Source organism: Schistocerca serialis, unplaced genomic scaffold (assembly GCF_023864345.2).
Source record: "Schistocerca serialis cubense isolate TAMUIC-IGC-003099 unplaced genomic scaffold, iqSchSeri2.2 HiC_scaffold_1362, whole genome shotgun sequence".
NCBI classification, from domain to species: Eukaryota; Metazoa; Arthropoda; class Insecta; order Orthoptera; family Acrididae; genus Schistocerca; species Schistocerca serialis.
Window position 1 is genome coordinate 27,107,754 of NW_026047583.1, and position 72,089 is coordinate 27,179,842.

Genomic DNA, 72,089 nt, shown 5'->3' on the forward strand with positions numbered 1-72,089 from the left:
CTAATAGACATCTTGTCTCAAATGATTTCAGATATTATTGAAACAAGGTTTTTGCAAATGATATCGCACAATGAGGCACATTGTTGTACAATAAATAATTTTAACACTCTTATTTTCTGAGATACAGAAGTAGCTCAACCACAACAGTGAGGCAAGAGCAGTGTAGGAGACATTCAGAGATCCACAGCACTGTAGGAGAACCTGAGTGGTGTACGTACACACATCCATCGGAACTAGGAAATGACATTGCAGGATGTGTATATGTGCCGACAGCAGCGAAAAGGTTAAGGGAAATATATCGTGTTCCGGGGGTGTAACAGGGTGGAGGCAGAGAAGTGGGAAGGCGGTAGTGTGAGAAGAAGTATGCTGCCGGACTGTGAGCATGCAGTTCACACATTTGCAGGACTTCAGATTTAAGGTCAAGCACGTGATTCCCTAGTCTAGGTACCCAACTACATCACAAGAAGCAAGTACAGGTCGTCTCACTGAGCTGTATCTACACTCCACAGCTATCCCTACAAATCACCAGTGACACTGTGCAGAGGTGTCCAGGATTATTTAATTTCCACAAAGTGCATTGGCACTACACAGTACACACGAATGAGTTTGTCAATAGCAGCACAAAAAATGCTACTCTCAGGATCCACGTAAATTGCTGCACACTGTTCTGTTGATTCTCCTTCATAAGTTTACATACTTTCCCAGCATTTCCTGTCCTGTTCTCTTAAGCATAATTGCTGGTACTCACAGAATGAGCTGAAAACAGTAATCTGCTGTAATGTGTTGTTGGAATTATGTCAACATACATTAAGTTCTACATCACCTGGGTGACCTGATGCAGGCAAGAATTTCAACTTCTGGACCTCGTCATTTGGTCAGAAAGTTAAGGCCAGTGTGATGCATTCGACACCCCTCACACTGCAGAAAGTATTCCAGGCAGTGAAAGGAGCCACAAAATTGACACTGTCTAATAAGTATAGATGGCGCATTACACTTTGTGCAGGTTCTTTAGTGTGGTAGACAGTTGACAGCTACAGCTGTCGGGCATTTATACATGACAACTCACTTAGCAATTGCAAACGAGTACTTACTTGATAAACTGAAAATAGCCCCAGTATACAAGCGTAACCTCTGTCAAGTTATTTCGCCTATGCACAAAGGGGAATGGAGAGGAAATTCTGGGGGGTATAGTCTGTCTGTAAACATACAAGAGCAACACTTTTAATGTGGGAAGTCGCATTTCCTGGAAGAATATTGCATCTGCCATACAGGATGACTGATAATCAATTACCCTTTGACAGGACAGAGCAGTGTGCAGAGATTTATATAGATTTTGCCTATATGCAGGCCTACGGAACAGGGAACTGCACAACCCCAAGATGGACACCTGCCTCCCCTTGCACTGATACATCCTGTTACACCCACAGAACACAATTTTTCTCTGAATATGACTTCACTGCACTGGTACACACATTTAATATTTGTTCCTAAACCACTTCATTTAATAGTTACATCTTTTATACCCCTGAAATGCTATTTTTAATAATTTGCCATTTTTACAATGCCTGCAATGCAGGCAGTAGTAATCCTAGGGAGTACCTTATTGTAGAATATTTAATGTAATTTAATTGTGTACTGGGAATTGTATCTGCCAGAAATTGTGGTTTTTGATGTGTTTGAGAAAAAACATATAAAGTTACCTTTAAACTCCCACCACCACCACCACCACCACCACCACCACCACCACCACTGCACAGCACAGCACAACACAACACAGCACACAGCAGCAGTGGGGATTCTTAGTATGTTGTCCATGACACTCCTTCCTGTCACTGTACAAATATTTGTGACTACCTGATTTTTCCCCTATTTTTGGTCTTTGTTAAATGGGTAGAAAAGGAAAGCAGAAATGCATTGGTGCATTTCCCAGTGTTCCTTTTCGAAGGAAGGTGATGAACTGCTAAACTTCTCACACCACTGCAAAAATGAGTGATTCAGTTATTTGTGTCAGTGGCATTTAGAAACAGTTAAAAATCCCTAAACCTGAGAAGTGATTTGGGCCCCAAATGAATCTCCATTATTCTATACACAACATACAGCAGAGATTGCTCCCATGTTAATTCTAATATGGTATATTGTTGATCTCTCAAGGAAAAAAATGTGGCCAGTGGCTGGAAAGAAGTTTACCCACCTAGGAGGAGGCTACCAAAAGTGAACCGCAAACCTAATTTCATGTCACTGATTCCCATCCATTACAGAATACTAGAATATATAGGGTGTATCAAAAAGATTCATCTGCTTTGGCATGCCTATATTTCTGAAACTAATAAACAAATACAATGAGTTGTTTTTTGATGAACAGAAAACTTAAAATGTTTTCTCATATCTTTTTATAGGTCTTCAATATGCCCCCCTTGAGATTCATGTCATATGTCAATGCGGTATTCAAACCATTCCCACACTGCAGTGAGCATGTCTTGGGTTACAGCTTCAACAGCTGCTATTATGGGACATCTCAGTTCACTCATTGTTGTTGGTAAGGGAGGAACATAAACAGAGTCTGTATAACCCCCCCCCCCCCAAGAAATAATCACATTTGGTCAGGTCCAGTGAACTTGGAGGCCAGTAATACAAGGCCGAATCATTTGGTCCAGTGCAACCAATCCATCATTGAATAATCCTTTGATTGAAAAATTCCCTCAGTTCCAGTTGCCAGCATGGCGAAGCCCCATCCTGTAGGTAAATGAAGCCATGTAAACCAGTCTCCAACTGTGGGAAAAAAAGAAAAAAAAATATCTGAAGCATATCGAAATATGTGCTACCTGTAACAGTGTTCTCAGCAAAGAAAACTGGACCAGACACCTTTTCATTCCATACCTGATATTCTCCCATAACGATGGTTAACCTTCCCATTTACATTAAATGTTGCCCCGTCACTGAACACTAGACATGGAAGGAAACTATCATCCTCCATCTTGCCAAGAATGAAATTACAGAATGTTTTTGTTTTCCCCTTCACAAAGAGCTTGCAGTAGCTGAATTTTGTACTGTTTCATGTGTAAGCGTCCTCGCAACACAAGCCAGAGGGACATTGAGGGCATGTTGAACTGTCGAGCTACATGGTGAACACATTTTTGCCGACTCTTTGTGAAACTGTGGCAGATGCATTCAATGGCCATGTCAGACACTTGGGGCTGGCCCAGGGATTCGCCTTTGCACAAACAACCTGTTTCTCAGAATTGTTCATGCCATCATCTAATGCTCTGTGCTGTAGGAGGATCCACACCATACCTAGTATGAAAGCCATGCTAAACAGTTATTACATACTGCCACTGCACACCATTTTTACTAGAACTTAAGTGGATGCACAGTGCTGCTACCTAGTGGGAGCCATGCAAAACTCAAGAGTTTTATTTTTCCTACAGTGTGTTATTCATGGACACATCTCAAATAACATAATAGCTGTGATTTTTTTTTTTTTACTCAGTTGGTACTTCTTGAAATACCCTGTATTCTGAAATCAAACACAATGAAGTGTATCAACCAGAATTATGTCCTAGGTTCTAACTGGTATGGACTGCAAAAACAGCAGTCACACAAAAATAAAACTTTGCTTTTTTCACACAAAAAGCCAGAGTTTGAGGCACTGACGTGGATACAGTATTCCTTGACTCCAGCAAGACACTCGACTCTATACAACACCAATGAATTTTACCAAAATCATGGCTGGTTGAGTTAAGAACAAAATTGTTACTACATTGAGTACTTCTCAGTAAGGATGATGCAGGGAATTACCATCGACATATGTAGGAGCAATTTCGTGCTTGCACCCTGGAAGTAGGTTGAGACTCTACATTTTTACATTGTATATGGTGGTTATAATTAAACTTCCGCTACCTGAGGGGATCCCCATGAAAAATGGTTGATTGTACAACAAAAATTTTGTGTAAGAGAAATAACGCACGTCACGATACACAACCAGCAACACAAACCCTGCAGTGCTCAGTCTCAACGTTATTCCTATAATGTTGGGTACCCATACAGTCAATAGTTTCCTGTCTACAGAGGCTCAATTAGTGGAATTTTAATTAGCAGATAACTGAGTCAATGGCATTTCTGGGGGAGGGGGCAGCACTCTGCTGAGATGCAGGCACCTGTCCAGAGACATTCCCTCCCTCCTCGCCCCCCCCCCCCCCCCCACCGCAACCCGGAAGAAAAAGAAAACCACAGAGAGAGAGAGAGAGAGAGAGAGAGAGAGAGAGAGAGAGAGAGAGAGAGAGAGAGAGAGTGAGGGAGAAGGGGGGGAGGGCACGGGGAGTGGAGAGAGAGGTTCCTGGCTATTACTGATCATCAGATGGGTGCATATTTGCTCACATGGAGCTAATCAGTAATCAAGGCTGTATACTCCACCTGTGGCTGCCTCTAACATAGGTGGCAGTGGTTTGTCAGCCCAGTAGTTCAGATATTCTTCGTACATCCATATTTAAACTGGATGAAGGTGGGGCACAGCTGGTATAATTTTTATAAAAAATGAAATTCCTCCAGCTGTACGTAAGACTTTATATTGGCTACTAGCTTCAGTGTTGCATCAACATCATCTTAAGGCCCTATGTAACAACACCATACATGTAGTCTCTGAGCTAGTGTACAAAATAATAATATATTATAAATGGATTATATACAGGATGAATTCATTAAAAGTAGTTACATTTAATTCATTTTCACTAAGATGCAATTTACCTTGACATTAACAATTTTTATGGTACAAATGATGTTAAATATGCACAGTTATTTCTGTTACAGATCAATACCAGACATTAGAATAAAAATGGGGGTGTATGTAAGTCTGGGTGACGTGCCATTACTCTTAGAGAGAATAATATAGGCATAAAACAGTACTAAAATTGTGTTAAAAGCAAATAAGAATACCCTCAAACTCTTCTTTGTGTGCATAGTTTAACTAACAGGAAGGAAAATACGCATTGCCAATCTGACATATGTAAGGTACGATTCCATTGAAACTTCTTGACAGATTAAAGCTGTGTGCCAGACCGAGACTTGAAATCGGGACCTTTGCCTTTCGCAGGCAAGTGCTCTTGCACTTGTCTGCAGAAGGCAAACGTCCCGAGTTCGAGTCTTGGTCCGGCACACAGCTTTAATCTGCCAGGAAATTTCATATCAGCGCACACTCCACTGCAGAGTGAAAATCTCATTCTGGGTTTGATTCCACTGTTTATAAATAGTGAATAGTGGGAAAGGTGGAAAGGATTTAAGTTTGCATAACACTGTATCATCATCACTATAAAGTAACAAAGTGGAACAGGTTACTGAAACATCATCATTCATAACAATATGAAACACAAGTGAGGAGGAAGTGGAAGAATGGTTTGGAACCCAGTTAATATATTAAAAGGTATTCAGTGGTGTAAAATAAATGCGTATGAGTCAATTAATTAATCTACTCATTCCAACAAGAGAAACATAAGCTAACATGCCACCAAAACGTACCGTTTCAATGTCGGTGCCTCACTAAGGCCATGACCCAGGTCTAAGGTAATCTAATGTAAAAGAACAATGAAGTACATAACAATGCTCCAAATAGAAGTAAACAGGGTGTTGTCAATCAAAGCAGCTCGTCACATATCTAAAATACTTTTAGTTCCTCTAATAACTAATTACTGAAGAAGAGTACAGCGTAAGGTACGCAAAGTATAACTCTCATATTGTTATACGTAATCCAGTCAAGAGTTGACATAAGTTAACAACAATCATTGAAATGCCTTGTCACCCACTTACTTGGATGACCATCACTACACCATAATACTCAATTATTTCACCTATCCACATAAACCCGTTTATATTGACTATTCACTTATTTATGAACAAAATGTAACTACTTTTAATGAATTCATCATATTTATAATATGTTTATAATATATTTATTTTGTACACTAGCTCACACTACTGATGTCTGACATTGTTAGTTTTATGCATGCTGCTGTTATATAGTGCCTGAAGATAGCGTTGGTGCAATGTCGAAACTAGTAGCCCAATAAATATAAAATCTTAAACACAGCTGGAGGAGTGTCATTTTTCATAAAACTGGATAGATATTGGTAAAGGTTCATGATTTTGACTGCTGCCAACCACAGCAATTTAATAGCAGACTGAATTTAAATTCATTTTTGTATGAAATTCTGGTTCTTCCTAATCACAGTGTTAAATGCTTGAACTATGTATGAGGGTCACTCCAAAAGAAAGGCACACTATTTTTTTTTTTTTTAACCCATCTTATATTCTACATGTTTGAAAGTTTTACAGTGTGTAGATACATCCTTTAGGAACAATATTTTCATTTCTCCACATAATTTCCACTCCTCTCAACTGCCTTATGCCATCTTGGAAACAGCGCCTGTATACCCACATGGTAAAATTCTGGACCAACCTGTTGGCTCCACTGTTTGGCGGTGTGCACAAGGCACAAGGAAATCATCATCATCATCATCATCATCATCATCATCATCATCATCATCATCATCATCAAACATTGTTCCATGAAGAGAGTCTTTCAGTTTCTCAAAGAGATGACAGTCACATGGAGCCAGGTCAGACTGTAAGGAGGGTGTTCAGTGTTATCCATCCGAGTTTTGTGATCTTCCATGGTTCTTTGACTAACATGTGGCCGTGCATTGTCATGCAACAGCAAAACAGCCTGCTTTTGCCAATGTGGTCAAACACGACTCTGTCGAGCTTGAAGTTTCTTCAGTGTCATTACATATGCATCAGAATTTATGGTGGTTCCACTTGGGATGATGCCCACAGGCAAGAGTCTTTCAGAATCGAAAAACACCGTAGCCATAACTTTTCCAGCAGAAGGTGAGGTTTTGAATTTCCCCCCCCCCCCCCCCCCCCCCCTCTCCTTTGTTGAATTTGCATGATGCCCCTCCATTGATTGTCTCTTCATCTCTGATGAAAAATGACAGGGCCATGTTTCATCACCAATCACAATTCTTCCAAAAAATTCATCTCCACCATTCTTGTACTGTTCCAAAAGTTCTCTGCATACCTTTTTATTGTTTCTTTGTGAGCCACTGTCAACATCCTGGGAACCCACCTAGCTCAAACCTTTTTTAACGCCAACACTTTCAGTATTCTGCAAACACTTCCTTCCTCTTTTCCAAGGTAGTGTGACAATTCGTTCACTGTGATGCATCTGTCAGCAGTCACCATTTCGTTAACTCTCTGCACATTGTCTTGAGAGTGTGCAGTATGAGGCCTGCCACTGCAGGGACAATCCTAAATACTGTCGTGCCTGCTTTCATCATGTAACCTGCTTGCCCATTGACTAACTGTACTGCGATCGACAGCAGCATCTCCATACACCTTTTTCAACCTCTTGTGGATGTTTCCCACTGTCTCGCTTTCACAGCACAAGAATTCTATGACAGTATGTTGCTTCTGACGAACATCAAGTGTAGCAGCCATCTAGAAGGCATGCTGTGACGGCACCACTCACGGGAACAGGTTGAACTAAGTTTGGAATCAAGTGGGAAGGATGTATCTACACACTGTAAAACTTTCACACATGCAGAATGAAAATTGTATTTTTATGAAAATGTTGTGCATTTCTTTTGGAGTAACCCTCATACTTTTCTATTTCGGATACCACTGTACATTTTCATTTCAATGTCTGCAGGTTTTGCTACCACTAATGAATACGGGAGTCAGCTGAGTTATCAATGTCTTAACAAGGTCAAGGGTCTCTGGAAAGCGCTATCTTTACAACGTTAAAACAGCACTTATTTAACATGGTTAATCAAAGTATTTGACCTAGCAAGTTGAAATTTTGGTAGGTTATCTATTGAAGTATTGGCTACGGCTTAACAGAGTAATTTTTAAAAGTTTCAGTTCAGTTGTTAGAGATTAATTTCTTCCATTTGAATGAAATTTCTCTACTTTTTTGCCATTTTTTGTTTATAAAGAAATATAAAGGTTTCTGGAAAGAGACTGTGTTAAGTTATGTGGAAGGGACTGTATTACATTTCCTGAAGATCTGAAGCAAAATGGCTTGGCAGATCTTGAGAAAACATGGAACGTATATGAAAAAATAAAACTTTTAGGAATTGAGCAACAAAGTTTGGATCACCTTTTTAGTGCATTCCAGATTCATAAGATGGATTACCTTTTCTTCTACAAACTCCTCTAGCAGCTTTCTCTCTGTTCTCTTGCTTGTTTTTTTTAGGCTATTTCCTGTCAGTAGCCTGAAGATGTAACATACCTAAGGCAAGCATCATTCATACCATGTTGAAACCTACCTTCATTCCTATGTTTTGAAATACTTTGCACCTTACAATGTTGCCATCATTGAAAGTAGCAACATCATCACACACACCAAAGTGAACTGTTTCCTTTTCTCACAAATACAGTCTTGTGAATTCTTGGCTATGCATTTGTATTTGTATTTCTTTATTGGTCCTGTAAATCATGTTTAGGTACATATTTTGCACGAACAATGTAGGACAAGTCAGGTTGGTACAGTATATACAACATCATACACATTGTTATTTTGAAAGGAAAAATAATTTAAAATTATTCAATACATGTTGAATATTGATGACAAATTCAATACAATTAAATAAAATGATAGCCTATTTGAGCAGTTAGACTACACTTTTCTGATACTCTAAAAACTCGGAAACAGAATAGAAGCAGTGGTCAAGTAGTGGTCAAGCAAGTACTCTTTCTGTTTCACTTTAAACTTTTGTAAATTTTGCATCTGTTGCAAATAGGATGGCATGTGATTGTACAACAGTATGCCAGTATGATACACTCCTCTCTCACAAATGTTTGTACTTACTGTATTGACATGAAAGTAATGCTTCCACCTAGTATCACGAGGGTGGTAATCACTGTTATACTTAAAGATATTTCCATCTTTTAAAATACTTCCTTTTGTGAAATTTAATATTTCATACATATATAAGCAAGGAAGAGGCAATATATTGAGATTTTTAAATATTGGTCTACAGGAGCCTCTGTACTTAGCATGGCTTATTATTCTAACGATCTTTTTCTGTAGCCTAAATGTTTTGTTTGTACCCACGGAGTTCCCCCAAAAGATAATGCTGTACATCAGCAGTGACTGAATACTGCCATGGTACATTGTGATCACAGATGCACAGCTTGTATTTTGTGTAAGGATTCTTACTGCGTACGCAAGTGTGTTTTGCTTTTTATTTACATGGTTAAGATGTGTCTCCCATTTTAGGTTTTGCTGAATATGTATACCTAAAAATTTTGTATCACTCACCGATGATACAATTTTTCCATCGATTTTAAAAATTGGTCTTGCAGGATGTAGTTTCTGAGAACTACGGAAATTGACTGTCACTGTTTTTCATTATTTATTATTAGCTTGTTTGTTCTGAACCATTGTGTCAAATTTTGTATTATACCTGTAGCTGTTTTTTGTAGGCTTTCCTCATCACATTATTTGATTAGGATATTTGTGTCATCTGCAAAAAGTACTGTTGTCCCTTTAGTTATATTTCTGACAAATCATTAACATAAAGAATGAAAAGAATTGGCCCAAGGACTGATCCTTAAGGAACTCCATATGTATAGTTTTGTGCATTACTGTAAAAATTACAATTTTTTTGTGTTTTTATGTCTTTGTATTTTATCTGAGTGATCTGTTGACGGTCATGAAGGTAGGAATGTATCCACTTGTTTGGCAGGCCTCGTATTCCATAGTTACCTAGCTTCTGCAACAGAGTTTTATGATCAATTACATCGAAGGCTTTACTAAGGTCAAGAAATATGCCAGACACATGTTGCTTATTATCTACTGCAATTAGAATTTCATTTAAGAAGGTATAAATAGCTGACTGTGTTGATCTTCCAGTTCAGAATCCGTGTTGTGCATCACTTATTATGTTTTCTTTATTTAGAAAGGCTGTCAGACTTCTAAGAAATAGCTTTTCAAGAATTTTACCAAAGCCTGACAATACTGATACAGGTCTATAGTTTTCAGCTTCATGTTTGTCCCCTTTCTTGTTCAGTGGTGTCACTTTTGCCATTTTCAGATTTTTCGGGAATACACCACTCGCAAATGATGAATTGAAAATATCCGTTAATGGTTTTGTGATAGATGTTACACTTGCTTTGATGATTTTACCTTATGTTTCATCAGTACCTGCTGAATACTTATTGGGTAACCTTTTTATGATGACAGATAATTCCTCACGTGTTGTTGGAGACATGAATAGGGTTCTTGTAAGAATTTTTGTATCTAACTGGAGTGTATTGCTGTCTGATTGTGAGTTGTATTGTTTGGTAATCAGGTGGTGTGCTACATTATAAAAGTAGTTGTTAAATTTATTAGCCACTACTGTGGGGTTGATTATTTTATTGTTGTTTTCATGACATTCTATATTTTTGGGTGCTAATGATGTAGTACCTGTTTCTCTTTTTATGATACTCCAGGTGTCTTTAGTCTTATTCCTGGAATTTTTTATTTGTTTGTTGTTTTCAATTTTCTTTGTTTTTGTCATAACCTGTCTAAGTATTTGTTTATATTGTTCAAAGTAATTGATAAATACAGGATTTGTGGTTTGGTATGAGTATTGATATAAGTTCCTTTTGTTCTGGTATGATATTTTTATTCCTGTTGTGAACCCTTTATTTGGTTTGTACACAGAATTTATAAGTGACGTTTGTTTAGGAAAGGCTATTTCAAAAAAATATTTGTATGTGGCCATAGACTTATCAAACTTGTCATTTGTGTTGTTTGAACTGTAAACATCAGTCCATATTTCTCCTTTCAAGAGAGAACAAAAGTAATCTATGTTTTCATTATTAAACTTCCTCACAATAGCTCTAGTTTTCTGGGCTTTCATGTTTCCTGGAATAGAGATTGTTAGTATTTGGGCATTGTGATCACTAAAACCAGTGTTTGCAGTCTGTGTGTTGCAGAAATATTTATCTGTATTTACAAACACCTGATCTATGGTTGTTGCAGAAGTAGTGGTAATACGAGTTGGGTTGGTTATAGTTGGTTTTAGGTTAAAGGACTTCAGTATGTCATTGATTTCTTCTTTAAATTTACAACATTGAAATCTCCAAAAATGATAATATTTTTTAACAGTGTTGAAGTCCTCTAACAGCTCTTCCATATTATTATAAAAAACTTTTTTATCACCATCTGGTGACCTATATACACAGATGATTACAGAATTGCTAGTTGGCAGTTCTACTATAGAGAGTTCTATGTCTCTTTCTTTAGATAAGTTGTCAAATTTGGTTGCGTTAGTGAAGTCTATATCTTCTCGAACATATATGCAGCTACCACCATGCCTGCGTACTTCTCTACAAAATGTGGCAGCTAATTTAAACTGAGGTAGGTGTGCTAGTTCTATCATGTCTTTATTTAGCCAGTGCTCAGTAAAGCATAAAACAGAAATATCACTCATATCATTTAACAAGATATGTATTTCATTCATTTTATTGGAAAGAGACTGAACATTCTGATGGAACAATTTAAAGTATGAAACAGGGACTATATTGTGTCTTGCTAGACCACTTACCTCTTTTTTGCATCTACTATTGTTAGCTGTAAAAAATCCTCCTTGATTTGAGGTGTGGGTGGTGTCTTCTTGCTAGCTAGTTCCCTGGATTCTGGGCCCTGCCTTTCATGTACTGTGGTGCTTCTAATGGTAATCCACTTGTCAAGTAGCATTTGTTTCATTTTAGGCACTTCTACTGCACTGGTTTTCACATTGTATTTATTTTGGTGAAACATTGATTTCTTCGGGTAGACTGGTTGATTCAGGGATACATGCATCTGGTTTGTACGATTGTTAATTTTAATTAAGATAGACAGTCTATTGCATACTTGCTCCTTCCCCTGTCTGTTCAAGTGGAATCTGTGACGTGTGAATTTATCACGAGACAGTCATTCCATTTCAAAGTTTATGGATATTCTACTTTTGTTGCAAAATTTTGAGCAGTTCACTGTTTGAACTAAATGATGATTAAACATGTCAATTTTTTCGGTTATATGTTCTTTGTCAAATCTTTTGGGAACTGGATGCAAAATGATGTTTGTCTTGTTACTGAGTTGGAGAACACTTGATAACACATGTTGTTGTAGGAGTCTCCAGTATCGTACAACCCTGCCATTAATGTAAGAGTATCACTTGCGTTCAAGTCTTCTGCTAATTTGTCAATTCGATTAAAAACTTCACGGATAGGAGCATTTGGTTCAATAAAACTTTGAATGTCATATTTTGTGTCTAGTTTTGTCTCCAGAATGTTTCTGCAGTACCTGTCTTGGCCGTCACTCACTAATAAAACTTTCAGATTCCGTAATGCATTCCTTAACTCTTAACTTTGTTTCATATGTTCAGGTGCTTTATCTTCTGGAACACTATTGGAATCATTCATTACAGTTTCGTTTTCGCTGATTGCCGTGTAAACACTGACTTCAGTTACACTTACACATTGCATTGGCTCTTTACCAGCTGACATCAGAACAGTTTCTTTATCTGAAGCTGCACTTGTTTAGACGCACTTTTTCTGGATACCGTTGGCATTGTAGATACATTATAACACGAGTGCATTTTTAGTTGCGATTTTAAATTGTGTGTGTTCGACGCGCTTTTTACGGTACACCACTTTTCACTGCTTACATATTTGATTAGTTCTTGTTCTAGCTCACTGATTCTCGCTAACAGAACGTTTCTATCCTCTTGCAACACTTTAATTATTTCATATTTTGATGCTGAGTCTGTTACGAGTTTGTGATCACCATGTGGCACCAAAACACAGTTTAATTTATACTTTTATTGGGGTTTTGAGTTTTTCTGTGAGCATACTTTTTCCACAGTTATGGTGCCGCTAAGTCTCTGAAAACAGGTTATATCACCCCTTTACAATATCAGGCAGACTATGTTTATAGGTGTGCACATCACCAGTTAGCAATCCCTGGTTGTAGTTGCACCAGCTGTTTTCTCCTTTGATGGGGACTTTCATTGGTTGAAAAAAACCCAAACAGCCATCTCCACTTCAACATTGTGTGTACTTTGCCTAATAGCAAATACATAATAGTTTTGTATTTTGTCAGTTACACTGCCAGTTAACCTTCCCTTCCCATCTGATCCTTTGCCATCACTGAGGTTTTGTTTTTTTGTATGAAGCTTTCAGTCACCAAAGTCTTGATCCCATTCGTTTCTGTATGTGTCCAATACACACAAATTTCCACACTACATCATTGGTGTACCAGTTCAGTCCTTGAAGATGTCTGAAACTTTTAGAATCACTGCCACCAAATTAATTCACATATCACACTTTACCACACGCAACAAAACATTGAAATATGCTAGCAACACATGCCACTTCCATTCCTCCACTACTGCCACTATAGTTAGCTGCAAAATTATTTCAAGTGTACCTTTGTTTTTTGAGGACATCTACAATTTTTAGATATTACTGCTAAGTGCTATTTGGAAGACTCATTGTGCCTCAGGAAACTGCACCGACTGTAGCACCCTATGGATTGTATGCAAGGCATAGACACATTAATGTTGCATTCATAGATTTTGCTACCATTTTCGTAATTTTGAGCTATTGAAACACTGTTCCAGAAAGTTGTCATGTATGATCACTTACCACACTTCAATTCCATTTCACTGGCAAGTCCTACATGATTTTTTTACAATGTGTTCCAGACCAACTTCACTACACTGAGTACATCTTACACAGTTTGCAAAAATTAAGTTGAGAACTGACATATCAAATCTTTCAGTCACATCTGATTTTCCCATAAAATATTCATACTTTTCACTAACTGAACCTAGCTTCCTCTTCCAAGTACTTACTTTTCCACTTTCACTGCAATGGGCAGTTGAAGCAAGATAGTTAGGTTCACACACTTCGTTATCATATTTATTGTTTATGGTAATAACATCTACCATTGGCTTTCCTACATTTCTTATTTTCTTAAAAGCCTTCAGAGGATTTCTAGCCACTTTAGGTTCACCCATGATTATCCTTCAATAAAATAGAGACTTCAATGAACAGAATTCACTATGAATATTTTCAGGGTTACAAAAGAGTAAATAAACATAAAAAACATGATGATCGTGCGAGTGATATACACTGAACTATTACAGGTTGGCCAGAACACATTTCCTCTCTCATATGCTTTTACATTCATTAGTACAAGATTTGACAGCAGTTTAACAGCATCACAGTGGGTCACACCCATGCAAAAGAAAATTCAAAAATATTTTAAAAATCATTTTAGTCTTCTGAACTGAAGAAACTATGTATGAATTGAAAGTGGAAACTATGTAGATTTTTAAAATGCAAAAAAGTAAAAATTCAACATAACATGTTTTGAACTGAGAGCATGATTTAGCTCCCGCATAGGCAGCGTTGTATCACTAACGATGCTGAGAAGAGAAGGGTATCGCTTGAGCCACCTCCAAATCCTTTCTGATGGAGGAATGCAGGCTGATATTGAGAGGAGCTCAAAATCTTCACAAAATGGCAGCCCAAGGTGTTGGAGATAGCAGTAGGATCCATGATAACATCATCTGCTACTGTCAGACCAGGAATTGGTGAATGGATGTTGATCCCAGAGAGCCATTGGAGGTTGTCTCACATTACAGAAGATGGAGTGGAACTATTAAAAGACTTAGTGAATGAATCCAGCTAGCTTCTTTGCTATCCTGAGGAATGCAAGGACACTGACCATGCATCTTTTTAAAATATATGCAGTTTACTATCATAGGATGATGGTTAAAAATGTGGAGAGCATGTCCCCATGCGCAAATTGCATCTGAGCATGACTCAGTTCATCAAGAGATTGGGACATGCCGCGGTAAAGAGAAAGTGCGATGTATGTAACATTCTGCAGGTTGGGATAACATCTTTAAGAAATTGCACCTGGTCATCATAAATAGGGGAAATGATGTTTGTCGAAGGTTGCCATGAAGGAGTAAAGCCTCCAGTCAGTCTTAGTAAGCTATCATTTGGGTGTTCACATAGATGGGGAGGAGTCAGTAAACATGTAGCACATGGGAAATGGTCACTCAAGTATGCGTAAGAGAGAATGGATCACTCGAGAAGATGGGCAAGCTGGGCAGCACAGAAGAGTGTATTGAAATGGAAATAGGAGTGTGTGGATTTTGCAAGAAAGATGGGTGCTCCTGTATTAAGTCAGAAGAGATTACGGTGATTGAGAAGGTCAGCCATCTCTCAGACAAGTTCTGGCAGAACCCAAAAGGAGACGGTGTGCATTAAAGTCACTGAGCAGCAGAAAGGAGAGAGGTAGCTGCCTAATAAGCTAGAGGAAGTCTGCCCTGTTGATATCAAATGGTGGAGGGATGTGAACTGTACAAAGGGAGAACTTGAAGTAAGGAAGGAAAAGGCGAACTGCAGCAGCTTGTAGGCAGAAAGTCAGGGAGATAGGTTGACTATGAATGTCATCCTGTATGAGCAGCATGGCTCCCCCATGAGATGGAATGCCGACCTTGGGGGGGAAGGTCAAAACAGTCTGTGAAGAAACGCCTTGGAGGATACTCATGATGAGAAAAATATGATGGGGTATCACCTCGGCAGTTGCCAAGTGCCAGCCTTCAGAGACACTCTGCTTCAGGGCATAAAGGCAGGAGGATCCCAATCCACTAGGTCTGCAGGAGCATCGGCATTTTTCTGCTCTTGGCCTGTAGAGTACAGTGCAACAAAATGGCTGGTGTTGTGCACCAGTGACACAGATATCGGACTGACGAGGATATCATGTGGCAACACTGTCAAAGACGATCTTCGAGTCAGTGAAGGAAAGACTGCTTGCCTTTGTTTAACTTCTTTGAATCTTTCTGGTTACCAGACAAAGACGTGGATGTTGGGTAGCTGGAGCAACATAGGAACACATCAAGAGTACTCCTTCTGTCCTTTCCATGCTGCCGGTTGTATAGCTGCGGTATTTGTCCCATGAGGTGAACATTTGATGATGCATTGCACATTTGAAGGATTAGATGGATACCCTACCATACCACTGGGTGATTTCACAACCATGGTGCTAAATTTGAATTTGCATGTCTGCTTGGCCACTTCTTCTGTGGAGTGAGCTGTAGCTAGAACAGTACTGTAGGTGCCATATGGTAGCATACAGGGTTTCTGACTTGCCAACAACTTGCGAGCAACCACGTAAGACACTTTTCCTTCACCCAGACCTCCTGAATCGCCTCCTTATTGAGGTACATGGGACAATTCTGGGAGGATGGGACAATTCTGCAAGGAGGCAGCACATACGCCATTGCAGATAATGCAGCAGGCTGAAGGAGGTGGACAATCACCCTTGTGCACATTAGTATGACAAGTTGAACATTTGGCCGGATGCCAATAAGAACTGCTAGTGTGGTTGAAACTATGACACTGGTAGCAGCGTGTAGAGTTCGGAATGTATGGTTGGACTGTGATAAAGGTGAGAAAAAGTGTGTGTGTGGGGGGGGGGGGGGGAGCACTATGGAGGCATCTATCCTTTTCATCATCCATTGGATGGCAGTGACACCCTGATCAGGCAGGTATGTTTGGATTTCAGCCTCCGACACACTGTCAAGCAGCCTAGTGTAAATAACACCACGGAAAGAATTCAGAATTCAGAGCAGCTTGAAACTAACAGGATGGCTGAGGAGAAGTGAAGAGGCAAGCAGTTTTTGTGCTTGAGAATCAGAAATAGTCTCCAAGAGGAAAATGCCACTCCATAAAAGAGAGCAGGCCTTCACAGAGCAAGCATTTGCATTAACACCTTTCTAAATAATAAATGGATTTACCAATGCAAAGGACTCACTGTCTACAGTAAGTGAAACCATGAGGAACTGTGGTGCAACTGGGATGGTCTTTGAATCGTTAGATCATTCCACTTAGGCTTTGTAGATGATTGGGAAGATGATTGTCTTATTGCAATAAAATCCTCCATGATTGCCAGCATCTCTGATGATGTACTGCTTCCAACTGGGGGCCCCCCTTCTCAAGGCAACGCACCTGCCTTAGGTGACTGTTTATGCCTCAGGTCACACCTACTGAACACCTGATGGAGGGACCAGTCGGCAATTTGGGAAGGTAGCTGCTCAGGCAATCACCCCTCCCTGGGCCTTGCCTACACAATGGAGGGGTATGTGTGAACCCAACCTGTAGACCCAAGTCTGGGAAATACACGTTACCCTGTTACCTGCTATGCATCAGATGCATGGGCCAGCCTACAGGAGTACACAGGGAGGAAGAAGGAAAAGAGGAACCTCAAATGCTGAAGTGGAAGGAGGACAGGTGAAGGTGAATGAAGAAAGAAAGAGGAATGAAAACACAGTGGTGAGACTGATCCAATGTGAGCCACCGAAAATGTGGAACATATTCCAAAATATACCCCAAACACGTTCCCCAAAGGAGGGTAAAAATAAGAGCAAGGGGATAGATATGCAGCACAGAAGGGAAAATATGCTGCAAAGGCTGGGGCCCTGTGGAAGCCAAGCACGAACCCACTAAAGAGCTGTGAGCTCCCTGCAGGTTTAAAAAAAAAGTGAAAAATTTATGAAAGGAGCTACAGAAAGCTTCTCACCCACTAGCCACTCTCAGTGCCTGCACCTGCTCGGTGCTGAATATTTCTGGAGTAACTACGACTGCAGGCAAAGCACTGTGCCCTCTCACAGCTGATACAGAACAAATGCTGTCTCTACATAGTTTCTCTGCAGATGTATTACTGCAGAATCAAACTGAATCATTAAAACTATTTTCCATCACTAAGGATTTAATCTTGTATTTAGCTTATGGTGAAAGTGATTTGATTAATTAGATTTACCTCAATAGTTCTTTCTTGCATACCCGTTTTTAAAGTTGAGCCAAAATACAATGATCCCTGGTGCTTGTGCTAATTGGCAATGAGTGCCAGCGGTATTTCCATAAAAAGTTAATTTAATTTACAGTGATAATCATGCTAACAGACTATTACAGAGCAGTGAATACATAGCCCTGAAAAGACTGAAATTATATGAAATGAATCCTAAACTATCATTAAGAGAATAAAACATAAAATATCGCTGTCACACAGTAGTAGCACTTTTATTAATAAGTGAAATAGCTAATGTAAGCTTACTTTGAATAAGGTTCAGGGTTCATTACATAAAAACAATATTTCAAAGTTAATGCTTTAATAAAGTATGCCTAATACTTTCAGTCAAAAAGTATGTAAAAAGTGGTCTTTAATTGAGTGTTACAACCCAAAAAAAATTAAGGTATTTGAAAATAATCAATACAGTATTGTAGTTATATAGTAATACAGTACTAAACTAGTACTAATATTTAGATACTAAAAATTTAACATTGTGTATGTATTTAATTCTCTATTTTATAAAGATTTTTAATATTGCTCTAAATGCCATTATTAGGGCTAGAGTGTCTTTATAAAGGTGTAAATGTCAACCATCTGACTGGATTACTAAATACAAAGTTGTTGGTGACTGGTGAAATACCCAATTCATCCATAACATCTTGGTGGGCATGAAGAATAGCCAAATTGTCCAATCGATTCTGTCCCTTTGTTGATTAGAGATATGACTTCAGACATTTAAGAGTGTTAAATGACCATTCTGATTTTGCTGTCGTGATTGGAACTACTTGGAGAATCTTAATTCACTTCACCACTTCACATAACATTTCTACAACTGCAGGCTCTTGTGTAATGTACTTTCTTACATCAAGCATATTTTTTAAGACCAGTTGTTTTTAATTAGTGATATCAAATAACATATTCAAGAGTAAGTGCTGCCTCTGAATGTCTAGGTCATTTTTGAAAAACTCAGTTGATTTTTCCAAATTTGTTTCACCTCTGTTTACTAAAAGCAAGCACACTTTTCCAACCCATCTGCAATGACCTGTGAGAGTCCAGTTGAAGCAAACCGCTCTGTAATGCAAGACTGCACCATTTCACATACTTCATTGTAACAGCTTTGCAATATTCCTTTTGGGTTTTGAAAGTGTATGGTGCGCTGGCTTTGTTGTTTTCATACTTCTTGGGTATACTTTGATTCCTAGGAAGCGAAGGATCACCAACTTGTGAAGGTTTTTCTTTTAAACACAATTCCCAAAAGTGTTCAGAACTATCACACCTTCCATTCAGTATACAAATCAAGCCCTCATATTTTTTCCAGATCAGCAACACTTAGATGAAGGCATTGAATTTTTTCATTGACATCCTCTACTGGGTTCATTGCATGGCAATAAAGACGTAAAAAGAAGTAAGTCTTTAATTGTAACGTTGACTCAAGGTAGACTGCACATTTTCAACCTGCCTCTGTTTTGTCCTCTGCAGAAAATGTTTCAAAAAACTCTAAAAGTTCTTCAAAGTTTTTCAATATTCAAGACACTAGAAGCTCGCATAGTCCATTGAGTTGGCCAAAGGGGTCACAGACTAGCTTGGTTGATGGCGCTCTCACATCATATGCTTCTGAAAAGTAACATCATTTTGTTGGATTCGCTATGGTATTTATTACGTCCTTGGCTAAAGCCATAATATCCCTCATAGATGAAAGATGTTGGAGACTGTCTACAACTGCCAGGTCTAACCTGTGAGCAGTGCAGTGCATATATCATGCTTTTGGTTGTATATCCAAAAATAACTTTTTTAGTCCTTTGAACTTACCTCTCATATTCGAGGCACCATCATAGTACTGTCCTCCGAAGTTATCCACTGACAAATCAAGATGAGCAAAAACATCTTTTAAAATACTAAACAGAGTGCACTAAAGAGAGTCTCATACAAGCCAATAGACTTCATTGATGATTAAGGAATCATTGACAGTATGAACACAAAATGACACTTGTTCATGAACTGAAGAATCACTTGTTTCATTAACCATAACATAAAAATGTTCAGTCTTCTTGATTGAAGCCAATAAACTTTCTCAACACATACTTTCCTAGTAGATCAATAATCTCTTTTTGAGTATCATGGAACATCCATTTACACCCCGAACGCCCTAAGCAATCTTTAAACTCAGGTACATCATTCTTCCGGAGTTCCAACAACTGAAAACATTTGAGATGATGTCTTCGTGCGATCTAATTGCTAGTCCTTATTGGTATAGGAATTGCACAGTACTAAAACTTTGTCTCAAGAGCTTTCTTCATATTATTGTCTAACTGTTCACTGAATTGGGAGGTCATACTTTGGTTAGTGATAGAATTTAGTTTCAGAACACCTTATTTGTCCATAAAATGTATTTTCATGAAGATGGGATTTTTCCAAAGCCTTTTTCCAGCTAGAAAATCCTATTGAAGTAAATGCATTTTTTTTTAAGAAAATTGTAATAAATTTTTAGCATCTGCCTATTTGAAGGTTTTGCAAAAGACTTTTTTGGTAGATACTTCATATTCTAGCCATGTATAATTGATCAACTAAGACTTCTGATATGACCTTCCCTTACCAGATTGTCCAGGTTGTGGGTGTGAATAGTTCTTACCCGAAGACAATGAAGCAATTGATGACGCAATAATTGTTGGAGGTTGACTTGCAGTATCAACAACTTCTAAGCGTGCCTTTTTGGTATCACATTTATCCATTGCAAATTTAATTCACAATACACTAAGAGATTAAAGTAAATGAATAAAATATAGTCATACAAATTAGACCACTAGACACTAAAGTCAGAATACTAAACATGTCTGCACCATGCACTGAATCAAACTACCCACACTGAATGACTGTGACAGCAAGGTGGGCTATATATCACCACAGTGTCATAATGTCTCAAAGCGTCAAGGTGATGCAAGGCGGAGAGTTCCAGGCACTTATGCTCCAGTCCTTTTGATGTCACCACAGCCTCAGTGCTGGCCTACCGGCACCGGCCTTTCCCCAAAATTTCACACACTGGGTCAAATACTAAGTGTGGCTGCAGCACCGTAACACTATCATGATTCACACCCCTCGTTTTCAGTTAACCTGCTTACTACCATAATAATTACTTGTTTTAACTCATTACTGAAAGTATCTTAAAAGGGATCTATTGCAAACAAGGAAAATAATAAATTCCAACATAATTTTGGGATTTTAAAAAGCATAATGTAACTAATAATTTTCTAAAATTATTGGGAGAGCTCCCTGCTCCCGTTCCTCCCCACCCAAACGATTCTTGAGGGGGCTCAGGCCCCCTCAGGCCCATGGAGTCAGCGCCTGTGCCAGGTACTCAGCTTTGTTGGAACACATGCCTGAATAGCTGTGCTTGTCCACCTGGACAAAACAGCAGTCACCAAGTTGATACTCAATAATTTACTTGGTTTTATTTTAACGCCATGGAATTTGATTCCATGAGACACATAAGGTAGTGCAGGTGGGAAATATTATTGACAGTTTTCAAATTATTTTGTCTCTTTTATATGTATCACGTGCAAGAAGTGTCATTACTGCAGGATATTTATCTATAAAGTGAGTTGCTACCTTGATAGAATTCAAGATTCAAGGGATATTATTTATTCTTAATAGTTTCAATGTTAATTAATGATACTTGTGCAATTGCACAGTTCCGTTCATCAGTTCAACTTAAGTTGTTAAAACTGCTGCATTTTGATAGGTTTAATAAACCTTATAAACAAGTACAACAACATACATGTTTATGTGTGTTTTAAATAAAGCAATAGAAGAGAGAAAATAGTTAGGGAAACATATTAATAACCTTTTGCTAAAATTATCACTGATCACTCTTGTAACACATATTACACCATGGAATCAATTTCAAACTGTGGTAGTTAAGTGTCAAAGAATATTACGAAGTTGTATCATTTATTAAAATCTTACCCTAAAAGAACTTAACAAATATTCGTGTTATATGCCGAAATAAGTTTCCTGAAATTCTTAATTGACATAAGAAGGCAGTTCATGTTTCTGCATGTGAATGTTAAGAAAGAACAACTGAATTGTGTACTCACCATGCACTGCATTAATCCCATAAATGAGACAGCCAATATTCTTGTAGTTGGACCAGGCACTGGGAATTTCATGATCATCTGAAATCTTGTCCTCAGAGCTGCTGCTGGCACTCTTACCACCATCTGCTTCACCAAGATTAACAATGTTTTTCATGTGGGTCTCCATAATTCACCCTCTCTCGCAAGCACCTTCAATATTTTTTTTCACATGTAGAATCACCACATATCTACTGAACTTCAGTCAAAGCCTGACGAAAGTTTCGAAATTTGTGGTAAGTACCTATGTTACCAATCTTCTTAGGTCATTGGTCCCTAGGGTTATACACTATTTAATCTAACTTAATCTAACTTAAACTAACTTACACTAAGGACAAAACACCTTGCAAACCATGGCAAGGAGTCTCAGGCCGCACAGCTCCCATGTGCAGCTCGAAGCTCGATGAAGCAATTTTAACTCCTTGCTTTGTGAAAAAGGTGCACACTTATTATTTCTTGCTACATTTCCTTTTGCTTGAGCCCAAAGACACTCAATCGCATTGTACATGCAATGGTACGGTGGCAAACAAATAACCTTGTGACCAGCAGGTCTAGCTGATTTCATCATCAATCGTGTATACAAGAGTTTGTGGCTTTTTGAATTCCTAAGGGAGCAAACTGCTGATGTCATTGGCTCCTAGGCTTACACACAACTTAAACTAACTTATGCTAAGGACAACACACACACACCGATGCACAAGTGAAGACTCGAACCTCCAGCAGGAAGGGCCGCACAATCCACGACATGGTGCCCCTAACAGCGGGACCACTCCACATGGCAGTTACGGGCTTAACAAGCTGAAGCAGCTCTGCCTTTTTTGGTTCATCAGTGCAATTAACATTATGTCACTGCAACCAACTTAACAAATCACCTTTTCTGTTTGACATGGTCGGCACTTTGTTCACCTGGTTAGAAAAATAAGGTGCTTCATCTATCATTATAATAGACTCTGGAGGAATGTTCCAAAGAAGTTTATCCTTAAACCGTGAGATGTAGATCGCAGCATTCATTTCTTCGTGGAAATCTCCTGACTACTTTGAAGCAAAAGCCCACAAAGCATTGTTTATGACTGCTGAACTTGTTCCAGCATGGCAAACAATTAAACTGCCACCTTTCCCAGTTGTTTTTCGTAGAACTGAAGAAATTGTGTCATCAGTCCAAATGTGTGAAACACGAGTATTTGTTAAGTTCTTTTAGGGTAATATTTTAATAAATGATACAACTTTGTAATATTCAAGTCGATCTGTAAATATGACTTTGTCAAAGTCAATAGTGCACATTTTTTCTGAGGAAACTGCAGTGCAAATTTATGATTGTTGAATGTTTTATACCTGAAGTCTAAGGAAATCAGAACCTAAGAAGGCGACGTCATACCCCCGGAAAACAGACCTGCATCATGAAGTGAAACAAAAAGTTTTTTCCTAGTTGGTAATTCACCTTTACAGTAATAATTGTAAATATGGGCACAAATAGCACACTGATTAAAATTGTCAATGGCTTTCACTCGCTTCATACCCTTCCTGCATTTACCTGGCTTGCTAAGCATGAAGTCTTTCTCACCACTATCAAGGCCTATGCATTTTCTCTGAGTCACACGTTTCACTATAGCAGTTCCAATAACAAGCTCATTGGCTGTTCGTTGCACTACATTTGACACAGGGAGAATAGGTCCTTCATTATACCTCTCACTTTCAAAGTAATCCTGCACCTGAATATCAAATTCCCTCACTGCCATCCAGCACTAGCTGTTGCAACCGTTAGCTATACTGTCCGGAAGCAACAGGGTTGCTTTCAGTTTCTGCGACTGGAGTGGTCTCTCGGCACAGTAGGTGGATCCATGGATCATCGTGTTTTCACCCAACACTAGGATCTGCATTTCTCTATTGGTTCCTAACCGTACTAACTCAAGACTGAATAAAAATAAGCCATATATTACAGATAACCGTACGCTGTTTTCGTTGTTCAAAATGCCATATTATGTTGTTAATAGCAGAAAATGACATACACATTGGAATGTACCATAAGCAGTGGTAAGAACATTTATACTTCACTTTGGTAAGTTTGTTTTGTGATGTGTGTGGAAATTTCACATGGTCTACTATTTGTTTCTGAGAATACAAAAATCTGAGTTCTTTGTCGTCTGCCATCAGATTCTTTACCTGTAATAGGTACACTGTGTGAAGTGTTCTATCCAGGCACACATGCAGCTGTCCTTTGCAGATGGTAATCAGTGGTAGTGTAACAAGGAATCGCTGGATATGACTGTCTGCCTAACAATTTTTTTTTGTGCTGCACTTTTAATTGTTGCACGTAAGTACTCAATAGATTTTCCAACATTTTAAAGGTGTGAAACCTCTGTCTTTTCGTTGGCACATAAAATTCACTTATATAGCAGGTTCAGAATCATAAACATTAAATTTAGCAGTTTCTTTTATACTTCGTGAATATATTTTCCATCCTTCTTTTTGATCTGGGCTTTGGACCAGCACTGGCAAAGTTAAAAATACATCTTTATGTTGTCTTTTGCTTTTTTATATTTTTTTCAATTTCTAAGTTTTTGTCTGATAGCATTGTTGTATTCGTTCTGTGCTGCAATTGGCAATTTGTTTCTGTGTGGTAATTTTCAAAACTGGGAATGACACACACCTTGCAAGTTTTACATTCGTACTTGCTTTTTTAATGCACTTTCTGTTTCCAGCAAACAATGCATCTAGACAGTAGCCTACTTTACTAAGAATGCTCACTTGTTATACTGTTTGGAAAATCCCTTCCCAAAAACCTTTGAGGATTATCATCAGAATACCTTCCCCTGCCAGCTTTTCTGCACTCTGATGCATACATTTCTGGAAGTTCCCTTACCAGCGACCGATGAACTCTATCAGAAGCATACTACCTGTTAGTGACCTGTGAAGAACATGAGCATTTAAAACACACAGATCAAGAATGTGCAAAACGAACTCCTTATACCAGTTCATTGTTTTTCGTATACATCTGTCAGAGCTAAGCAGCCTATCAGAATGGTCAACTGATACCAAGTTCAAGTTATATTCTACAATGATTTGTGGTTTCTTAATTTTCTCTCTAATATTCCTGTCAACAATTTCTGTGGTGTTACATGTGGTCAATGTCCACACTTCCCTTTTGTCACACCACTTTATTTGTTAGCACAAATAAATTTAATGTCTTTCCATTTCAGTTTCTGCAGAACTTTCAGCATGTTGCATCTGTTCTTATGGATAGCGCCACATGCGTTTGTCCCATGAGTGTGAAGCCAGGAAAATTTCTGCGCTTAAGTACCAATTATCGAGGTAGTGGGTATTGTCCACGTTCTAAAAACAATTTTATTAGTGTCGCCACTACATCACTACTTTTCCTCAAATTGTGGAACTTAGTTTCTGTTGATGTCCCTGTAGAAAAATGAAATCTAAGACAGACAGTCTTACAATCACATAACACAAATGTTTTTCGTCTGAATATACTCTTGTTTCAATGGAATGAATTGTGTGAAAGATAAGCGTCCTTTAAATAATAACAAACTTTCATCATTGCAGAGTTTCTTATGTGGATTAATTGCACAATGGAAAGCTGTACAAACTCTGTCATCAGTGTTCCTCATTTTAAATAATTAATCTCCTCCAGTATTGGCAGAGTTGTCACTGAAATTTAACATTCTCGTAAGTAACAAAAAACTGTCCCATGACATCATTTTCATTGAAGTCAAATTCATCATTAAGACATGATTTCTTCATAGGTATTTCACCATCACTTTCTGAGTCTTCAGATTCAGAAATACTAACATGTCTTGTTGAAACACCAGACTGCATTGAAACACTTGTTGACATGGAAGGTTTATCACTACAGCTTTCCAATTCTGTGGAAGAGCTGAAACTTTCGTCAAAATCATACAGTTCATCCTCACTGTTGCTCCTTGTAAGAATCTCCATGATTTCTTCCTCAGTGCACCAACCACGTCTGCCACTTTCTTTGTAAAACATGATAGGAAAAAAGGACTAAAGAAAATTCTGATGAACACAAACCTGTAGTTTGAAGCCTAGGCCCACAACAGACAGAGGTTCTGATGACAAGCTATTAGCCAGAACTGTGAGAGGCTACTGAGGCAGGGGGCGGGAAGTCGACTGTACAAGTTACCTCATCATCAGCACTCAGGTAGCGGTGCATCTGTACTCATCATAAGTGCTCAGGGGCCAGCAAACTGGTGCGACTGAACTCATCGACAGCACTAAGGGGTAAACCAGCACCCGCAACTATACTCTGTAGCACCCATGGAGCGGCAGGCAGCATGTCGAGTAAACTCATCAACAGCAGTCCAAGGGTTAACACTAAGTGAAATATTTATGAATGAGCTGCAGAAAGCTTCTCACCAGATAGCCACTTTCAGTAAAAACACTTACTACAATGCTTTGTTTCACTTGCATCAAAAAACTAAGGGTAAAATTTATGAAAGAAACTGCCAACTGCTTCTCACCAATAGCCACTCTTGGTAGATAGAGTTACTCAAGCATCTGGCCCTGGGTGGAGGATCAGGATGAAGAGCGAGCATGATCCAGCTCCATCACAGTAAAGGCAGCATAGTAACACTCACCATTCTGAGAAGGGAAGAATATCATCTGAGCCGCCTCTGTTTGCTTCTGGTGGAGGAAGTCAGGGTGATAGTGAGAGGAGCTCGAAATTTTCACAGAAAGTGGTGGTGATAGCAATAGGGTCCACACTGACATGGTCTGCCACAGTTCAGCCAGAAAGTGGGGAATGGATCCAGGCCAGTAATTAGGGAATGGATCTTGGTCCCAGAGAGCCGTCACAGATTGGCCCACATGATGGTAGACGGGTGGAAACTGAGGAGGAAGAAGAAGTAAGAGGTGCATCAAACATTCAAGTGGAGGAAGGCTGTGAGAAGTTGAACAAAGAAAGGAAAAAGGAATGAGAAACAGTGGTGAAACTGTTCTTATGTCAGCTACAGACACGCCACCCATGATCCCCAATAGACGGGGGGGGGGGGGGGGGGGGGGGGGGGGGGATTTATATATATATATATATATATATATTTTAAGAGGGTAGACATGTAGTACAGAAGGGAAAAGGGTTCTGCAAAGGCTAGGGCCCTGTGGTAGCCAAGCACGAACCTTCCAAAGATGGGCAAGCACCCTGTGGAACAAGGGGGAACCTATGAGACAAGCTGCAGAAGGCTTCACTCAGACTAGCCACTGTTGGTAGATACTGGCTACTATAATGCACAACTCATCTCCCTTGCATCTAGAAACTAATGAAAAATTTATGAAAGAAGTCTCAGAAAGGTGCTCACCCACTAGACACACTTGGTTCATACAGTTACTACAACCTCTCACTTGCTTCCATTACCTCTTAACACAACGTGAAAGCAGTAGCAGAAAACATCACACCCTGTAGATGCTTTTTGTAGCTGTAGTTACTACAATACCTTACCTCTTATTACTAACTGGAAAATTTATGAAAGAAGCTTCAGAAAGTTTCTCACACACTAGCCTGTCATTGTAGATATACTTCATTGACCAATTCAATCATCTCCCTTGCACCTTAAAAATAAGTTAAAAAATTATTAATGAAGTTCTAACAAGCTAACCACACACTATCCACTCTTCGTAAATATAGTTACAGCACTACTTTACTAATTCCCCTAGCCAATATTTGTAAGTAAAATATTTATAAATGAATCTGCAGGAATCTTCCTTGCCATCAGTCACTATCTGTAGATGATGTTACTGTGCAACAGTACAGATCATCCTAGATTCGTAACCCTAGGTGAGAAATTTATGGAAGAAGCTGCAAAAAGCTTCTCTACCAACATTCACTGTCTGTAGATATAGTTACTGAACACCTGTACATGTTGAACTTGGTTCATCACTCTAGATGAAAAATTTATGAAATGAGCTCCAGAATGCTTCATATCCATTTGCAACTCCCTGTAGATATAGTTATTGCACAGCCGTACACATCTCCCTTGATTCTTTCCCTTAAGTGCAAAATTTATGAAAGAGGCTGCAGGAAGCTCCTCTACCACCAGTAACTATATGTAGATAGAGTTACAGCACAGCTGAACACATCACAACTGATTCTTAAACAGACGAAAAATTTTTGGAAAAAGGCGCAGAAGTGTTCCTTATGATCGTTCATTATCTGAAAGTATAGTTATGGCAGAGCTGTACATGTTGAATATGATTCTTAACCAGAGTAAAAAATTTATGAAAGAAGGTACAGAAACATTCCACACAACCATTCACAATCTGTAGATATAATTACCACACAGTTCTACACATTGAACTTGGTTCTTAATCCTGTGTGAAAATTTATGAAAGAAGCTGGCAAAAGCTTCTTACCCTGTAGATATAGTAACTGTTTACTTGTACACATCGCCCTGTATTCTTAACCCTAGCTGAAAAACTTATGAAACAAAAAAACTGGAGAATGCTTCTCTACCATAAGTCACTATCTGAAGATATAGATGTGACACAGCTGTAGTGTCACCAATGATTCTTAACCAGAGGAAAATGTTTATGAAAAAAGCTGCAGAAAGCTTTCTTACCACCAGTCATTATCTGTAGATAGAGTTAATGCACAGATGTACACATCGCCTTGAAACTCTACCCTACGCAAAAGACTTATAGAAATAGCTGAAGAAAGCTTCCAACCAGCATTTGCAAGATGAATATATATGTACTGCTTAACGGTACATATCGCCTAGATTTTCACCTCTAAATGACGAAGTTATGGAAGAAGGAGCGGAAAGCTTCCTTACCGACATTCACAATCTGCAGATACAGTTACTCCACAGCTGTATGTATCACCTTTATCTTCTACCCTAGGTGAAGAAGTTATGGAAGAGTCTGCAGACAGCTGCCTTACCAATATTCACCATCTGCAGGTATAGCTACTGCACAGCTGTACATATCGCCTTGATTTTCTACTCTATGTGAAGAAGTACTGGAAGGAGCAGCAGAGAGCTTCCTTAAAAACATCTACCATCTGCAGATATTATTACTGCACAACTGTACTTATCACCTTTATTTTCTATCCTAGGTGATGTGGTACTGGAAGGAGCTACAGAAAGCTCCCTTGCCAACATACACCATCTGCAAATATAGTTACTGCACAGCTGTATATATCTCTTATTTTCTACCCTAGGTTTATTGTTATGGTTTTAGGGTGCAAAACCTCTATGGTAGGTCACGAAATCGTCCACAAAGAGGGAGTCTGAGACATTAGGAAGGAGACACTCCATAATTGGATTTATGGCAATGGCAAACAGTACAACACTTAGCACAGAGCCCTGGGCTGCCGCGTTTTCTTGAGAGAAAGTATGAGAGAATGTAATGTTCACCCACACTTTAAGTGTGTGATCTGCCATAAATTCATGAATAAAAACGGGCAGTCGACCTCGAAAGCCCCAAAAGAACAGTAAGTGGAGGATACCTGTCCTCCAACAGGTATCGTATGCTCTCTCCAGATCAAAAAAATATTTCTACTGTTTGGCGTTTCCTGATAAAATTGTTCATGATGTAAGTGGAGAGAGCAACAACATGGTCAACTGCAGAACGATGCTTTTGGAAACAGCATTGGGCAGGTGTTAAAATATTTCAGGACTCCAGCCAACAGGCTAAACAGCAATTCACCATATGCTCCAAAACCTTACGTACACTACTCATGAGAGAAATGGGGTGATAGCTAGGGGAGAGATGTTTGTCCTTCCTAGGTTTCAGAACAGAAACTATGATACCTTCCTGCCATCTTCTGGGAAAAGTACTGTCAGTCCAAATTCGATTATAAAGGCGAAGGTGGTAACGCAGACTAGGGTATGATAAATGCAGCAACATTAGGACATGGATGCCATCGGGTCCTGGGGGAGAAGAGAGAGAAGAAGAGAGAAGAAGAGAGTGCTTGTTGCAGTTCCCACATGGAGAAAACAGTATTACAGCTTTTGCTATTTTCAGAGGAGAAAGCAAGAGGTCGCACTTACACTGCACATTTCTTCAGGAGAAAAGCAGGCGGGTAATATGAAGAGCTCGAAATCTCAGCAAAGTGTTGATCCAATGAGTTAGAAATTGCAATGGGGTCCACTAATGTACCATGTGCGACAGTGAGCCCAGAGACCAGGGAGAAACTAGGTGCGCCAGATAACCCTCGAATCTGACTCCAAACTTCCGAGAAGCGAGTGAAGGTGTTAAATGAGCTAGTGAAGTCCCAGCTTGCCTTCTTGCTATCGCGAATGATGTGACGGCATCGTGCACGGAAATGCTTATAGCGGATACAGTTGCCCAAGTAGGATGGTGTCGGAAAACCCGAAGAGCACATCGCCACTTACGCTTTGTGCAAGGCACGCCTCATTCCACCAAGGAACTGGGGGCTGCCAGGGCAAATCGCAGGTGCAAGGTATTGAATGATCCACAGCTGTAAGAATAACTTCTGTAATATGAGTGACCTCATCATCGATGCTAGGAAAGTGACGGTCATCGAATGCTGCTAGAGACAAAAAATGTGTCCAATTGGTTTGGGCAAACTTCCAGCATCTCACGTGCATATATGGCAGTTGTGGCTGCAATATAAGGACACATGGAAAGTGGTCACTCAAGTGTGTAACAGCAAGAGCAAATCATTCGAAGCACCGAGCTAGCAGAACAAAACCGACCAGAAGGTCCAAATCAGAGAAATTTGTTGTAGAGGCAGACAAAAATGTAGGGTCCCCAGTGTTGAGGCAAACAAGATCTGCTTGATGGAAGACGCCTATCAATAGTGAGCCATGTGGACAAGGTCACAGAGATCCCCAAAGTGGATGGTGGGCACTGAAGTCCCCAACCAGCAAATAGGGTGGTGGTGGGGGGGGGGGGTGGAAGCTGACCAAGAAGATGAAGGAAATCAGCTCTTGCCATTGGTGTGGACGATGAAATGTATACAGTACGAAGAGAGAAGGTGTATCCAGAAAGGGAAAGACGGACAGTGGCAATGACAGCTTGGAAGGAACTTTTTAAGGGGATTGGGTGATAATGGAGAGTATCATGGAGAAGAATTGTGAGTCCCCCATGTGCTGGAATGTCTTCAACAGAGGGGAGATCAAATTGCACTGACTGAAAATGGGGGAAAACAAAGCGATTGTGGGGACACAGCTTTGTTCCTGAAGACAGAAGATGACCAGCCAGTAGGATCATAAGAGGATAGGCAATTGATACCAATTGGCTCAAATGCTGCTGATATTCCAATGGATAATGGACATAGAGTGGACAGAAAAGGCAAGAATGTGACCAAGGTTGCCCTCAACTCAACAACTGTTCAGAGCCCGTGGTTGACAGCGTGGAATGGCATTCTGCTGAACGCAGAAGATCCTGATCCATATGTTGTGGTAGCAGCTCCTACGACCAGCGATCGGCCTGTTGATCGGCCACCTGCAGTGTGCCTCAGCAACACAGAAGACAGCTGAGGGCGGTTACCACCAGATCGTGCTGTAGATGAGACATGCCATGGCAGAGAAGGAGAGGAACTCGGTTTCTTATTAGTCTTCTTGAAAACAGGACGTTGAGATTAAGGAGGAATCGGTGGTTGTGAAGTCGGCGTACGTAAAAAATCTTCACAAGTAGGCTCTTTTTTGGAAGTCCAGGAATCTGATTTTGGGGCTTGGGATTTAGCAGAACCCGATGAAGACTGCACCACAGAGTGAGCAGCTGAGAGTGGGGAGGTTCAACGTACGACCTCTGCGCTGGCTGATCTGATAACTGTGGCATTAAACCTGAGATCACAAGTCTGCATGGCTGCCTCCTTTGTAGGCCGAGGAGAGGCAAGGCCAATGCTGTATTTACCTGTGTGAGGCACAGTGGATTTCGACTGGCAAATAACTTTTGAACAGCAAATGTCGACACCTTTTCCTTCACGCTGATTTACTGAATGAGCCGTTTGTCTTTAAAAATGGGACAATCTCAAGAGGAAGCAGCATGGTCACCCACACAGATGATGCAACAAGGGGATGGAGGTAGACAAGCATCCTCAAGGGCATTCTTGCCACACATAACGCATTTGGCCAGATTGGAACATGACTGACTGGTATGACTAAACCGCTGACACCGATAGTAACGCGTAGGGTTTGGGATGTGAGGGTGAACAGAAATTATCTTGTAGCTCTCTTGTATGTTCAATGGAAGTTGAACTCTGTCAAATGTCAAGAAGACAGTACGGGTTGGAACAAAGACCATGTCAACCCTTTTCATGACTCAATGAACAGCCGTTATGCCCTGGTCAGACAGTTAGTTTTGAATTTCCTCATCAGACAATCTGTCGAGGGAGCGCATATAAACGACCGCACATGATGAATTAAAAGCGTAGTGCACTTCCAACTGGACAGGGAAAGTTTGTAGCAGTGAAGTAGGCAGAAATTTTTGTGCCTGGAGGGCACCGACTGTTTCTAACAAGATGCCGTTTTGTAATAGGGAACAAGACTTAACAGGATCTGCAATTGCATCAAGACCTTTCTGAATAATGAAAGGGTAGACTGGGGGGGGGGGGGGGAGTCTTGACCTTCATCTGACCAAGAAACAACAAGGAACAGTGGCACTGATGGAAGAATTAGCGGTGGCCGAGACTCATTTAACTTTCACTTATGAGCAGACATAGTAGATAATGAGGAAACCATTGCAGAAGTATCCCCCCATGATTACCGGCATCTTTGATGGCACGTTCCTTCCTTGTGGGGGCTCTCTCTGAGTGCACTCATGCCTTAGGTGACTGTTCACACCTCAGGTCACACCTTCCATGTAACAGACGGAGGAAACTTTCGTAAGGAATCAGCTCGGGTAATCACATCTCCCATTGCATGGCAGTTACCAGGGGGTACGAACATATGCTAGTTGTCTACTTGGGGCAGAGAATAAAGCATGGGAATGCATGGGACAGCCTTCAGACATGCACAGGGAGGAAAAAAGATAAAAGAGGAACAAAGAAAAGGAAAGGAAAGAGGAGAGGTCTCAAATGCTGCAGCAGAGAAAATAGTAAAGAAAAGAGGTGAGCAAAAGAGGAAAACAGAAGGAGGACAAAGACTTGCCAGTAGAGCAATCGAAAAAGAGAGACTGTTTCACAGTTTCGAGCATCTGTCTCCATATGTAGGAATTAACGTACTCCAAGTGGAGAGAGAGAGAGAGAGAGAGAGAGAGAGAGCGTGCAATGTGAGGGGGGGGGGGGGATGGGGGAGATGGGGGATGGAGAAGGATGTGGAATAAGAAGGTATAGAGCCCAGAAAGAAAGGAAGACTACACTAGCTAGCACTGCTGCCCTCAGTACACACGTATCTACAAAAGAGTTGTGAACCCCGTGGGGGGGGGGGGGGGGGGTGTCTCCTCAAGGTCATGAAGTACTAAGAGGAACTGAAGATAGATACCTTAAAAACATTCACGATCTACAGATATAGTTACCACACAGCTGTATATGTCACTTTTATGTTCTACCATAGGTGAAGAAATAATGGAATGAGCTACAGAAAGTTTCTTTACCAACATTCAACATCTGGAGGTACACTCAGTGCAGAGCTGTATATATCTGCTTCATTTTCTTCTCTAAGTGAAGAAGTACTGGTAGGAGCTGCAGAAAGCTTCCTTACCAACATTTACAATATGCAGATATAGTTACTGCACAACTTTATATATCCCCTCTATTTCCTACCCAATGTGAATAAGTACTCGAAGGAACTGAGAAAGTTTCCTTACCAACATTCACCACCTGTAGAAATAGTTAACGCACAGCTTTTTTTTTTTTTTTTTTTTTTTTTTTTTGTGGTTTTAGGGCGCACAACTTTAATGGTCATTAGCGCCCTGGCTACGTTAAGAATGCACCGCGAGGCACAAGTTTAAAACAACAACCAAAATGGAAAACACGATAAAAGACAGACTGACTGGCATAGGATTAAAAAACAGCATCATCAAATATCCTGAGAGAGGTTTGTCAAATTGATAAAACGAAGAACACGAGCAGCTGCTCGTGGGTCATCCGCTAAAATGGCATCTAAAGTACATGGCAGGTTAAGATCTAGACGCAGTGTGTTAAAATCCGGACAGGACATTAAAATGTGGCGGGCCGTCAGCAATTGTCCACATGGGCAGAACGGCGGCGATGCAGCCGTCAGCAGATGGCGATGGCTGAACCGGCAGTGTCCAATTCTTAACTGGGCCGAAACTACCTCCTCCCACCGAGAAGGGCGGGAGGATGACGTCCAAGCCACGGGAAGAGGTTTTAAGGCCTGAGGCTTGTTGTCTGTAAGTGCAGCCCAATCGGCATGCCACAGCGATAAAATGCGCCGACAAATAACCCTGCTAAAATCGGATGAAGGGACACAACAAGAAGCTGTCCGAGGCTGGAGGACCACAGCCTTGGCCGCGTCATCTGCAGCTTCGTTCCCAGGGATACCGACATGGCCAGGGACCCACATAAAGCTAACCGGAGAACCGACGTCCACCAGCTGCCGAAGAGAGCGTTGGATCCGGTGTGTGAAAGGGTGAACCGGATACGGATCACTGAGACTCTGGATGGCGCTCAGGGAATCGGAGCAGATGACATAAGCTGAATGTCGGTGGCAGCAGATGTAAAGAACAGCCTGGTAGAGGGCAAAGAGCTCAGCTGTGAAGACCGAACAATGTCCATGGAGCCGGTATTTGAAACTTTGTGCCCCGACAGTAAAGGAACACCCGACCCCGTCATTGGTCTTAGAGCCATCTGTATAAATGAAAGTCATGTTGATGAACTTCGAACGAAGTTCCACAAAACGGGAGAGGTAGACCGAACTGGGGGTAACCTCTTTTGGGAGCGAGCTGAGGTCAAGGTGAACGCGAACCTGAGCCTGGAGCCAAGGTGGCGTGTGGCTCTCGCCCACTCGAAAGGTTGCAGGGAGTGAAAAATTAAGGTGTTGAAGGAGGCGACGAAAGCAAACTCCAGTGGGTAGCAGGGCAGAGACATACAACCCGTATTGACGGTCGAGAGAGTCGTCAAAAAAGGAACGATAAGACGGGTGGTCGGGCATTGACAGTAGCCAACAGGCATACCGACAAAGCAGTATATCGCGCCGGTAGGTGAGTGGCAATTCGCCAGCGTCAGCATGAAGACTCTCGACGGGACTAGTATAAAACGCTCCGATCGCAAGTCGTAAACCCCGATGTTGTATGGAGTTGAGGCGGCGTAAGATGGATGGCCGTGCAGAGGAGTATACGAAGCTCCCATAATCCAGCTTGGAGCGGACGATCGACCGATATAGACGAAGTAGGATGGTTCGATCCGCTCCCCACGACATACCACTGAGAACACGGAGGACATTTAAAGAACGGGTACAACGGGCAGCCAAATATGACACATGTGGAGACCAGCTAAGTTTCCTGTCAAATGTAAGGCCTAAAAATTTGGTTGTCTCCACGATTGGGAGAGCAACGGGACCGAGTCGTAAGGACGGTGGGAGAAACTCTTTGTAGCGCCAGAAGTTAATACAGACCGTCTTCTCGGCAGAAAAACGGAAGCCACTGGCGACACTCCAGGAGTAAAGACGGTCAAGAGAATGCTAAAGACAGCCCTCCAGGACACGTGTACACTGCGCGCTGCAATAGATGGTAAAATCGTCCACGAAAAGGAGCCTGATACATCAGCTGGGAGGCAATCCATTATTGGATTGATCGCGATGGCGAAGAGAGCGACGCTCAAAACTGAGCCCTGTGGCACCCCATTCTCCTGGCGAAAGGTGTCCGACAGGACAGGACAGGACAGAACCCACACGTACCCTGAACTGTCGATCCATTAAAAAGGAACGAATAAAAAGAGGGAGGCGACCGCGAAGGCCCCATGTATGCATGGTGCGGAGAATGCCCGCCCTCCAACAGGTGTCGTAAGCCTTCTCCAAATCGAAGAACACAGCCGCGGTCGGGCGCTTCCGCAAGAAGTTATTCATAATGAAGTTCGACAAGGTAACCAGATGGTCAACAGCAGAGCGGCGCCTACGAAATCCACATTGTACATTGGTAAGTAGGCGTCGAGACTCGAGCAGCCAACCAATCGAGAGTTAACCATTCGCTCCATAACTTTACAGACACAGCTGGTAAGCGAGATGGGTCGATAACTGGAAGGCAAGTGCTTGTCCTTCCCCGGCTTAGGAATCGGGACAACAATAGACTCGCGCCAGCATGCGGGAACATGTCCCTCAATCCAGATGCGATTGTATGTACGAAGAAGAAAACCTTTACCCGCAGGAGAAAGGTTCTTCAGCATCTGAATATGAATAGAATCAGGCCCTGGAGCAGAGGACCGTGATCGGCCAAGTGCGTTTTCGAGTTCCCGCATGGTGAATGGGGCATTATAACTTTCACGATTCGAGGAGCGGAAGTTAGGTGGCCTAGCCTCCTCTGCCTGTTTGCGGGGGAGGAAGGCAGGGTGGTAATGAGCGGAGCTCGAAACCTCTGCGAAAAAGCGGCCGAAGGCATTGGAGACATCCTCAGGGGCCACAAGGACGTCATTCGCGACCGTCAAGCCAGAAACTGGTGAGTGGACCTTAGTGCCAGATAGCCGGCGCAGGCTACCCCAGACAACAGAAGAAGGAGTAAAACTGTTGAAGGTGCTTGTGAAAGCAGCCCAGCTGGCTTTCTTGCTTTCTTTAATAATACGACGACACTGAGCACATAATCGTTTATAATTGATACAATTCGCCACTGTAGGGTGGCGTTTAAAGGTGCGTAAAGCACGTCGACGAGCACGTAAAGCGTCTCTACATGCTGCGGTCCACCAGGGGACCGGTATGTGACGTGGAGAAGAAGTAGGGTGAGGGATGGAATATTCAGCAGCAGTGAGAATGACATCCGTGAGGTGTGCGACCTGACGATCGCAGCTTGTGAAGGTTTGATCCTGAAAGTAGTAGAGGGGTTTTGTGGGCGCACGACAGCAAGGTCTTCAGCGCCCGTTCAGCATCATAGTGAGACGGGTGTCAAGGAAAAAAAAAGCTCAGAATATTTACATAAAACGGAACATAAAACACGGGAAACAATCATCGGAAAAGATGTGCTCACCCACACCGAAGCGTGGGATGAAGCAGGGCGTCAGCAGTAAAACATGGACAACACAGGAAGAAAACGAGAGAGGGGGCTAAAACAATGTAGCAGATGGAAGTGGCTGGCTGACCGCAAGGAATAAAAGGGAGGAGTCAGCCACTCTGCAATACACTAAAACCTCCAGCCTAAAAGTTTAGGCCAGAGTCCAGACACATCACAAAACTTAAAAACCCTAGACACACACGTCTCATCATTAGCTAAAACACAGGGCAGATCACCATCAACTTGTGCTTCTGCCCTTGCATCACGGTATAAAATGCAGTCTGTTAAAATGTGGCGGACAGAGATGTGCACGCCACAAGCATCACAAAACGGAGGATCCTCCCGCCGTAATAAATAGCTATGCGTCAGAGGACAGTGCCCAATCCGAAGACGTGTGAGGGCCACCTCTTCCCGCCTGAGCAACCGACAGGAGGAACGCCACGGCCGAGTGGTTGACTTTACCGACCGCAGTTTATTGGCCGTCACCGCCAGCCATTCGTCCTCCCACAAGTCCATGCACTTCCTGTGGAGTGCAGCGATGACTGACTGCAAGGGGATAGGACACTGGACCACATCCTGCTCTCTGCAGGCCTCCTTGGCAGCCCGATCAGCCTGTTCATTGCCCCAGATGCCGACATGACCAGGCACCCAGCAGAAGGATACCTCTTTACCCCGCTGTTGGAGCAAGTACAGTTGGCTATGTATCAGCTGGACCATCTCTTCAGTCGGGTACAGGTTCTGCAGCGATTGTAAGGCACTAAGAGAATCGGAGCAGAGAAGAAATCGATCGCCCCGAACACGATGCATCTGCTCCAGTGCCGTCAGGATCGCGTGGAGCTCCGCTGCGAAAACGGTATATTCAGCAGGGAGGCGAATCCGGGTAACATGGTCAGGGAACACCACAGAACAGCCAAGGAAATTCTCCTGTTTGGAGCCATCAGTGTAAACGACAGTGAAACCGTGATGCACATCTAAAATGTTAAAAAAAAGTGAATGGAATGTAAAATCTGGCGTGCCATCCTTCTTAAAACGAGTCAAATCTAAAATAAGTTTGGGTCTCCGGAGGAGCCAAGGTGGAGATCTGCTCCAACCGCGACGTAAAACACGAAGACCAGCCATAGACATTGCAGCGAGGCAATCCTGTGCGCGAATCCCATAGGGCTGCGTCGCACGTTGCCGGTTGTGAAATAACCGTGCCAGAGGAGGCTGAGCAACGGTATGGTATGCAGGTGTGTACGGTGTGGACAAAGTTTTATACGCCTGGCGTACCGTAAGTAGCCGTCGCCGCATATGAAGTGGCGGTTCACCAGCCTCTACACAGAGGCTTGGTATGGGGCTAGTTCGGAATGCCCCAGTGGCCAACCACAGCCCTTCATGGTGGACAAGTACGAAGGCCTCGCAGACCCATACACCGTGCACCCATAATCGTGCACGTCCTGTAAAAATGGAGCAGACAAGTCCTGTCAGCTCCCCATGTACTGTGGCTAAGACATTTTAAAATGCTTAAAGCCTGAAGCGACCGCCGTTTCAGGTCTTTAAGATGAGGTAACCACGTGAGCCTCGAGTCAAAAATGTGCCCCAGAAATCTCACCGTGTCTTTAAAAGAAAGAATAGTGTCCCTCAAGCGCAACTCAGGAAAGGTGAAAATCGAACGAGAACGGTTAAAAAGAACACATACAGACTTCTCGGTGGAAAACTTAAATCCAATCTTCAGCGCCCAGTCATCCAAACGCCTAATCGTAAGTTGCAACTGACGAGTTGTCGTTGCAAGGCTTGAAGAAGAGCAGAACAAAGAGAAATCATCCACAAATAAAGAACACTGGACAGGACTTTTCACCATGGACGTAATGCGATTAATAGCGATGGCAAACAGAGTCACACTTAAAACGCTACCCTGAGGGACACCGTTCTCCTGCTCAAAGCGATCAGACAGGACGTCACCAATTCGGTATCTAAAATATCGTGGCGAGAGGAAAGACTGAATAAAAAGAGGAAGACAACCACGAAAACCCCATTCGTGAAGCTGCTCCAGGATGAGACGCCGCCAAGTGGTATCGTAGGCCTTCTCGATGTCGAAAAATACACCTATAAGGTGATGACGGCGTAGGAAAGCTTGTTGGATAGCCGCCTCCAGGAGGGCAAGGTTATCGAAGGTGGAACGAAACCTCCTGAAACCACAGTGATAGCGACTAAGTAGTTGCCGGGATTCTAACATCCAGACAAGGCGGCGGTTGACCATCCGCTCCAAGGTCTTCCCTATGCAACTAGTGAGGGCAATACTACGGTAGCTACTTGGGCTCGAGCGGTCTTTCCCAGGTTTTAAAAAAGGGATTAAAACTGCCTCACGCCACGCGTCAGGAAAGTGACCCGACGCCCAAATGGCATTAAAAAGTGCGAGGAGGATTTCTTTGTTGCGCATTGTGAGGTGCCATAGCATACTGTAATGGATCCTGTCGTGACCAGGGGAAGTGTCACGAGCTCCAGACAATGCAGAATCCAGCTCCCACATAGAAAAAGGGCAGTTGTAAACTTCACGAGAGGTGGGCTGGAAGTTCAGACTACACCTCTCAGCAACCGCTCTATGGCGCTGGAAACCTGGATCCTGACTGGTTGTGGCAGTAACTGTCGCAAAAAATGCTGCCATAGTCTGGGCAATGTCTCACGGATCTGTGTGGAGAGTGCCGTTATTCATTACAGCAGCTATGGGGCACCTCCCTCCTCTGCCAGAAATTCTCCTAATGGTCTCCCACACAATGGAACTTTTGGTGGAACGATTAATGGTGTTCAGGAACTTTTGCCACGACCTCTTCTTGCTCTCACGAATAATGCGGCGACATCTCGCCCTCGCCACCCGAAAGGCTGCAAGATTCTCAGCAGTCGGCCGACACTTGAACCGCTGCAGAGCCGCACGCCTGGTCCTGATTGCAGAGCGGCATTCGTCACTCCACCAAGGCACAGGTGGCCTTTTCCGGTGGCCTGTGGACTGTGGAATGGATGCCGCAGCGGCATGGTGGACCGTTTTGGTAATATGATCCACGCACACCTCAACATTCGCACAGTGTTCGAATTGGGCCAACTGGCTATAAAGTGTCCAGTCAGCTCCACTGATTACCCATCGTGGTGGTCTCCTTTCGGGGCCCACGCCATCTGGCAGGTGAATCCAGATTGGGAAATGATCACTGCCGTGCAAGTCAGCGACCACTTCCCAGTGAGCACTAGCGGCAAGAGCTGGAGAGCAAAGCGAGAGATCAATGGCAGAGAACGACCCAGTCGCCGTGCAGAAATGAGTACTCTGTCCTCCATTGAGCAAGTAGGCGCAGGATGACAGGAGAAGCCTCTCAATTGCTCTACCCCTGGGACAGGTAATTGCAGAGCCCCAAAGCACATTGTGGGCATTAAAATCACCACAAATAATGAATGGCTGGGGGAGCTGTGTAAGAAGGTCGGTGAGGGCCGCTTCATCAAGAGCATCATGTGGGGGCAAGTAAAGTGAACATACAGTCAATGTATGACGCACGTGCACGGACACAGCGACGGCCTGTAGAGTCGTCGTAAGTGAGAGAGGCGAGGAATGGCAGTCCGTCCTGACGAAAATACCTACGCCTCCTCTAGCTCTCTCTCCACGCAGGTCGTCCTTTTTGTGGAGTGTATAGCCTCGTATCTCAGGGGAGTATGATGGATGGAAATACGTCTCCTGGAGACAGAGACACAGTGGTCTACCCTGAGAAAGTAGATGAAGTTCCTCCACATGCGTCCTGAACCCTCGCAAGTTCCGCTGGAGTATGGGAGCCATCTATGTTGGGGGTAGCACCTTCATCCTGTCTCTCCGACGGGGTGGGGAGACCACAGCAGGTGGAGGGTCAGGCGTGGGACGAGATGATTGCCCCACACATACATCGTACTCCATCAACTCTGGGGAAGAGTCAGATGAAGCCTCGCGTAAAACAACATCCGCATGGTCAGATGGTTTACCACGGGATTTGACCCACTGTTGCTGCTGCACAGTAGCTTTCTGTGGCTTGGAGGACTTTGGGGGAGCGGATGTGGGAGTGGTAAGAGGCGCACTGGGCTTGGGGACAACCTCAGCTGTTGGAGGTGCGAGGGGCTGGACCAAGTCCGCCACTGTACTTTTGTCTGCCGTTGGAGTAGGGGCTACTGGCTCTGGAACACTGGCTGCGTTGCAAGTGCACTGACAGCTACAGGTGTTAGTGCCAACACTCACCACCTCAGTCTGCGTTGAGGCATCGACTTTTGGAGTAGGCTTCTGTACCAGGGATGCAAAAGATGTAGCAAATGTGGGAGGTTGCATCGACTTATAAATCTTCTTGGCCTCACCATAGGGGATACGCTTGGTTGTTTTTATTTCCTGGACCTTGCGTTCCTCTAAAAATATGTGGCAGTCCCTACTCCAAACAGGGTGGTTCCCAGAGCAATTAAGACATTTAGCCGGAGACGAGCAACCAACTCCTTCATGAGCAGCCTGACCACAGTTTCCACAAGTCGCATCGACTTTACAGCCTAAGGTGGTATGCCCAAAACGCTGGCATTTGAAACAGCGCATTGGGGCCGGGAAATAAGGCCTCACACTAAGGCGAAGGAAGCCAGCTTTAACATGTTCAGGAAGTGTTGTGCTATTGAAGGTCAGAATAAAGGAGTCGGATTTGACAAGAGTGCCATCAACCCTCTTCATGATGTGTTGGACATCAACGATACCTTCCGGAGCCCACTCACGTTGCAGTTCTTCCTTGGGAATATCAGCTAGATACCGGCATGTCACAACACCTTTGCTATAGTTCAAGGTGCTGTGCAGTTCGGTGTCTATGGCATACTCTCCAAGGCATTTAGCAGATTGGAGGTTAGTTGCTTGATGGGAAGTGGAAGTTTCCACTAGCAAGGTCCCATTACGTAAGAGCTTCACCGATTTTAAGGAGCCACAGATTCCCTCCAATCCCTTTTGTATATAGAAGGGCGAAACCTTCTCGAAACTACCCTCCTTCCGTTTCACAATGAGAAACACATTCGGATTACCAGAATGCATTCTGTTACCTAAGACAGGACTTTTCAAAGAAGCGCCGGAGTCAGGGGGACTGACTGCACGGGCCCTCTTAAGAGACTCGGTGTTAGAACCTTCCAGCAGCCCACCCTTTCAGCTGGGAGGAAGAAAAGAGAATTTCGAAGGATCCATCTCGGTCCCACGAGCAGCTAGGGAACTAGAAGTCCACCTAGACAGAGCCCCGCGTGCCTAGGTAAGCCTTATACAACTGAGGTGCGGCAGGTTCCCCAGAGGTTGCCCGCTATCGACTGTTCCACCTCAACAGCCATGCATCTCATCAGCGGGCAGCACACCTTGAGATTGAGGTTTTTTTTATAGAGGTTTATTCCATCCTCGCAATCCGGGCGGTCAAGCCAAGATCCCCATTCCCTGAGACACACAACATTCCACCGCCGCGCCGCACGGTGGTCGTTGAAGTATGCTTAGAGGTTACGGTGACAGGGGAATGGCGGCGCTTACCAGTCCCCAGCTCAGGAACCCCGGGGTCGCCAAGCCTGTACCCAGAAAACGAATGCTGAGCCCCTGGGGGCTGATCCTGAAAGGTCGCCCTGGAAGAGAAGAGCCCCCAGTCAGCCTTGGAGATGGTCCAACTAGAGGAGCACGGAGAGGGGGTATGCTGCAGGAGATGGATAACACACGGGAAGTGGTCGCTCGAATATGTATCAGAAAGTGCATACCACTCAAACCGGAGTGCAAGTTGGGGAGTACATATAGAGAGGTCTAAATGGGAATAGGTGTGAGATGTGTCCGAAAGAAAAGTAGGGGCGCCAGTATTGAGGCAGACAAGAGTGAGCTGGTTGAAAAGGTCTGCTAACAGGGAGCCCCTCGGGCAGGATGCTGGAGAGCCCCAAAGGGGATGGTGGGCATTGAAGTCTCCAGTTAACAAAAATGGTGCAGGTAGCTGAGCAATAAGTTGCATCATGTCTGCCCTGGTAACGGCAGATGACGATGGAGTGTAAACGGTACAAATGGAAAATGTAAAAGTGGGAAGAGTAATGCGGATGGCAACTGCCTGCAGGCCAGTGTGCAACGTGATGGGATCATAGTAAATATCATCCCGGACCAGCAACATAACCCCTCCATGAGCTGGGATACCTACCACAGAGGGTAGGTCAAAACGCACAGAGGTGTAGTGTGCCAAGGCAATGTGATCGCATGGGCGTAGCTTCAATTTCTGGAGGGCTACGACTAGCGGACGGTGCAAGCGGAGCAGCAACTTCAGGTCCTCTCGGTTGGAGCGAATGCTGCGAATATTCCAGTGAATAAGTGCCATCGTAAGAAGAAAGGAAAATGAAAGAAGGGGTCACCTCGAAGGCCACTGAGGGTCTGGCATCGAGCGAGCACCGCCGCCGCTATCAGTAGGCGGACAGTCATCGTCCATTGGGTCTATAGGTTCATCGGCCATCTTGGGAGAATGGCCGGGAGGGGGAGCTTCCTCCGCCGGTGAACGGCCAGATGTTCGGCTACCAGCGGTGCGGCCAGGCGAAACGGATGACGGCCTGGGGCGGCAACCGCTGGGTGGCGCAGGAGAAGAAACGCGCCGTGGCGAAGAAGGACAACTGTGCTTCCTATGAGCCTTCTTGGAAGGACGTTTGGTGGAAGTACCGGTCGAAGGCTGGGAGGTCGAAGTACGTATGAAGTCTGCACGGGACGGTTCCTTCTTGAAGGTCCGTGCATCTGACTTCTGGGTCTTCCTCTTAGCAGAAGCTGATGAAGTGGCTGTGCTGAAGGACAGATCGCATGTCTGGGTTACCACCTCCCTGGTAGTCCGAGGAGAGGCGAGGATAGTACTCTATTTCCCTTACTATCTACCCCTGATGAATAAAAACTGTAAGGAGCTGCAGAAAGCACCACTTCTAACATTCACCATCTGTAGACATAGTTAGCGCAAACCTGTACATGTCTCCCTTTCTTTCTACCCTTGATGAAGAAGAACTGTAAGGATCCTCAGAAAGCACCATTTCCAACATTCACCATCTGTAGACATACATAGCGCACAGCTGTACATGTCTACCTTTCATTCTACGCCAGATGCAGGAGAACTGTAAGGAACTGCACAAAGCTTTCTTACCAACATTCACCATCTGTGGGTATACATACCGCACAGCTGTACATGTCTCCCTTACTTTCTACCCTAGGTGAAGAAGAACTGTAATTAGCTGCAGGAAGCACCATTTCCAACATTCGCCATGTGTAGACATACATAGTGCACAGCTGTACATCTCTTCCTTTCTTTCCACCTTAGATGCAGGAGAACTGTAAGGGTCTGCAGATAGCATTCTTACCAACATTCACCATCTGTGGACACAAATAGTGCACTGCTGAGTATGTCTAATTTACTTTCAATCCTAGGCGAATAAGAACTGTAAGGAGCCTAAGAAAGCACCATTTTCCAACATTCACCATCCGTAGACATAGTTAGCACACAGGCGTAAATATCTCCATTACTTTCTACTGTACGTGAAGAAGAACTGTAAGGAGCTGGAGAAAGCACCATTTTCAACATTCACTATCTCTAGACATTGTTAGCGCACTGATGTACATGTCTCAATTACTCTCTACCCTAAATGAAGAAGAATGGTAAGGACTTGCAGAAAGCTTTCCTACCAACATTCACCATCTGTTGACGTAAATAGTGCACTGCTGAGTATGCCCCCTGTACTCTCATTCCTAGGCGAAAAAAAAAAAAAAAAAAAAACTGTAAGGAACCTCAGAAAGCACTGTTTTCAACATTCACAATCCGTAGACATTGTTAGCGCACAGATGTACGTATCTCCATTACTTTCTACCCTAGGTGAAGAAGAACTGTAAGGAGCTGCAAAACGCACCATTTCCAACATTCACTATCTCTAGACATAGTTAGCGCACAGTTGTACATGTCTGTCTTACTTTATACCCTAAGTGAAAAAGAACTGTATGGAGCTGCAGAAAACTTTCTTACAAACATTCACCATCTGTGGACATAAACATTGCACTGCTGAGTATGTCTCCTTTACTTTCTATCCTAGGCAAAAAAGAACTGTAAGGAGACTCAGAAGCACCATTTCCAACATTCACCATCTCTAGTCATAGGTAGCGCACTGCTGTACATGTCTCCCTTACTTTTTAAACGAGGTGAAGACGAACTGTAAGGAGCTGCAGAAAGCAACATTTCCAACATTCACCATCTGTAGACATAGTTATCGCACACCTGTACATGTCTCCCTTACTCTCTACCATAGGTGAAGGGGAACTGTAAGGAGCTGCAGATAGCTATCTTACCAACATTCACCATCTGTGGACATAAATAGTGCACTGCTGAGTATGTCTCGTTTACATCCTATCCTAGGCGAAAAAGAACGGTAAGGAGCCTCAGAAAGCATCGTTTCCACCATTCACCATCCGTAGACTTTGTTAGCGCACAGCTGTACATGTCTCCCTTACTTCGTACCCTAGGTGAAGAAGAGCTGTAAGTAGCTGCAGAAAGCACCATTTCTAAAATTAAATATCCGTTGACATACATAACGCACAGCTGTACATATCTCCCCTACTTTGTAACCTAGGTAAAGAAGAAGAGAAAGGAGCTGCTGAAAGCACCCTTTCCAACATTCGCCATCTGTAGACTTAATTAGCTCACACCTGTACATGTCTCCCTTACTTTCTACGCTACATGGAGAGGAACAGTATGGAGCTGCAGAAGGCTTTCTTATCAACATTCAATTTCTATGGACATGGACAGTTCATTGCTGAGTATGTCACCTTTACTTTATATCCTATGCGAAAAAGAAACGTAACGAACTACAGAAAGCACCATTTCCAACATCCACCATCTTTATACGTTGTCAGTGCACATCTGTACATGTCTCCCTTACTTTCTACCCTTGATGAAGAAGAACTGTAAGGAGCCTCAGAAAGCACCATTTCCAACATACACCATCTGTAGACATCACTAGCTCACAGCTGTACATGTCTCCCTTCCTTTCTACCCTAGGTGAAGGAGGACTGTAAGGAGCCTCAGAAAGCACCATATCCTACATTCACCTTCTCTAGACATAGTTAGCGCACACTTGCCCTTGCCTCCCTTACTTTCTACGCTTGATGAAGAAGAACTGTAAGGAGCCTCAGAAAGCACCATTTCCAACATTCACGATCTGTAGACATTACTAGCACACAGCTGTACAAGTCTCCCTTCCTTTCTACCCTAGGTGAAGGAGGACTGTAAGGAGCTGCGGAAAGCACCATTTCCAACATTCACCATCTGTAGACATAGTTAGCGCACACCTGAATTTGCCTTCCTTACTTTCTACGCTTGATGAAGAAGAACTGTAAGGAGCCTCAGAAAGCACCATTTCCAACATTCACCATCTGTAGACATTACTAGCGCACAGCTGTACATGTCTACCTTCCTTTCTACCCTAGGTGAAGGAGGACTGTAAGGAGCCTCATAAGGCACCGTTTCCTACATTCACCTTCTCTAGACATGGTTAGCGCACACCTGAACTTGCCTCCCTTACTATCTATGCTTGATGAAGAAGAAGTGTAAGGAGCCTCAGAATGCACCATTTCCAATATACACCATCTGTAGACAATACTAGCGCACAGCTGTAGATGTCTCCCTTCCTTTCTACCCTAGGTGAACGAGGACTGTAAGAAACCTCAGAAAACACCATTTCCTACATTCACCTTCTCTAGACATAGTTAGCGCACACCTGCCCTTGCCTCCCTTACTTTCTACGCTTGATGAAGAAGAACTGTAAGGAGCCTCAGAAAGCACCATTTCCAATATTCACCATCTGTAGACATTACTAGCGCACAGCTGTAGATGTCTCACTTCCTTTCTACCCTAGGTGAAGGAGGACTGTAAGGAGCCTCAGAAAGCACCATTTCCAACATTCACCTTCTCTAGACATAGTTTGCGCACACCTGACCTTGCCTCCCTTACTTTCTACGCTTGATGAAGAAGAACTGTAAGGAGCCTTAGAGAGCACCATTTCCAACATTCACCATCTGTAGACATTACTAGCGCACAGCTGTACATGTCTCCCTTCCTTTCTACCCTAGGTGAAGGAGGACTGTAAGGTGCCTCAGATAGCAACATTTCCTACATTCACCTTCTCTAGGCATTGTTAGCGCACACCTGACCTTGCCTCCCTTACTTTCTACGCTTGATGAGGAAGAACTGTAAGGAGCCTCAGAAAGCACCATTTCCAATATTCACCATCTGTAGACAATACTAGCGCACAGCTGTAGATGTCTCCCTTCCTTTCTACCCTAGGTGAAGGAGGACTGTAAGAAGCCTCAGAAAGCACCATTTCCAACATTCACCATCTGTAGACATTACTAGCGCACAGCTGTACATGTCTCCCTTCCTTTCTACCCTAGGTGAAGGAGGACTGTAAGGACCCTCAGAAAGAACCATTTCCTAATTTCACCTTCTCTAAACATAGTTAGAGCACACCTGACCTTGCCTCCCTTACTTTCTACGCTTGATGAAGAAGAACTGTAAGGAGCCTCAGAAAGCACTATTTCCAACATTCACCATCAGTAGACATTACTAGCGCACAGCAGTACATGTCTCCCATCCTTCCTACCCTAGGTGAAGAAGGACTGTAAGGAGCTGCGGAAAGCACCATTTCCAACGTTCACCATCTGTAAACATTACTAGCGCACAGCTGTACATGTCTCCCTTCCTTTCTACCCTAGGTGAAGGAGGACTGTAAGGAGCCTCAGAAAGAACCATTCCCTACTTTCACCTTCTCTAGACATAGTTAGAGCACACCTCACCTTGCCTCCCTTACTTTCTACGCTTGATGAAGAAGAACTGTAAGGAGCCTCAGAAAGCACTATTTCCAACATTCACCATCAGTAGACATTACTAGCGCACAACTGTACATGTCTCCCTTCCTTTCTACCCTAGGTGAAGGAAGACTGTAAGGAGCCTAAGAAAGCACCATTTCCTACATTCACCTTCTCTAGACATAGTTAGCGCACGCCTGACCCTGCCTCCCTTACTTTCTACGCTCGATGAAAAAGAACTGTAAGGAGCCTTAGAAAGCACCATTTCCAACGTTCACCATCTGTAAACATTACTAGCGCACAGCTGTACATGTCTCCCTTCCTTTCTACCCTAGGTGCAGGAGGACTGTAAGGAGCTGCGGAAAGCACCATTTCCAACATTCACCATCTGTAGACATAATTAGCGCACACCTGACCTTGCCTCCCTTACTTTCTACGCTTGATGTGAAGAACTGTAAGGAGCCTCAGAAAGCACCATTTCCAACATTCACCATCTGTTGACATTACTAGCGCACAGCTGTACGTGTCTCCCTATCTACCCTAGGTGATGGAGGACTGTAAGGAGCCTCAGAAAGCACCATTTCCAACATCCACCATCTGTAGACATTACTAGCGCACAGCTGTACATGTCTCCCTTCCTTTCTACCCTAGGTGAAGGAGGACTGAAAGGAGCTGCGGAAAGCACCATTTCCAACATTCACCATCTGTAGACATAGTTAGCGCACACCTGACCTTGCCTCCCTTACTTTCTACGCTTGATGAAGAAGAACTGTAAGGAGCCTCAGGAAGCTCCATTTCCAACATTCACCGTCTGTAGACATTACTAGCGCACAGCTGTACGTGTCTCCCTTCCTTTCTACCCTAGGTGAAGGAGGACTGTAAGGAGCCTCAGAAAATTCCATTTCCTACATTCACCTTCTCTAGTCATTGATAGCGCACATCTGACCTTGCCTCCCTTACTTTCTACGCTTGATGAAGAAGAACTGTAAGGAGTATCAGAAAGCACCATTTCCAACATTCACCATCTGTAGACATTACTAGCGCACAGCTGTACATGTCTCCCTTCCTTGCTACTCTAGGTGAAGGAGGACTGTAAGGAGCTGCGTAAAGCACCATTTGCAACATTCACCATGTCCAGACATAGTTAGCGCACACCTGACCTCGCCTCCCTTACTTTCTACCCTAGGTGAAGGAGGACTTTAAGTAGCCTCAGAAGGCACCATTTCCTACATTCACCTCCTCTAGACATGGTTAGCGCACACCTGAACTTGCCTCCCTTACTTTCTACGCTTGATGAAGAAGAACTGTAAGGAGCCTCAGAAAGCACCATTTCCAACATTCACTATCTGTAGACATTACTAGCGCACAGCTGTACATGTCTCCCTTCCTTGCTACCCTAGGTGAAGGAGGACTGTAAGGAGCTGCGTAAAGCACCATTTGCAACATTCACCATGTCCAGACACAGTTAGCGCACACCTGACCTCGCCTCCCTTACTTTCTACGCTTGATGAAGAAGATCTGTAAGGAGCTTAAGAAAGCACCATTTGCAACATTCATCATCTGTAGACATTACTAGCGCACAGCTGTACATGTCTCCCTTCCTTTCTACCCTAGGTGAAGGAGGACTGTAAAGAGCTGCAGAAAGCACCATTTCCAACATTCACCATCTTTAGACATTACTTGCCCACACCTGACCATGCCTCCCTTACTTTCTACGCTTGATAAAGAAGAACTGTAAGGAGCCTCAGAAAGCACCATTTCCAACATCCACCATCTTTGGACATTACTAGCGCACAGCTATACATGTCTCCCTTCCTTTTTTACCCTAGGTGAAGGAGGACTGTAAGGAGCTGCAGAAAGCACCATTTACAACATTCACCATCTGTAGACATAGTTAGCGCACACCTGACCTTGCCTCCCTCTCTTCCTACGCTTGATGAAGAAGAACTGTATGGATCCTCTGAAAGCACCATTTCTAATATTCAACATCTGAAGACATTACTAGCGCACAGCTGTACATGTATCCCTTCCTTTCTACCCTAGGTTAAGGAGGACTGTAAGTTGCCTAAGAAGGCACCATTTCCTACATTCACCTTCTCTAGACATGGTTAGCGCACACCTGAACTTGCCTCCCTTACTTTCTATGCTTGATGAAGAAGAACTGTAAGGAGCCTCAGAAAGCACCATTTCCAACATTCACTATCTGTAGACATTACTAGCGCACAGCTGTATATGGCTCCCTTCACTTCTACCCTAGGTGAAGGAGGACTGTAAGGAGCTGCGGAAAGCACCATTTCCAACACTCACAATGTCTAGACATAGTCAGCGCACACCTGACCTTGCCTTCCTTACATTCTACGCTTGATGAAGAATTCCTGTAAGGAGCTTAAGAAAGCACCATTTGCAACATTCACCATCTGTAGACATTACTAGCGCACAGCTGTAAATGTCTCCCTTCCTTTCTACCCTAGGTGACAGAGGACTATAAGGAGCTGCAGAAAGCACCATTTCCAACATTCACAATCTTTAGACATTACTAGCCCACACCTGACCATGCCTTCCTTACTTTCTACGCTTGATGAAGAAGAACTGTATGGAGCCTCAGAAAGCACCATTTCCAACATCCAACATCTTTAGACATTGCTAGCGCACAGCTATACATGTCTCCCTTCCTTTCTACCCTAGGTGATGGAGGACTGTAAGGAGCCTCAGAAAGCACCATTTTCAACATTCACCTTCTCTAGCCATAGTTAACGCCCACCTGACCTTGCCTCCCTTACTTTCTACGCTTGATGAGGAATAACAAAGGAGCCTCAGAAACCACCATTTCCAACATTCACCATCTGTGGACATTACAAGCGCACAGCTGTACATGTCTCCCTTCCTTTCTACCCTAGGTGAAGAAGGACAGTAAGGAGCTGCGGAAAGCACCATTTCCAACATTCACCATCTGTAGACATAGTTAGCGCACACCTGACCTTGCCTCCCTTACTTTCTACACTTGATGAAGAAGAGCTGTAAGGAGCCTCAGAAAGCACCATTTCCAGCATTCACCATCTGTAGACATTACTAGCGCACAGCTGTACTTGTCTCCCTTACATTCTACCCTATGCGAAGGAGGACTGTAAGGAGCCTCAGATAGCACCATATCCTACATTCACCTTAACTAGACATAGTTTGCGCACACCTGACCTATCCACTCTTACTTTCTATGCTTGATGAAGAAGAACTGTAAGGAGCCTCAGAATGCACCATTTCCAACATTCACCATCTGCAGACATTACTAGTGCTCAGCCGTACACTTCTCCCTTCCTCTCCACCCTAGGTGAAGGAGGACTGTAAGGAACCTCAGAAAGCACCATTTCCCTCATTATCCTTCTCTAGACATAGTTAGCGCACAGCTGACCTCGCCTCCCTCACTTTCTACTCTTGATGAAGAAGAACTGTAAGGAGCCTCAGAAAGCACCATTTCCAAAATTCGCCATCTGTAGACATAGTTAGCGCACACCTGACCTTGCCATCCTTACTTTCTACGCTTGATGAAGAAGAACTGTAAGGAGCCTCAGAATGCACCTTTTCCAACATTCACCATCTGTAGAAATTACTAGCGCACAGCTGTACGTGTCTCCCTTCCTCTCTACCCTACGTGAAGGAGGACTGTAAGGAGCCTCAGAAAGCACCATTTCCAACATTCACCATCTGTAGACATTACTAGCGCACAGCTGTACATGTCTCCCTTCCTTTCTACCCTAGGTGAAGGAGGACTGTAAGAAGCTGCGGTAAGCACCATTTCCAACATTTACCATCTGTAGACATAGTTAGCGCACACCTGACCTTGCCTCCCTCACTTTCTACGCTTGATGAAGAAGAACTATAAGGAGCCTTAGAAAGCACGATTTCCTACATTCACCATCTGGAGACAGTTAGCGCACACCTGACCTTGCCTCCATTACTTTCTATGCTTGATGAAGTAGAACTGTAAGGAGCCTCAGAAAGCACCATATCCAACATTCACCATCTGCGGACGTTACTAGCGCACAGCTGTACATGTCTCCCTCCTTTCTACCCTAGGTGAAGGAGGACTGTAAGGAGCCTCAGAAAGCACCATTTCCTACATTCACCATCTCTAGACATAGTTAGCACACAACTGACATTGCCTCCCTTACTTTCTACGCTTGATGAAGAAGAACTGTAAGGAGCCACAGAAAGCACCATTTCCAACATTCGCCATTTGTAGTCATTACTAGCGCACAGATGTACATGTCTCCCTTCCTTTCTACCCTAGGTGAAGGAGGACAGTAAAGAGCTGCGGAAAGCACCATTTCCAACATTCACCATCTCTAGACATTGTTAGCGCACACCTGACCTTGCCTCCCTTACTGTCTACGCTTGAGGAAGAAGAACTGTAAGGAGCCTCAGAAAGCACCATTTCCAACATTCACCATCTGTAGACATTACTAGTGCACAGCTGTAAATTTCTCCCTTCCTTTCTACCCTAGGTGGAGGAGGACTGTAAGGAGCCTCAGAAAGCACCATTTCTTACATTCACCTTCTCTAGACATAGTTAGCACACTCCTGACCTTGCCTTTCTTCCTTTCTACGCTTGACGAAGAGAACTGTAAGAAGCCTCAGAAAGCACTATTTCCCAGATTCACCATCTGTAGACATTACTAGCGCACAGCTGTACATGTCTCCCTTCCTTTCTACCCTAGGTGAAGGAGGACTGTAAGGAGCCTCAGAAAGCACCATTTCCAACATTCACCATCTTTAGACATTACTAGTGCACAGCTGTACATGTGTCCCTTCCTTTCTACCCTAGGTGAAGGAGGACTGTAAGGAGCTTCAGAAAGCACCACTTCCAACATTCACTATCTGTAGACATTACTAACGCACAGCTGTACATGTCTCCCTTCCTTTCTACCCTAGGTGAATGAGGACTGTAAGGAGCCTCAGAAAGCACCATTTCCTACATTCACAATCTGTAGACGTTACTAGCGCACAGCTGTACGTGTCTCCCTTCCTTTCTACCCTAGGTGAAGGAGGACTGTAGGGAGCCTCAGAAAGCACCATTTCCAACATTCACCATCTTTAGACATTACTAGTGCACAGCTGTACATTTCTCCCTTCCTTTCTACCCTAGGTGGAGGAGGACTGTAGAGAGCCTCAGAAAGCACCATTTCCTACATTCACCTTCTCTAGACATAGTTAGCGCACACCTGACCTTGCCTCCCTTACTTTCTACGCCTGATGAAGAAGAACTGTAAGGAGCTTCAGAAAGAACCATTTCCTACATTCACCATCTGTAGAGATAGTTAGCGCACACCTGACCTTGCCTCCCTTACTTTCTACGTTTGATGAAGAAGAACTGTAAGGAGCCTCAGAAAGTACCATTTCCTACATTCACTTTCTCTAGACATAGTTAGCACACACCTGACCTTGCCTCCCTTACTTTCTACGCATGATGAAGAGAACTGTAAGAAGCCTCAGAAAGCACCATTTCCAACATTCACCATATGTAGACATTACTAGCGCACAGCTGTACATTTCTCCCTTCCTTTCTACCCTAGGTGAAGGAGGACTGTAAGGAGCCTCAAAAAGCACCATTTCCAACATTCACCATCTCTAGACATAGTTAGCGCACACCTTACCATGCCTCCCTTACTTTCTACGCTTGATGAAGAAAAACTGTAAGGAGAGAAAGCACCATTTCAAACATTCACCATCTGTAGACATTACTAGCACACAGCTGTACATGTCTCCCTTCCTTTCTACCCTAGGTGAAGGAGGACTGTAAGAAGCCTCAGAAAGCACCATTTCCTTCATTCACCTTCACTAGACAGTTAGTGCACACCTGACCTTGCCTCCCTTATTTTCTACGCTTGATGAAGAAGTACTGTAAGGAGCCTCAGAAAGCACCATTTCCATCATTCACCATGTGTAGACATTACTAGCGCACAGCTGTACATGTCTTCCTTCCTTTCTACCCTAGGTAAAGGAGGACTGTAAGGAGCTGCGGAAAGCACCATATCCAACATTCACCATCTCTAGACATAGTTAGCACAGACCTAACCTTGGTTCCCTTACTTTCTACGCTTGATGAAGAAGAACTGTAAGAAGCCTCAGAAAGCACCATTTCCAACATTCACTATTTGTAGACATTACTAGCACACAACTGTACATGTCTCCCTTCCTTTCTACCCTAGGTGAAGGAGGACTGTAAGGAGCATCAGAAAGCACCACTTCCTACATTCACCATCTGTAGACATTACTAGTGCACAGCTGTACATGTCTGCCTTCCTTTCTACCCTAGGTGAAGGAGGACTGTAAGGCGCCTCAGAAAGAACTATTTCCAACATTCACCAGCTGTAGACATTACTACCGCATAGCTTGGCATGTCTCCCTTCCTTTCTACCCTAGGTGAAGTAGGACTGCAGGGAGCCTCAGAAAGCACCATTGCTTACATTCACCTTCTCTAGACATAGTTAGCGCACACCTGACCTTGCCTCCCTTACTTTCTACGCTTCATGAAGAAGAACTGTAAGGAGCCTTTAGAAAGCACCACTTCCAACGTTCACTATCTGTAGACATTACTAGCACACAGCTGTACATGTCTCCCTTCCTTTCTACTCTAGTTGAAGGAGGACTGTAAGGTGCCTCAGAAAGCACCATTTCCTACATTCACCATCTCTAGACATAGTTAGCGCACACCTGGCCATGCCTCCCTTACTTTCTACGCTTGATGAAGAAGAACTGTAAGGAGCCTCAGAAAGCACCATTTCCAACATTCACCATCTGTAGACGTTGTTAGCGCACAGCAGTACATGTCTCCCTTACTTTCTACCCTAGGTGAGGGAGGACTGTAAGGAGCTGTGGAAAGGACCATTTCCAACGTTCACCATCTGTAGACATATATAGCGCACATCTGACCATGTCTTCCTTACTTTCTACGCCTGATGAAGGAAAACTGTAAGGACCTTCAGAAAGCACCATTTCTAACATTCACCATCTGTAGGCATAGTTAGCGTACAGCTGTACATGTCTCCTTTACTCTCTACCCTAGGAGAAGGAGAACAGTAAGGAGCTCAGAAGGCACATTTCCAATATTCACCATCTGTAGACATAGCTAGCGCACAGCTGTACATGTCTCCCTTCCTTTCTACCCTAAGTGAAGGAGGACTGTAAGGAGCTGCGGAAAGCACCATTTCCAACATTCACAATCTGTAGACATAGTTCGCGCACACCTGACCTTGCCTCTCTTACTTTCTACGCTTGATGAAGGAGAACTGTTATGAGCCTCAGAAAGCACCATTTCCAACATTCACCATCTGTAGACATTACTAGCACACAGCTGTACACGTCTCCCTTCCTTTATACCCTAGGTGAAGGAGGACTGTAAGGAGACTCAGAAAGCACTATTTCCAACATTCACCATCTGTAGACATTACTAGCACACAGCTGTACATGTCTCCCTTACTTTCTACCCTAGGTGAAGGAGGACAGTAAGGAACTGTGGAAAGCACCATTTCCAACATTCACCATCTGTAGACATATATAGCGCACATCTGACCATGTCTCCCTTACTTTCTACGCTTGATGGAGGAAAACTGTAAGGAGCCTCAGAAAGCACCATTTCCAACATTCACCATCTGTAGACATTACTAGCGCACAGCTGTACATGTCTCCCTCCTTTCTACCCTAGGTGAAGGAGGACTGTAAGGAGCCTCAGAAAGCACCATTTCCTACATTCACCATCTCTAGACATAGTTAGCACACACCTGACATTGCCTCCCTTACTTTCTACGCTTGATGAAGAAGAACCGTAACGAGCCACAGAAAGCACCATTTCCAACATTCGCCATTTGTAGACATTACTAGCGCACAGATGTACATGTCTCCCTTCCTTTCTACCCTAGGTGAAGGAGGACAGTAAAGAGCTGCGGAAAGCACCATTTCCAACATTCACCATCTCTAGACATTGTTAGCGCACACCTGACCTTGCCTCCCTTACTGTCTACGCTTGAGGAAGAAGAACTGTAAGGAGCCTCAGAAAGCACCATTTCCAACATTCACCATCTGTAGACATTACTAGCGCAAAGCTGTACATGTCTCCCATCCTTTCTACCCTAGGTGAATGAGGACTGTAAGGAGCTGCGGAAAGCACCATTTCCAACATTCACCATCTCTAGACATAGTTAGGGCACACCTGACCTTGCTTCCCCTACTTTCTATACTTGATGAAGAAGAACTGTAAGGAGCCTCAGAAAGCACTATTTCTAACATTCACAGTCTCTAGGCATAGTTAGCGCACACCTGACCTTGCCTCCGTTACTTTCTACGCTTGATGATGAAGAAATGTAAGGAGCCTCAGAAAGCACCATTTCCAACTTTCACCATCTGTAGACATTACTAGGGCACAGCTGTACATGTCTCCCTTCCTTTCTACTCTAGGTGAAGGAGGACTGTAAGGAGCCTCAGAATGCACCATTTCCAACATTCACCATCTGTAGACATTACTAGTGCAAGGCTGTAAATTTCTCCCTTCCTTTCTACCCTAGGTGGAGGAGGACTGTAAGGAGCCTCAGAAAGCACTATTTCTAACATTCACAGTCTCTAGGCATAGTTAGCACACTCCTGACCTTGCCTTTCTTCCTTTCTACGCTTGATGAAGAGAACTGTAAGAAGCCTCAGAAAGCACTATTTCCCAGATTCACCATCTGTAGACACTACTAGCGCACAGCTGTACATGTCTCCCTTCCTTTCTACCCTAGGTGAATGAGGACTGTAAGGAACCTCAGAAAGCACCATTTCCTACATTCACAATCTCTAGACATAGTTAGCGCACACCTGACCTTGCCTCCCTCACTTTCTACGCTTGATGAAGAAGAACTATAAGGAGCCTTAGAAAGCACGATTTCCTACATTCACCATCTGGAGACAGTTAGCGCACACCTGAGCTTGCCTCCATTGCTTTCTATGCTTGATGAAGTAGAACTGTAAGGAGCCTCAGAAAGCACCATATCCAACATTCACCATCTGCTGACATTACTAGCGCACAGCTGTACATGTCTCCCTCCTTTCTACCCTTGGTGAAGGAGGACTGTAAGGAGCCTCAGAAAGCACCATTTCCAACAATCACCTTCTGTAGACATAGTTAGCGCACACCTGACCCTGCCTCCCTTACTTTCTACGCTTGATGTAGAAGAACTGTCAGGAGCCTCAGAAAGCAGCATTTCCAACATTCACCATCTGTAGACATTACTAGCGCACAGCTGTACATGTCTCCCTTCCTTTCTACCCTAGGTGAAGGAGGACTGTAAGAAGCCTCAGAAAGCACCATTTCCTTCATTCACCTTCACTAGACAGTTAGTGCACACCTGACCTTGCCTCCCTTATTTTCTACACTTGATGAAGAAGTACTGTAAGGAGCCTCAGAAAGCACCATTTCCATCATTCACCATGTGTAGACATTACTAGCGCACAGCTGTACATGTCTTCCTTCCTTTCTACCCTAGGTAAAGGAGGACTGTAAGGAGCTGCGGAAAGCACCATATCCAACATTCACAATCTCTAGACATAGTTAGCACAGACCTAACCTTGGTTCCCTTACTTTCTACGCTTGATGAAGAAGAACTGTAAGGAGCATCAGAAAGCACCACTTCCTACATTCACCATCTGTAGACATTACTAGTGCACAGCTGTACATGTCTGCCTTCCTTTCTACCCTAGGTGAAGGAGGACTGTAAGGCGCCTCAGAAAGAACTATTTCCAACATTCACCATCTGTAGACATTACTACCGCATAGCTTGGCATGTCTCCCTTCCTTTCTACCCTAGGTGAAGTAGGACTGTAGGGAGCCTCAGAAAGCACCATTGCTTACATTCACCTTCTCTAGACATAGTTAGCGCACACCTGACCTTGCCTCCCTTACTTTCTACGCTTCATGAAGAAGAACTGTAAGGAGCCTTTAGAAAGCACCACTTCCAACGTTCACTATCTGTAGACATTACTAGCACACAGCTGTACATGTCTCCCTTCCTTTCTACTCTAGTTGAAGGAGGACTGTAAGGTGCCTCAGAAAGCACCATTTCCTACATTCACCATCTCTAGACATAGTTAGCGCACACCTGGCCATGCCTCCCTTACTTTGTACGCTTGATGAAGAAGAACTGTAAGGAGCCTCAGAAAGCACCATTTCCAACATTCACCATCTGTAGACGTTGTTAGCGCACAGGAGTACATGTCTCCCTTACTTTCTACCCTAGGTGAGGGAGGACTGTAAGGAGCTGTGGAAAGGACCATTTCCAACGTTCACCATCTGTAGACATATATAGCGCACATCTGACCATGTCTTCCTTACTTTCTACGCCTGATGAAGGAAAACTGTAAGGACCCTCAGAAAGCACCATTTCCAACATTCACCATCTGTAGGCATAGTTAGCGTACAGCTGTACATGTCTCCCTTACTCTCTACCCTAGGAGAAGGAGATCAGTAAGGAGCTCAGAAGGCACATTTCCAATATTCACCATCTGTAGACATAGCTAGCGCACAGCTGTACATGTCTCCCTTCCTTTCTACCCTAGGTGAAGGAGGACTGTAAGGAGCTGTGGAAAGCACCATTTCAACATTCACCATCTGTAGTCATATATAGCACACATCTGACCGTGTCTCCCTTACTTTCTACCCTTGATGAAGAAGAACTGTAAGCAGCCTCAGAAAGCACCATTTCCAACATTCACCATCTGTAGACATTACTAGCACACAGCTGTACACGTCTCCCTTCCTTTATACCCTAGGTGAAGGAGGACTGTAAGGAGACTCAGAAAGCACTATTTCCAACATTCACCATCTGTAGACATTACTAGCACACAGCTGTACATGTCTCCCTTACTTTCTACCCTAGGTGAAGGAGGACTGTAAGGAACTGTGGAAAGCACCATTTCCAACATTCACCATCTGTAGACATATATAGCGCACATCTGACCATGTCTCCCTTACTTTCTACGCTTGATGGAGGAAAACTGTAAGGAGCCTCAGAAAGCACCATTTCCAACATTCACCATCTGTAGACATTACTAGCGCACAGCTGTACATGTCTCCCTCCTTTCTACCCTAGGTGAAGGAGGACTGTAAGGAGCCTCAGAAAGCACCATTTCCTACATTCACCATCTCTAGACATAGTTAGCACACACCTGACATTGCCTCCCTTACTTTCTACGCTTGATGAAGAAGAACTGTAAGGAGCCACAGAAAGCACCATTTCCAACATTCGCCATTTGTAGACATTACTAGCGCACAGATGTACATGTCTCCCTTCCTTTCTACCCTAGGTGAAGGAGGACAGTAAAGAGCTGCGGAAAGCACCATTTCCAACATTCACCATCTCTAGACATTGTTAGCGCACACCTGACCTTGCCACCCTTACTGTCTACGCTTGAGGAAGAAGAACTGTAAGGAGCCTCAGAAAGCACCATTTCCAACATTCACCATCTGTAGACATTACTAGCGCAAAGCTGTACATATCTCCCATCCTTTCTACCCTAGGTGAATGAGGACTGTAAGGAGCTGCGGAAAGCACCATTTCCAACATTCACCATCTCTAGACATAGTTAGGGCACACCTGACCTTGCTTCCCCTACTTTCTATACTTGATGAAGAAGAACTGTAAGGAGCCTCAGAAAGCACTATTTCTAACATTCACAGTCTCTAGGCATAGTTAGCGCACACCTGACCTTGCCTCCGTTACTTTCTACGCTTGATGATGAAGAACTGTAAGGAGCCTCAGAAAGCACCATTTCCAACTTTCACCATCTGTAGACATTACTAGGGCACAGCTGTACATGTCTCCCTTCCTTTCTACTCTAGGTGAAGGAGGACTGTAAGGAGCCACAGAATGCACCATTTCCAACATTCACCATCTGTAGACATTACTAGTGCACAGCTGTAAATTTCTCCCTTCCCTTCTACCCTAGGTGGAGGTGGACTGTAAGGAGCCTCAGAAAGCACTATTTCTAACATTCACAGTCTCTAGGCATAGTTAGCACACTCCTGACCTTGCCTTTCTTCCTTTCTACGCTTGATGAAGAGAACTGTAAGAAGCCTCAGAAAGCACTATTTCCCAGATTCACCATCTGTAGACATTACTAGCGCACAGCTGTACATGTCTCCCTTCCTTTCTACCCTTGGTGAAGGAGGACTGTAAGGAGCCTCAGAAAGCACCATTTCCAACATTCACCTTCTGTAGACATAGTTAGCGCACACCTGACCCTGCCTCCCTTACTTTCTACGCTTGATGTAGAAGAACTGTCAGGAGCCTCAGAAAGCAGCATTTCCAACATTCACCATCTGTAGACATTACTAGCGCACAGCTGTACATGTCTCCCTTCCTTTCTACCCTAGGTGAAGGAGGACTGTAAGAAGCCTCAGAAAGCACCATTTCCTTCATTCACCTTCACTAGACAGTTAGTGCACACCTGACCTTGCCTCCCTTATTTTCTACGCTTGATGAAGAAGTACTGTAAGGAGCCTCAGAAAGCACCATTTCCATCATTCACCATGTGTAGACATTACTAGCGCACAGCTGTACATGTCTTCCTACCTTTCTACCCTAGGTAAAGGAGGACTGTAAGGAGCTGCGGAAAGCACCATATCCAACATTCACCATCTCTAGACATAGTTAGCACAGACCTAACCTTGGTTCCCTTACTTTCTACGCTTGATGAAGAAGAACTGTAAGGAGCCTCAGAAAGCACCATTTCCAACATTCACTATTTGTAGACATTACTAGCACACAACTGTACATGTCTCCCTTCCTTTCTACCCTAGGTGAAGGAGGACTGTAAGGAGCATCAGAAAGCACCACTTCCTACATTCACCATCTGTAGACATTACTAGTGCACAGCTGTACATGTCTGCCTTCCTTTCAACCCTAGGTGAAGGAGGACTGTAAGGCGCCTCAGAAAGAACTATTTCCAACATTCACCATCTGTAGACATTACTACCGCATAGCTTGGCATGTCTCCCTTCCTTTCTACCCTAGGTGAAGTAGGACTGTAGGGAGCCTCAGAAAGCACCATTGCTTACATTCACCTTCTCTAGACATAGTTAGCGCACACCTGACCTTGCCTCCCTTACTTTCTACGCTTCATGAAGAAGAACTGTAAGGAGCCTTTAGAAAGCACCACTTCCAACGTTCACTATCTGTAGACATTACTAGCACACAGCTGTACATGTCTCCCTTCCTTTCTACTCTAGTTGAAGGAGGACTGTAAGGTGCCTCAGAAAGCACCATTTCCTACATTCACCATCTCTAGACATAGTTAGCGCACACCTGGCCATGCCTCCCTTACTTTCTACGCTTGATGAAGAAGAACTGTAAGGAGCCTCAGAAAGCACCATTTCCAACATTCACCATCTGTAGACGTTGTTAGCGCACAGGAGTACATGTCTTCCTTACTTTCTACCCTAGGTGAGGGAGGACTGTAAGGAGCTGTGGAAAGGACCATTTCCAACGTTCACCATCTGTAGACATATATAGCGCACATCTGACCATGTCTTCCTTACTTTCTACGCCTGATGAAGGAAAACTGTAAGGACCCTCAGAAAGCACCATTTCCAACATTCACCATCTGTAGACATAGCTAGCGCACAGCTGTACATGTCTCCCTTCCTTTCTACCCTAGGTGAAGGAGGACTGTAAGGAGCTGTGGAAAGCACCATTTCAACATTCACCATCTGTAGTCATATATAGCACACATCTGACCGTGTCTCCCTTACTTTCTACCCTTGATGAAGAAGAACTGTAAGCAGCCTCAGAAAGCACCATTTCCAACATTCACCATCTGTAGACATTACTAGCGCACAGCTGTACATGTCTCCCTTCCGTTCTACCCTAGGTGAAGGAGGACTGTAAGGAGCTGCGGAAAGCACTACTTCCAACATTCACCATCTCTAGACATAGTTAGCGCACACCTGACTTAGCCTCCCTTACTTTCTACGCTTGATGAAGAGGAACTGTAAGGAGCCTCAGAAAGCACCATTTCCAACATGCACCATCTGCAGACATTACTAGTGCACAGCTGTACATGTCTCCCTTCCTTTCTACCCTAAGTGAAGGAGGACTGTAAGGAGCTGCGGAAAGCACCATTTCCAACATTCACAATCTGTAGACATAGTTCGCGCACACCTGACCTTGCCTCTCTTACTTTCTACGCTTGATGAAGAAGAACTGTCATGAGCCTCAGAAAGCACCATTTCCAACATTCACCAACTGTAGACATTACTAGCACACAGCTGTACACGTCTCCCTTCCTTTATACCCTAGGTGAAGGAGGACTGTAAGGAGACTCAGAAAGCACTATTTCCAACATTCACCATCTGTAGACGTTACTAGCACACAGCTGTACATGTCTCCCTTACTTTCTACCCTAGGTGAAGGAGGACTGTAAGGAACTGTGGAAAGCACCATTTCCAACATTCACCATCTGTAGACATATATAGCGCACATCTGACCATGTCTCCCTTACTTTCTACGCTTGATGGAGGAAAACTGTAAGGAGCCTCAGAAAGCACCATTTCCAACATTCACCATCTGTAGACATTACTAGCGCACAGCTGTACATGTCTCCCTCCTTTCTACCCTAGGTGAAGGAGGACTGTAAGGAGCCTCAGAAAGCACCATTTCCTACATTCACCATCTCTAGACATAGTTAGCACACACCTGACATTGCCTCCCTTACTTTCTACGCTTGATGAAGAAGAACTGTAAGGAGCCACAGAAAGCACCATTTCCAACATTCGCCATTTGTAGACATTACTAGCGCACAGATGTACATGTCTCCCTTCCTTTCTACCCTAGGTGAAGGAGGACAGTAAAGAGCTGCGGAAAGCACCATTTCCAACATTCACCATCTCTAGACATTGTTAGCGCACACCTGACCTTGCCACCCTTACTGTCTACGCTTGAGGAAGAAGAACTGTAAGGAGCCTCAGAAAGCACCATTTCCAACATTCACCATCTGTAGACATTACTAGCGCAAAGCTGTACATGTCTCCCATCCTTTCTACCCTAGGTGAATGAGGACTGTAAGGAGCTGCGGAAAGCACCATTTCCAACATTCACCATCTCTAGACATAGTTAGGGCACACCTGACCTTGCTTCCCCTACTTTCTATACTTGATGAAGAAGAACTGTAAGGAGCCTCAGAAAGCACTATTTCTAACATTCACAGTCTCTAGGCATAGTTAGCGCACACCTGACCTTGCCTCCGTTACTTTCTACGCTTGATGATGAAGAACTGTAAGGAGCCTCAGAAAGCACCATTTCCAACTTTCACCATCTGTAGACATTACTAGGGCACAGCTGTACATGTCTCCCTTCCTTTCTACTCTAGGTGAAGGAGGACTGTAAGGAGCCACAGAATGCACCATTTCCAACATTCACCATCTGTAGACATTACTAGTGCACAGCTGTAAATTTCTCCCTTCCCTTCTACCCTAGGTGGAGGTGGACTGTAAGGAGCCTCAGAAAGCACTATTTCTAACATTCACAGTCTCTAGGCATAGTTAGCACACTCCTGACCTTGCCTTTCTTCCTTTCTACGCTTGATGAAGAGAACTGTAAGAAGCCTCAGAAAGCACTATTTCCCAGATTCACCATCTGTAGACATTACTAGCGCACAGCTGTACATGTCTCCCTTCCTTTCTACCCTTGGTGAAGGAGGACTGTAAGGAGCCTCAGAAAGCACCATTTCCAACATTCACCTTCTGTAGACATAGTTAGCGCACACCTGACCCTGCCTCCCTTACTTTCTACGCTTGATGTAGAAGAACTGTCAGGAGCCTCAGAAAGCAGCATTTCCAACATTCACCATCTGTAGACATTACTAGCGCACAGCTGTACATGTCTCCCTTCCTTTCTACCCTAGGTGAGGGAGGACTGTATTGAGCTGTGGAAAGGACCATTTCCAACGTTCCCCATCTGTAGACATATATAGCGCACATCTGACCATGTCTTCCTTACTTTCTACGCCTGATGAAGGAAAACTGTAAGGACCCTCAGAAAGCACCATTTCCAACATTCACCATCTGTAGGCATTACTAGCACACAGCTGTACACGTCTCCCTTCCTTTATACCCTAGGTGAAGGAGGACTGTAAGGAGACTCAGAAAGCACTATTTCCAACATTCACCATCTGTAGACATTACTAGCGCACAGCGGTACATATCTCCCTTCCGTTCTACCCTAGGTGAAGGAGGACTGTAAGGAGCTGTGGAAAGCACCATTTCAACATTCACCATCTGTAGTCATATATAGCACACATCTGACCGTGTCTCCCTTACTTTCTACCCTTGATGAAGAAGAACTGTAAGCAGCCTCAGAAAGCACCATTTCCAACATTCACCATCTGTAGGCATTACTAGCGCACAGCGGTACATATCTCCCTTCCGTTCTACCCTAGGTGAAGGAGGACTGTAAGGAGCTGCGGAAAGCACTACTTCCAACATTCACCATCTCTAGACATAGTTAGCGCACACCTGACTTTGCCTCCCTTACTTTCTACGCTTGATGAAGAGGAACTGTAAGGAGCCTCAGAAAGCACCATTTCCAACATTCACCATCTGCAGACATTACTAGTGCACAGCTGTACATGTCTCCCTTCCTTTCTACCCTAAGTGAAGGAGGACTGTAAGGAGCTGCGGAAAGCACCATTTCCAACATTCACAATCTGTAGACATAGTTCGCGCACACCTGACCTTGCCTCTCTTACTTTCTACGCTTGATGAAGAAGAACTGTTATGAGCCTCAGAAAGCACCATTTCCAACATTCACCATCTGTAGACATTACTAGCACACAGCTGTACACGTCTCCCTTCCTTTATACCCTAGGTGAAGGAGGACTGTAAGGAGACTCAGAAAGCACTATTTCCAACATTCACCATCTGTAGACATTACTAGCACACAGCTGTACATGTCTCCCTTACTTTCTACCCTAGGTGAAGGAGGACTGTAAGGAACTGTGGAAAGCACCATTTCCAACATTCACCATCTGTAGACATATATAGCGCACATCTGACCATGTCTCCCTTACTTTCGAAGCTTGATGGAGGAAAACTGTAAGGAGCCTCAGAAAGCACCATTTCCAACATTCACCATCTCTAGACATAGTTAGCACACACCTGACATTGCCTCCCTTACTTTCTACGCTTGATGAAGAAGAACTGTAAGGAGCCACAGAAAGCACCATTTCCAACATTCGCCATTTGTAGACATTACTAGCGCACAGATGTACATGTCTCCCTTCCTTTCTACCCTAGGTGAAGGAGGACCGTAAAGAGCTGCGGAAAGCACCATTTCCAACATTCACCATCTCTAGACATTGTTAGCGCACACCTGACCTTGCCTCCCTTACTGTCTACGCTTGAGGAAGAAGAACTGTAAGGAGCCTCAGAAAGCACCATTTCCAACATTCACCATCTGTAGACATTACTAGCGCAAAGCTGTACATGTCTCCCATCCTTTCTACCCTAGGTGAATGAGGACTGTAAGGAGCTGCGGAAAGCACCATTTCCAACATTCACCATCTCTAGACATAGTTAGGGCACACCTGACCTTGCTTCCCCTACTTTCTACACTTGATGAAGAAGAACTGTAAGGAGCCTCAGAAAGCACTATTTCTAACATTCACAGTCTCTAGGCATAGTTAGCGCACACCTGACCTTGCCTCCATTGCTTTCTATGCTTGATGAAGTAGAACTGTAAGGAGCCTCAGAAAGCACCATATCCAACATTCACCATCTGCGGACATTACTATCGCACAGCTGTACATGTCTCCCTTCCTTTCTACCCTAGGTGGAGGAGGACTGTAAGGAGCCTCAGAACGCACTATTTTCAACATTCACCACCTGTAGACATTACTACCGCATAGCTTGACACATCTCCCTTCCTTTCTACCCTAGGTGAAGTAGGATTGTAGGGAGCCTCAGAACGCACCATTGCCTACATTCACCTTCTCTAGACATAGTTAGTGCACACCTGACCATGCCTCCCTTTCTTTCTACGCTTGATGAAGAAGAACAGTAAGGAGCTTTAGAAAGCACCATATCCAACATTCACCATCTGTAGACATTACTAGCGCACAGCCGTACATGTCTCCCTTCCTTGCTACCCTAGGTGAACGAGGACTGTAAGGAGCTGCGGAAAGCACCATTTCCAACATTCACCATATGTAGACATAGTTAGCGCACATCTGACCATGTCTCCCTTACTTTCTACCCGTGATGAAAAAGAACTGTAAGGAGCCTCAGAAAGCACCAATTCCAACATTCACCATATGTAGACATAGTTAGCGCCCATTTGACCATGTCTCCCTTACTTTCTACCCGTGATGAAGAAGAACTGTAAGGAGCCTCAGAAAGCTCCATTTCTAACATTCACCATCTGGAGACATAGTTAGCGCACATGTGACCATGTCTCCCTTACTTTCTACCCTAGGTGAAGGAGAGCAGTAAGGAGCTCAGAAGGCACCATTTCCAATATTCACCATCTGTAGACATAGTTACCGCACAGCTGTACATGTCTCCCTTACATTCTACCCGTGATGAAAAAGAACTGTAAGGATCCTCAGATACCACCATTTCCTACATTCACCATCTGTAGACATAGTTGGCGTACAGGTGTACACGTCTCCCTTACTCTCTACCCGAGGTGAAGGAGAACAGTAAGGAGCTCAGAAGGCACCATTTCCAACATCCACCATCTGTGGACATAAATAGCACACATCTGACCATGTCTCCCTTACTTTTTACCCTTGATGAAGAAGAACTGTAAGGAGCCTCAGAAAGCACCATTTTCAACATTCACCATCTGTAGACATTACTAGTGCACAGCTGTACATGTCTCCCATCCTTTCTACCCTAGGTGAAGGAGGACTGTAAGGAGCCTCAGAAAGCACTATTTCCAACATTCACCATCTGTAGACATTACTAACACACAGCTGTACATGTCTCCCTTACTTTCTACCATAGGTGAAGGAGGACTGTAAGGAGCTGTGGAAAGCACCATTTCCAACATTCACCATCAGTAGACATATATAGCACGCATCTGACCATGTCTCTCTTACTTTCTACACTTGATGAAGGAAAACTGTAAGGAGCCTCAGAAAGCACCATTTCCAATATTCACCATCTGTAGACATAGTAATCGCACAGCTGTACTTGTCTCCCTTACTTTCTACCCTCGGTGAAGGAGAACTGTAGGGAGCTGCAGAAAGCACCATTTCCTACATTCACCATCTTTAGACATAGTTAGCGCACACCTGACCTTGCGTCCCTTACTTTCTACGCTCGATGAAGAAGAACTGTAAGGAGCCTCAGAACGCACCATTTGCAACATTCACCATCTGTAGACATTACTAGCGCACAGCTTTACATGTCTCCCTTCCTGTCTACCCTACGTGAAGGAGGACTGTAAGGAGCTGCGGAAAGCACCATTTCCAACGTTCACCATCTGTACACATATTTAGGGCACATTTGACCGTATCTCCCTTACTTTCTACCCTTGATGGAGAAGAACTGTAAGGAGCCTCAGAAAGCACCATTTCCAACATTCACCATCTGTAGACATAGTTAGCGTACAGCTGTACACGTCTCCCTTACACTCTACCCGAGGTGAAGGAGAAGAGTAAGGAGCTCACAAGGCACCATTTCCAATATTCACCATCTGTAGACATAGTTAGCGCACAGCTGTACACGTCTCCCATACTTTCTACCCTTGATAAAAAGAACTGTAAGGAGCCTCAGAAAGAACCATTTCCAACATTCACCATTTGTAGACATAGTTAGCGCGCGCCTGACCTTGCCTCCCTTACTTTCTACGCTTGATGAAGAAGAACTGTCAGGAGCATCAGAAAGCACCATTTCCAACATTCACCATCTGTAGACATAGTTAGCGTACAGCTGTACACGTCTCCCTCACTCTCTACCCTAGGTGAAGGAGAACAGTAAGGAGCTCAGAAGGCACCATTTCCAATATTCACCATCTGTAGACATAGTTAGCGCACAGCTGTACATGTCTCCCTTACTTTCTACCCTTGGTGAAGGAGAACTGTAGGGAGCTACAGAAAGCACCATTTCCTACATTCGCCATCTTTAGACATTACTAGCGCACAGCTGTACATGTCTCCCTTCTGCTCTACCCTAGGTGAAGGAGGACTGTAAGGAGCTGCAGAAAGCACCTATTCCAACATTCACCATCTGTAGACATAGTTAGCGCACAGCTGTACATGTCTCCTTTACTCTCTACCCTCGGTGAAGGAAAATTGTAGGGAGCTGCAGAAAGCACCATTTCCTGCATTCACCATCTTTAGACGTAGTTAGCGCACACCTGACCTTGCCTCCCTTACTTTTTACCCTCGGTGATGGAGGACTGTAAGGAGCTGCGGAAAGCACCATTTCCAACATTCACCATCTGTAGACATTACTAGCGCACAGCTGTACATGTCTCCCTTCCTTTCTACCCTAGGTGAAGGAGGACTGTAAGGAGCTGCAGAAACATTCACCATCTCTAGACATAGTTAGCGCACACCTGACTTTGCCTCCCTTACTTTCTACGCTTGATGAAGAGGAACTGTAAGAAGCCTCAGAAAGCACCATTTCCAACATTCACCATCTGCAGACATTACTAGTGCACAGCTGTACACGTCTCCCTTCCTTTCTACCATAGGTGAAGGAGGACTGTAAGGAGCTGCGGAAAGCACCATTTCCAACATTCACCATCTGTGGACATAGTTAGCGCACACCTGACCTTGCCTCTCTTACTTTTTACGCTTGATGAAGAAGAACTGTTATGAGCCTCAGAAAGCACCATTTCCAACATTCACCATCTGTAGACATTACTAGCACACAGCTGCACATGTCTCCCTTCCTTTATACCCTAGGTGAAGGAGGACTGTATGGAGCTGCGGAAAGCACCATTTCCAACATTCACCATCTGTAGACATAGTTAGCGCACACCTGACCTTCCCTCCCTTACTTTCTACGCTTGATAAAGAAGAACTGTAAAGAGAATCAGAAAGCACCATTTCCAACATTCACCATCTGTAGACATTACTAGCGCACAGCTGTACATTTCGCCTTACCTTGTTACCCCAGGTGAAGGAGGACTGCAAGGAGCCTCAGAGAGCACCATTTCCAACATTCACCATCTGTAGACATTACTAGCGCACAGCTGTACATGTCTCCCTTCCTTTCTACCCTAGGTGGAGGAGGACTGTAAGGAGCCTCAGAAAGCACTATTTTCAACATTCACCACCTGTAGACATTACTACCGCATAGCTTGACACATCTCCCTTCCTTTCTACCCTAGGTGAAGTAGGATTGTAGGGAGCCTCAGAACGCACCATTGCCTCCATTCACCTTCTCTAGACATAGTTAGCGCACACCTGACCTTGCCTCCCTTCCTTTCTACGCTTGATGAAGAAGAACTGTAAGGAGCCTCAGAAACCACAATTAGCAACATTCACCATCTGTAGACATAGTTAGCGTACAGCTGTACATGTCTCACTTACTCTCTACCGAAGGTGAAGGAGAACAGTAAGGAGCTCAGAAGGCACAATTTCCAATATTCACCATCTGTAGACATTACTAGCGCACAGCTGTACATGTCTCCTTTCCTTTCTACCCTAGGTGAAGGAGGACTGTAAGGAGCCTCAGAAAGCACCATTTCCTACATTCACCATCTCTAGACATAGTTAGTGCACACCTGACCATGCCTCCCTTTCTTTCTACGCTTGATGAAGAAGAACAGTAAGGAGCTTTAGAAAGCACCATATCCAACATTCACCATCTGTAGACATTACTAGCGCACAGCCGTAGATGTCTCCCTTCCTTGCTACCCTAGGTGAACGAGGACTGTAAGGAGCTGCGGAAAGCACCATTTCCAACATTCACCATATGTAGACATAGTTAGCGCACATTTGACCATGTCTCCCTTACTTTCTACCCGTGATGAAGAAGAACTGTAAGGAGCCTCAGAAAGCTCCATTTCTAACATTCACCATCTGGAGACATAGTTAGCGCACATGTGACCATGTCTCCCTTACTTTCTACCCTAGGTGAAGGAGAGCAGTAAGGAACTCAGAAGGCACCATTTCCAATACTCACCATCTGTAGACATAGTTACCGCACAGCTGTACATGTCTCCCTTACTTTCTACCCGTGATGAAAAAGAACTGTAAGGATCCTCAGATACCACCATTTCCTACATTCACCATCTGTAGACATATTTGGCGTACAGCTGTACACGTCTCCCTTACTCTCTACCCGAGGTGAAGGAGAACAGTAAGGAGCTCAGAAGGCACCATTTCCAACATCCACCATCTGTGGACATAAATAGCACACATCTGACCATGTCTCCCTTACTTTTTACCCTTGATGAAGAAGAACTGTAAGGAGCCTCAGAAAGCACCATTTTCAACATTCACCATCTGTAGACATTACTAGCGCACAGCTGTACTTGTCTCCCTTACTTTCTACCCTCGGTGAAGGAGAACTGTAGGGAGCTACAGAAAGCACCATTTCCTACATTCGCCATCTTTAGACATTACTAGCGCACAGCTGTACATGTCTCCCTTCTGTTGTACCCTAGGTGAAGGAGGACTGTAAGGAGCTGCAGAAAGCACCTATTCCAACATTCACCATCTGTACACATAGTTAGCACACAGCTGTACATGCCTCCCTTACTTTCTACCCTCGGTGAAGGAAAATTGCAGGGAGCTGCAGAAAGCACCATTTCCTACATTCACTATCTTTAGACACAGTTAGTGCACACCTGCCCTTGCCACCCTTACTATCTACGCTTGATGAAGAAGACCTGTACGGAGCCTCAGGAAACACAAATTCCAACATTCACCACCTGTAGACATAGTTAGCGCACATCTGACCATGTCTTGCTTACTTTCTACCCTTGATGAAGAAGAACTGTAAGGAGCCTCTGAAAGCACCATTTCCAACATTCACCGTCTGTAGACATAGTTAGCGCACACCTGACAATGTCTCCCTTTCTCTCTACCCTAGGTGAAGGAGAACAGTAAGGAGCTCAGAAGGCTCCATTTCCAATATTCACCGACTGTACACATAGCTAGGGCATAGCTGTACGTGTCGCCCTTACTTTCTATCCTACTTGAAGGAGACAGTAAGGAGCTCCGAAGGCACCATTTCTAATATTCACCATCTGTAGACATAGGTAGCGCACAGCTGTACATGTCTCCCTTACTTTCTACCCTCGGTGAAGGAGAACTGTAGGGAGCAGCCGAAAGCACCATTTCCTACATTTACCATCTTTAGACATAGTTAGCGCACACCTGACCTTGCCTCCCTTACTTTCTACGCTTGATGAAGAAGAGCTGTAAGGAGCCTCAGAAAGCACCATTTCCAACATTCTTAATCTGTAGACCTTACTAGCGCACAGCAGTACATGTCTCCCTTCCTTTCTACCCTAGGTGAAGGAGGACTGTAAGGCGCCGCGGAGAGCACAATTCCCAAAATTCACCATCTGCAGACATAGTTAGCGTATAGCTGTACACGTCTCCTTCACTCTACACCCTAGTTGAAGGAGAACAGGAAGGAGAACAGTAAGGAGCACAGTAAGGAGCTCAGAATGCACCATTTCCAATATTCACCATCTGTAGACATAGTTAGCGCACAGCTGTACATGTCCCCCTTACTGCCTACCCTCGGTGAAGGAGAACTGTAGGGAGCTGCAGAAAGCACCATTTCCTACATTCACCATCTTTAGACATAGTTAGCGCACATCTGACCGTGTGTCCCTTAAATTCTACCCTTGATGAGGAAGAACTGTAAGGAGCCTCAGAAACCACAATTTCCAACATTCACCATCTGTAGACATAGTTAGCGTATAGCTGTACACGTCTCCTTTACTCTACACCCTAGGTGAAGGAGAACAGGAAGGAGAACAGTAAGGAGCACAGTAAGGAGCACAGTAAGGAGCTCAGAATGACCATTTCCAATATTCACCATCTGTAGACATAGTTAGCGCACAGCTGTACATGTCTCCCTTACTTTCTACCTTCGGTGAAGGAGAACTGTAGGGAGCTGCAGAAAGCACCATTTCCAAGATTCACCATCTGTAGGCATAGTTAGCGT